Genomic DNA, 72,089 nt, shown 5'->3' on the forward strand with positions numbered 1-72,089 from the left:
TTGGAACACCCTGTAGTCTAACTACTTCTCTGAAGAAAAGATTAGCTACATGATGGGCATCCGTTGACGTACGGCAAGGAATAAAATGAGTCATTTTAGAAAATCTGTCTACTATCACATAAACAGCATCATGTCCTCGCCTTGTACTTGGTAAGCCAAGTACAAAATCCATTGATAGGTCTTCCGAAGGTGCACTTGGAACGGGTAATGGCATATAGAGTCCGGTGTTTTGAACCTAACCTTTGTATGTTTGGAAAATGCGACACCTTTGCACAAATTTGCCAGAATCTCTCTTAAGTTGTGGCCAATAGTAGCATGCTTCCAAATTAGCAATAGTTTTATCATGCCCAACATGGCCACTAAGATTACATGAATGCATCTCTCGAATCAACTTTTATCATAGAGAACCTATGGGAATACATAAGTGGTTTCCATTAAAGAGATATCCATCTTGTAGCATAAAATTCTCTTCTAATGGTAAACCTTTCATTTGTTTTACCAAGATTCGCCCGAAGTATTCATCATCTCCATATAGTTCTTTTATTTGGTCTATTCCTGGTAACTAAGCTTAAAAAGAAACCATGAGATTCGTAAATCGTCTTAAAGAATCTACCACTTGATTAGTTACTCCGGACTTGTGGACAATAAGATAATTGAATCTCTCTAGGTATGCTTTCCATCTTGCTAATATGTGATCCATATGCTTTTGACTTCTAAAATGTTTTAAGGATTGATAATCAGTGTAGACAATGAATTCTTTAGGCATTAAATACACCTCCCATGTCTTCAATGCTCTATAAATAGAATAAAGCTCTTGCTAGTAAGTACTTCACTTTTGTCTTACTTCCCTTAGCTTCTCACTGAAGAAAGTAACAGTTTTTATTTCTTGTGATAAAACAGCCCCAATGCTAACTTGTAATGCCCCGAGAGTACACCCTGGGCATTATACGGTGCTTACAGTTGAAGGACCACAAGCTAACCCATAAACTGGTACCTTTAGTGAGCACTGGATAACATGATCATAAATATGGAAGAATACTGACATGCCATAAGGTTTTATTAACTAAATTCAACACTGTATCATAAATCTGAGAATAACAACTAGCTGAATGTGATAAAGTACTGATAAACTGAATGACTAACTGACATGTCCGAAAGCCTCTAAACTTGACTGAATATGAGTTAATAGAATAGGCCCCAACTAACTCCAACTAACTACTAAACTGAGATATGAAATAAAGTAAGTCTGTCCTTGAAGTATGAGGACTCACCACTGCTACTGCTGAGGATATGATAAGTCTAATCATGAGCCGAGAACTGAGCGTCAGCACCTATGATTTAATACATCATAGCACAAAAGAAAGGTATGCGATCACTACTTTGAATGTACTAGTATGCTAAATGAGGTAGGCTGATATGCATGGTTTCATGAACAGGATAATAATTAAATAGAGATACATGTAAATATAGAGTACTGAATAGAGAACATAAAATCTGTAGATACTGAAATATGTGAAAATCTGTAGACACTGAGGATGCATGACCAAGCATATAACATAGATCGAGTAAAATCTATAAACTGAAATACTAAAATAATTGATATCTATATGCTTTGGTCAAACAACACTAAGACTGAATAACTGAACTAGGACTGTTACTGAGACTGTATCTGAGGCTGTAGGAGGTGTCATCTAACCGACATACCCTAATTTGAGCTAATCGGGGTCCAACCTATAACCCCAGTTGGAATGGTGTTAATACCATACCACAGGTACTAACGCTAGCTGTGTGGATTCACTAAACTGATATATTGTCCAAAGGACTAAGGGTGTCAAGCCTGAACTAACGGGCGACCCCTGCGAGATAGTTAAGCCTAATCTGATGGGTGACTACTCATATCCTACGCTGGCTACCTAGTTCTGGAGTATAGGGACTGCTACTAATGACTTTGCCTATCTGACGGGGAAGCCATTATCCCTACACTCGCCCGATGCTAAATCCTACTCCCAACTGAAAGACACTAAAATACTAGACTATTTTGAGTTTAACTGACTGATATCTGACTATTTTGATAATAATCACAGTATGTTCTGAAGACTATTTTGTAATGTACTGAGACTAGACTAAATAAACAGCTATAATTTTTGAGTATTCAATATCCCCAGGACTCAAAAACAACAATGGTAAATTGACACTGAAGCTTAGGGGACAAAGCATGAAGGCCTTTATTAAATCAATCACTTTTGTAGGCATTTTATCAAACACTTGTAGTTCATGGTTTGAAACAATCATAGGAATGTTATGGAACTCATAAAAATAGCATGAATCCAACATAATACTATTAAATCATGGTGTAATTCCATAAAAATGATATTAAAACATGGAGGATTGACTAACAACAATAATTTCATTAAATCATGGTATAAAATCAATAGTACATGGAGATTCATGGGTGAAATCACAATTTAAAATCAATTAACTTAAAAAGATCACAATTTTATAATTTAACTAGGCTACTTGGACTCCATGGATGAAAGGAATCCATGGATGAACATCTAACATACCTTAACTGATAAATTTCTTGAAGTTCTTAGTGAATTCTTGAGGATTGGTATTGAATTTGAGAGTTAGGGTTCTTGTTTGGGAGAGAATCTTTTTTGATTTGGGGAAAAAGTTATTAAAATAATGAAGTAATGGGTTAATTAGGGTGAATTTTGTGTTAAAGGCTGACTGGGGTGAGGGGAAATGATGTTAATGCCCTCAGATTTAAAACTCGAAATTATTGGAAAATTCTCAATTTATGGGCTAGCATGACGCGGTGCTATCTCGTCGTGTCACTGAAGTTGGACAATTGGGGAAAAGCATGGTGGCACAAGGTGGCGTAATTGTGTTATCACCTTATTTTCAACTTGAAATCTCACCGTGACGTGGTGGCATCGCGCTGCAACACTGGAAAATGACAAATGCCAATTTGGCCTATGGCACGATGTACCAAGATTGCAGACCCTCATTGGAATTTGCCAAATGGGAAATTGGCCTGCTCCGCGATGCACTAAGGGTTAAAATGACCGTGTTTAACGAATGAAACTTAAAATTTCCATTACTTCTTACCCGGTGATCGGATTTGAGTGAATTTTATATCGTTGGAAAGCTGATTCAATTTCCTACGCAATGGAAGGCTCTTAACTAAAAAATAATGAGTGTTTCAAAAATTTTATATATGATTACTCATGTATTGGGACTTAGATTGCACTAAGGAAATACAAGGTATTACACTACTCCACTGGCATCACATTCCAACTCAAAGGTCTTGTTGAAATTTGGTAACACTAATACAGGAGCTTGTGTTAGTTTTTCCTTAATCTCCATGAAACTAGCTTTGGCTTTTTCATCCCATTTGAACTTTCCTTTCTTTAAAAATTCAGTGATTGGTGTCATGATAGTACTAAAGTTCTTCACAAATCTTCTATAGAAAGTGGCTAAACCATGGAAGCTTCTCACTTCATAGATAGTTTTTGGAGTTTACCATCCCTTTATTGCATCTATTTTAGACTCATCAACTTGAATCCCCTCACTTGAGATAATAAATCCTAAGAAAACTAGTTTTGTTTCAAGGAATACACACTACTTCAAGATAACATAGAGCTCATTCTTCTTCAATACATCTATCACCTTTTTGACATATACAAAATGTTTGTCCATATTTTTGCTATAGATCAATATGTCATCATAATAGAAAACTACAAACGGTGACAAGAATGGATGAAGAACCTGATTCATTAGGCGCATGAAAGTACTAGGAGCATTAGAAAGTCCAAATGGCATGACTAGCCATTCATACAACCCCTCTTTTATCTTGAATGCAGTCTTCCATTCATCACCGAGTCTAATTTGTATTTGGTGATATCCGCTTCTTAGATCAAGCTTCAAAAACACCTTTGCTCCACAAAGTTGGTCAAGCATGTCATCCATTCAAGGGATAGAAAATCTGTACCTTGTAGTGATTTTATTGATAGCCCTACTATCCACGCACTTCCGCTAAGATCCATCTTTCTTTGGCATGAGTAGTGTTGGTACAGTGCATGGACTTATGGTTTCTCTAACATGTCCCTTATGCAATAACTTTTCTACTTTCTCCCTTAGAATTGCATGCTCTTTTGGGCTTATCCTATAGTGTGGTAGGTTGGGAAGACTAGCACTAGAAATAAAATCTATTTAATGTTGAATATCCCTCATAGGAAGTAGATGTTGAGGCTCTCCAAGTATGCTTTGGTATTCAGATAACAGACTTTGCATCTCCACTGGAATTTCTTTTGTTGGTTGTTCATCTCCTTTGATGACTAATGCAGCACATAATTTTGATTTCTTCAAGTCTTGAGAAAATTCTTTTGGATTTTGAGTGATGGTTAACACTCTTCTCCTCTACTTCAGAGACATTATTAGTAGTCTTGTTTGGAAGTATAATGATTTTTTATTTGTTCCAAATGAAAGAATACCAATTGTCTCTTCCTTTATGTGTGGCGTTCATATCATATTTCCAGGGTCTTCCATGAAGAACATGACATGCATCTATATCAACCACATCACATAGAATATTTGATCGATAATACTTACCCAAAGAAAGTGGTAACCAACATTATTTGGTGATTTTGATCTTCACTCCTTTCTTAAGCCATCTAATAGTATATGGATTTGGGTGATCATGTGTCTCGGGATTTAAATGTTTAACCATGTTTTCAAAAACTAAATTCTTACAACTACAACTATCAATTACCAACTTGCATACCTTTCCATTCAAAGTACATTTGCTTTCGAATATCCTCTTTCGTTGTGTCTCTTCAGGTTGCATGGTTGAGCATAGAAGGCGTTTGACCACACTTACTATTTTTTATCCCTCTTCTTCACATAGTCCGGGTTCACCTTTACTTTCATAGTTGTCCACCTCTTCATCACTTTCATCACGATGAGTGGTGTTGACAAACCTCCTTTGTCCGGTGTTGACAAACTTTCTTCTTGGACAGTTGCTTGATTTTTGTCCCTCTTCACGGCACTTGTAACACTTGATCCTATTAGATGGTTGCTTATTATTATTTTTGCTAGAAGATGGTGCCTTTTCATATTTCTTTACTTAATATGGAATAAACTTCCCCTTCTCTTGGCGTGGAGAACTTTTTTATATACTTTCTGGGCGAGAATAAGACGCTGATTTATAAGACTTCTTGGTCTTTATATATCTCTCAGCTTTCAAGGTAAGAGTTTGAGCTTGGTATATTGACCAAATTTGTTGTATACCAAGACATTCTTGGATAGAATTATTGAGACCATTGATATACCTTGCGACTTATTGGTCTTCATTTTTAGAATCATTGAGACCATTGATATACCTTGTGACTTATTGGTCTTCATTTTCAGATAGATTGCACCTTACTTGTAATCTTAAGAACTCTTCTGTATAATCAGAAACAGATTTATTACCTTGAACACAGTTATGGAACTGTAGGGACAAGAGTTGTTCATAATCCGCAGGCAAAAACCTAGCCTTTAGAAGTGCTTTCATTTGTGGCCAATATCTTACATGATTTTTATCCCTCAAACAAAGCTCTTCTTGATGACAATTCCACCAAGCTCCAGTACCTCCTTTCAATTTATATGCCACCAATAGTACTCGACGTTCTGGAGGGATGTTCATAATCTCAAAGAATATCTCCACCACATAGATCCAATCAAGAAAACCTTCAACATTTACATTACCATTGAAAGTTAGGATTTCAACCTTAATCTTATACATATCTCCACCATTTGCATGACCTCTTCTTGGTTGTGCAAAGATCATGTTCCTCCACATCATCTTCTTATTCCACATATTAAGCTCGATGTTGTCTCCGGTTTCTAGCAATACCTCCTTGATTGTTTCTCACTAATACAATAAGTTCTTCAAACCTCATAGTGAGTTCTTTACAAAGAGTAGTGATTTGTTGATCCAATCTTTATTCTATGTTATTCACCCTCAATGTAAGATCCTCCATTGCTCTAATACCAAACTAATGTAGCACAATGTTTATAGGAACTCTCTAATGTGCTAAATAAAGTAACCACACAATTTGTTAAAGGAAAAACTTCAATGCATTATAAGATAACGCTTTAAAGACAATCCAAATCCACGGATTGTAAGAGCTTAATACAAAGCCCTTAAAATACAAGATCTAATCCAAGATCTTAAAAGAAAACAGAAAGTTTCATTAATAGAAGAGTTGAACTAAAAACTACATAGCTAGAGATATTTGCCTCTATTTATAGGCTTCAAAAGCCTTTGTGCAACTCATTGACAACTCATAATTGACAACTCATTTTCTTAATAGCTAAGTATTCTAGAATTATGTAAAATATAAACTTGACAACCAGTAGCAAAATTAAAATTGACTCTCTTTCTATAAGTAGCAAAATTAATTTTTGATTCATGAAGGTTCTGGACTAGTTTTAGAATTTTAATATTCCGCATCATACATTGTTTAATAATGTAGGTTTAGGTGCTCAGCTTCAAAAGCGTGAGTGATTTCGAGCATCTACACCTACATCCGGCAGTTGGTGAGTCCTCATAGTTCGAGGACCAGATTATTCAGTTGTCCAGTCTACCATAGAAGTTTAATTTTAGTATTTTTCAGCTAGTTTGAATCAGTTGGGGGTCTGTACCAGTGGCTCTCTAGTTTTTTGTAGTAGATTCTTGTCGGACTACTAAACATAACTCAGATTTTCAACATTTGTTGATTAGACTTCTAGTTGATGAGTTCTTAGATATTATGTTTAGTTAATTTCAGTATGTTTCAGACAAAATTCAACTTCCAGTATTGATTATATGCTTAAGTACCAAAAATGTGAGATTCAGACTTAGTAGAAGGCTAACAGGATTAGCTTGAGACTACTCATAGTCTCGAACACCATATGACGTCTCGGGACTCATTTTTGGGGCATTACAAACTTGGTATTAGACCCTAAGTTTTAAAGAGTCCTAGGGAGTTAGACAAGCAGCGTTACGTAGAGTATTGATCATAGGTGTGAAGTGCACCACATTTATGAGCAAGAGGCTATGGGATATTTTAGGAAAATCATCTCTTTTTTTCATGATCCATCGTGCTTACAACTATCTGTATCTACTTTTAACTCATACTTTTATGTGACATAATATACCTCCCCGCAGAGCTAATACCCAGAAAAATAATAACCATCCACCCCAGCTTGTTGTCCCTCTGAATGACAATGTCTTATGCTGAATTCCAGGTCGTCTTTCAGGCGTTGGCCCAAGCTGTGACTGCTAACGTTCAGGCCAACCATCAGGCTACAGTCCTACATTAGCAAGAGAGTGATTTAGATATAACCAAACTTCGTGACTTCATGAGGATGAATCCGTCTAAATTATTTGGGTCAAAAGTAGGTGAGGACCCACAATTATATCTCGATGAGGTGAAAAAGATCACTCAAGTTATGCATGTAACTGAAGAGGAGAGCATAGAATTGACTTCTTACATACTGAAGGATGTTGCTTATGATTGGGTGGTTATGTGGAAGAAAGGTAAAGGTGAGAATGTAGCTCTCATAAGTTGGCAGGTATTTCAGGATGCATTTCTAGATAGGTTCTTTCCGTGTGAATTGCGAGAGGCAAAGATTGAGGAGTTTATGAACCTGAGGTAGGGCTCGATGAAAATGAAAGAGTACTACCTTAAGTTCAATCTGTTGTCTAAGTATGATCCAGATTTGATATTTGATCCTAGACCTAGTATGAGTAAGTTTGTTACTGGAGTGTCTGGTTTGGTAGTAAAGAAGTGTGGGACTGCTATGCTTATTTGGGACATGGATCTTGCTATATTGATGACTCATGCTCAACAGATTGAGGCAGAAAAGTTAAAAGGGGGAGATAGAGGAAATAAGAAGGCTAGAACTGGACAGTTTGAGTACGGCCAATCAAGATTTATAGGGGAAAATTGCTCACAGTTTCAGAGTCACTCGTCCTTACCGGTGCCATCTTCAACTAGTGCTCCCACACCCAGAACCAAGAAGGAGCAATAGGATAAGACTTCTATGTCCAGGTCTTAGAATAGTGCGGGTGGATGGCCCAGTTATCCTGTATGTGCTAGATATGGTAAGAATCGTCTTGATGAGTGTTTATTAGGGAAGAAAGGTTATTTTGGATGTGGTAAGTTGGGTCATAGAATCAAAGAGTGTTTGTATGCTAAGCAAGGAAACAGGGATGCTTATTCTCAAACTCAGGCCACTAGTGCACCAGCTCTTCTAGGTCGTCCAGCCCATCCTCAGAGCGCATCATCCAGTACATGTGGCAATCAGCGCCAAAATTGGTTCTATGCTTTACCGTCCCATCAGGAGCAGGAGAGCTCCCCGGATATTGTTACTGGTATGCTTTATGTCATTTATCTTGATATTTATGTGTTGCTAGATCCTAAGCTAAATCTCTCTTATGTGACCCCGTTAGTAGCAGTGAATTTTGGAGTAGGTCCTGAATAACTCTCTAAGACCTTTTTAGTTTCTACCCTAGAGGGTGAGTCAGTTGTTATTAAACAAATCTATAAAAGGTGTCTTATCACTGTCCTTCATAAAATCATGTTAGCAGACTTAATAGAACTTAACATGGCCGACTTTAACCTTATTCTGGCATGGATTGTCTTTATTCTTATTATGCATCTATAGATTATTGCATCTAAGTGGTGAAGTTTCAGTTTCCTGATGAGCCAGTCTTTGAGTGGGAAGATAAATCAATGTCTCCCAAGAGTCATTTCATATCCTATCTTAAGGCCAGAAAGTTGATTTCAAATGGATGCATTTATCATTTAGTTTGATTCAAAGACACTAAGTCTGAGGCTCCAACAGTTCAGTTAGTCTGTGTAGTCAATGATTTTTTAAAAGTTTTTCCTAAAGATTTACCAGGGGTACCTCCTGACAGACTCAGTCCATCTCTATTTCTCCATATCATATGGTTTGATCTGAACTTAAGAAGTTAAAAGAGAAACTCAAAGATCTCTTAGACAAAGGTTTCATAAGGCCTAATGTTTCTCCATGGGGTGCTTCCGTCCTATTCATGCACAAGAAAGATGATTCTTTGTGAATGTGCATTGACTATCATCAATTGAATAAAGTCACTATTAAAAACCGATACTAGCTTCTTAGAATTGATGACTTATTTGATCAGCTCAGATGCAAGTTACTTCTCTAAGATAGACCATAAATCCGGCTATCACCAGCTTAGAGTAAGGGAATGTGATATTTCCAAGATAGCTTTCAAAACCCGTTATGGTCATTTTGAGTTCCTGGTCATGTCTTTTAGGCTAACAAATGCTCCAGCAGCCTTCATGGATTTGATTAATCAAGTGTTCAAACAGTGCCTAGATATGTTTGTCAAAGTCTTTATCGATGATATTCTTGTCTATTCCTGTAGTTAAGATGATCATGCAGACCATCTTAGAATTGTGTTACAGACTCTTAGAGATACTAGTTGTTTTCCAAATTAAGCAAGCGTGAATTTTGGATAAGGTCAGTATCTTTCCTCTGTCATATTATTTTTAATGACGACATTAGAGTTGATCCCCAAAAGACCGAAGCACTAAGAAACTGGCTTAGACCTATTTCCCCATCAGATATCAAGAGTTTCTTGGGTTTATCTAACTATTATAGATGATTCATTGAGGGGTTCTTATCCATTACTTCCCCCATGTTCAGGTTAACTTAGAAGAAAGTTAAGTTTCAGTGGTCAGATTCTTGTGAGAAGAGCTTTCGGGAGTTGAAAGCTCGACTCACTTCAGCCCCAGTCTTAGCATTACTCGATGGTACAGATGGATTTGTTGTCTATTATGATACTTCTAAAGTTTGTCTGGGTTGTGTTTTGATATGGAGAGGTAGAGTTATAGATAATGCCTCTAGACAACTTAAGCCTTACGAAAATAACTACCCTACTCATGACCTTCAATTAGCTACTGTTGTGTTTGCTTTGAAAATCTAGAGGCACTATCTTTATGGGGTGCATGTTGATGTGTTTACGAACCATAAAATTTTACAGTGTATGTTTACGTAGAGAGAGTTTAATCTCCATCAGAGAAGGTGGTTAAAACTGTTGAAAGATTACGACATTGGTGTTTTCCATCATTCGAGCAAGGCTAATATTCTGGCAGAAGCCCTTAGTAGACTATCAATGGGTAGTGTTGCTCATGTAAAGGGTGATAAGAAAGAGTTGGTTCGAGAAGTTCATCAGTTGGATAGACTAGGTGTGCGGTTAGTTGATTCAACTGAGGGAAATATTTGGGTCCATAGTAGTGCAAAATCTTCTTTAGTTTCCGAGGTAAAGGAGAAACAAGATAAGGATCCCAGCCTAGTTAAGTTGAAAGAGTCGGTCGGCGAATAAAAGATAGAGGTTTTCTCCCAAGGGGGAGATGGTATGTTGAGATACCAGAGTAGATTATGCATGTCTTACGTTGATGGTTTGAGGGAGTGGATTATGGAAGAAGCACATAGCACGTGATACTCCATTCATCCAGGCACTACTAAAATGTACCAAGATTTGTGGGAAATCTCTTGGTGGAGTGGTATGAAAAGGATATTACGGAGTTTGTGGCTAAGTATTCTGTTTGTCAACAGGTTAAGGTGAAGCACCAAAGGCCTAGTGACACCTTGCAGGAGTTTAGTATTTCCACCTAAAAGTGGGAAGAGGTGAATATGGATTGTAACAGGGTTACCCTATTCGCGTCGTCAGCATGATTCAATCTGGGTCATTGTAGACAGATTGACCAAGTCATCCCATTTCCTGCCAATTCATACATCCTACTCAGTTGAAGATTATGATAAGTTACATATTAGAGAGTTGATTAGATTGCATGGAGTTCCTTTTGCTATCATTTCAGATAGGAGTACTCAGTTTACCTCTCACTTTTGGAAAGATCTCAGTTTACCTCTTACTTTTGGAAAGACTTTTAGAAGGGTCTTGGTACTCAAGTTCATCTCAGTTCAGGCTCTCATCCTTAGACAGATGATCAGATAGAGATAACCATTCAAACCCTAGAAGATATATTGAGGGAATGTGTTCTTGACTTCAAGGGTAGTTGGGATGAGCACTTGCCGATGATTGAGTTTTCTTACAATAACAGTTACCATGCTAGCATTCAGATGGCCCTATTTGAGGCTCTTTAGGGGAGAAGATGTAGATCACCTATCGGTTGGTTAGAAGTGGATAAGGCTGCTTTGATAAGTCCAGATGTGGTGTTAGAAGCTATGGAAAAATTTCAAATGATTCAAGAAAGGTTAAAAACAGCTTAGAGTCGTCAGAAATCTTATGCAGATGTGAGAAAAAGGGATCTTGAGTTCGAAGTTGATGACTTAGTTTATTTGAAAGTTTCACCCATGAAAGGGGTGAAGAGTTTTGGCAAAAAGGGGAAGCTTAGTCCCCGATATGTTGGCCCTTACTGAATATTGTGTCGTGTTAGGAAAGTAGCTTACGAGCTTGAGTTGCTGGCAAATTTGTCATTAGTTTACCCTGTATTTCATATATCCTTGTTAAAGAAGTGTATTGGTGATCCGGCTGTTGTAGTACCCTTAGAAAACACGGATATTCATGATAGTCTCTCTTATGAAGAGATTCTAGTTGAAATTCTTGATCATCAGATTCGTAGACTAAGGAACAAAGAAGTTCCCTTGGTCAAAGTTCTTTGGAAGAATCAATCCGTTGAGGGCGCCACTTGGGAATTAGAAGTAGATATGCGAACCAAGTACCCTCATCTTAGCACAACAAATTCAGATTCAGCGTAAGGTAACAAGTTTTCTCAGACCGTCTCTTTTTCATTCTAAGTTTCATTTCTATATAGCTACTCTCTTGATAATTTTTGCAATTACAAATCCGTTTAGTCATGCTTTCAGTCGTGCATGCCAGTTTATAGTCTCAGTTCATCAGTATCCTCAGCTTAATTAGTCTCATTTAAGGACGAATGTTCCCAAGAGGGGGATATTATAATACCCCAAACATTTCTAGCTCTGTCCAGCCCTTAGTATGTATTTATAGCACTTAGAACCTGAAATAAAGCTAGGAGTTGAGAGACTTAGTCATTTTGACTCCCATTAAACTTTAAAAATTTTAAGTTAACCTTCCAGGCTCCCACATGATGATTTTTGAGTTGAATTATATTCAGAGGTATAAGTAGTATATCTCGAGTAAGTGTCGAATTTTCAGACAAGGTTTGGATCACTTTTGGAATTGCAAGGCAGGAGCTCACCGCGATTAGACCGTGTCACGGTGAGTATCACGGTGAGGAGGCTACATATCCCGATAGAGGACAATTTGGCATTTTTTAATTTCCAAAGGGTTACCGTATTGCTGTGGGTATCGCGATGACCCACTCATCGCATCACGGTGACGCCCAAATAGCCAATCGTCCATATCCAGTAGCTCACCGCGATTGCACCGTGTCGCTGTGAGGCCCAAAACAACATTTGTCATAAACCAGTGAGTCGCCGCGATTCCACCGCATCTTGGTGGGTTATCACAGTGAAGCCTTAATCGGCGTTTCAGTTACGGGATTTAAACCCCCAAGGGTATTTTTGTCTTTTACCAAGTCTCCAAATCGTGAAAACAGAAGATTAATCATATTGGTGAGCAAAATATACTCACTTTTCATTAAATCCCTCTTCAAGAAAACCCCAGAGCTTCAAATTTCAAACTTTAAGAAATCCAAATTCCATTATTTTTTTCTAAGATATTTCAAAATTCAAGGTTCCCAGTTCAAGAATTCCAAGAATCAATCTTCAAGAGCACCACTAGGGACTCAAGTCAAGTGTTTTCATCCAATTTTATCAATTTAGGTATGAGGGGTTATGAATAAGGAAAATTTTTTCACCCTTGTGCCCAAAACTTGCTTTTAACTATGTTTTTACATGAATACACATAAATTTCAAATTAGGGTTCATACCCAAATGTTGTTATTTGAAGATTATGACATAACGAGTGTTATAGATGATGAATTGCATGTCTATTTTGCATATTTATGCTTGTGAAGTGATTTTTTGTATATTAAAGGTTGAATTTCACAATTTTAACTAGAATTGTGCAAGGACTTCATGAATTTGACTATTGAGCATATTTTGTGATAATTTGATATGAATTTGAAGCATGGGTTATTAAGTGCTAGTTTAAATATTGATATTTCAATGAGATCGTGCTTTTAAGCATCCTATGATTTGTAAGCATTCAGTTTTGAACAAGAATTGATCTTTTGATCCTCAGCTAAGACATGGAATCCACACAGTTAGTTTTATTATAGTTTAAATAGATAAATGCATAACTGGTTTTCATTTTTAAACCCTTATGCTAGTTTTAAAGTGGATTTCCTACAAAATAAGCATACAGATTAAAGGGAGTAGTATTTAGCACCGAGCAAGAAGTGTGGGTTTAGCGCATCCTACTTCTACAGAACTACGAGCCAACGTAGGTACAGTTTAAAATTATTTCCATTTCTATATGGATGATAGTTACATATTGTGATCACTTAGCTCGGGTTATGCTCCTTGGCAAGAGTATGACACCTTTCCTTAACGTGAGGTTTTTCCCTTAGGGGAACTAGACGTTGGACTCCATGTCAGCTCACATGGTTTATGTCAGTTAGAAGAACCTCCCTACAGAAAAGAGTAATCATAACAGAAAAAAAAAACAGAAAAGCTTTAGAAACAAGTGTGAAAGCTCATGGTTTTATTCAGATATTGCTTTACATCAGATATTAGTCATGATACTTCAGCTTTCAATTTTCAGATATAGAAGTGAGTCATTTCCACACTTAGTTTCCATGGTTTAAAGATAGAATACAAGTACAGCTTTTAGAACTAAATGTGATGGCTCATAAGATTTATACAGTATGCTTTAGTATTCATGATTTATGATTTTCAGCTTTCAGTTATTCAAGCTAATGTGTGTCATTATACCTATCATACATTCTTTCATGGATTTTATGAATTTGAGATATTTGCTTTACTTATGCATTCACCCCCACATGCTCAGTACATTCCAGAAGCACTGACCCACATATATGTCTACAAGTTACATTGTTTAATATTGTAGGTTCAAGTGCTCAGCTTCAGCAGTGTGAGTGATTTCGAGCATCTCCATCTACATCCGACTGTTGGTGAGTCCTCATAGTTGGACCCGGTTATTCAGTTTTTCAGTCTGCCTTAGTAGTTTAATTTTAGTATTTTTCAGTCAGTTTGAGTCAGTTGGGGGTCTGTCCCAGCGGCTCTCTAGTTTTTAGTAGTAGAGGCTTATCGGACTACTAGACATAACTCAAATTTTCAACATTTGTTGATTAGACTTTCTAGTTCATGAGTTCTCAGATATTATGTTCAGCTAATTTCAGTATGTTTAAGACAGAATTCAGTTTTTAGTATTGATTATGTGCTTAAGTACCAAAAATGTGAGATTCAAACTTAGTAGAAGGCTTACAGGGTTAGCTTGAGACTACTTGTAATCTCGAGCACCGTGTAACGTCTCGCGACCTGTTTTGGGGGCGTTACACACATCATATTTCAAAGTCAATTATGCAAGTGGGTTAAGGGAACACAATTTCACAAACCAAGTTTCAAACCAAAATCATCAAATTGGGGGAATGCCTCGAACCCCATTCCAATTTCCATACTCATGCACCTAATTAGTTCAAAAATTATCAATTCAAAGCATGAATAATTCATAAAAATCATGGAAAAATAATTTAAGAGTTAACCATTCCAAAATGATAAACCCATATTAAAATCAACATAAGTAACCATGTAATACATGCTTTTATACAAAACAAGTTTAAGGAAAAGATACAGGCCTTAGACACGTAAGAATTCGAAAGTAGTTTAGAGCTTGGAACCCGGAAGATGAGTGCACAGTGAAATTCTTAAACTTTTCTTGGGTTTTGAGTTTGAGAGTGAAATAGGGGTTTTAATCTTTTAAAACTAAAGAAATTAAACTTATTTTATGCGTAAGGGTCTACATAGGTGAAAAGGCCCAAAAACCCCTTACCCCAAGTGAATAAAACAAAAACTGCACGATTTTTACACCATGGCATGGCACGCTGTGAATAAAACAAAAATTGCACGATTTTTACACCTTGGCATGGCACGCTGCTTATCGCGGAGACTATCCTCCGTGCCACGCTGCTATCACGGAGATTATCCTTCGTAACACGACGATATCGTGGAGGCACACTGCCTCTGTGCCACGCCAATATCACGGAGGGTAACCTCCATGACACGGCGAAAGCGCGGAGGCTTACTGCCTAGAAATTCCAAAATAGCCCCGAACCTCATCCGAAAATTCTGAAACTCTTTCGAGACACCCTATTATCATCCGTAATCACATTTCTAGTCAAAAACTGATGTTTCGGACTAGAAACAAGAGTAAAATGCTCGAAATTTTTGAGGATGTTGCATTTGTGAACCTTATAGGGAAAGGGAATCAATTCGTCACTGAGGATGGAAATATACTCTATGACCTAGCTTAGTAATACAAACGATATCTTTATGCACTTCACTATTAACCGACGATCATAGAAACATGGGATAATCGAGTAGGCTTAGAGTTGTTGAAAAAATGCTCAATATAGCTACAATTAACCTGCAACTAGTAACTCAGGAAAGCAAATTAAACAAATGATTGAATACCGCAACTGAATTGTCAAGACACCACAACCCTAGGTCTTTTCTCAAATTTGTATTACAACACAACCAATCTACGACTTGCTTACAATTTTTTTTTATTTACATCATACCACACAAGTCACTCTATTGTTATTGGTCACCAACTGAATAGCTCAAATAAGAATTCAAAGTGGAACTTCAATTCGTCAAATCCATGTGGGTACGATATCTGAACTTACATCCTTTATTACTTGTACGACCATGTACACTTGCGTGTGCAAAAGGACGCAACAGTTGTCAACTCCTAAATGAAGTTTGAAATAATTCAACAAAGAGTTATAGTAATCTTGGAATCTGATTTATTAAACTTGTTTACTTTTGCTGTTTTTTTCTGATGCAAAGAAGGACTACTTCAATCAACTACCAGATGAACCTTTGGCTTTCATTCTGGAACGTCTGCCAGTATATGATGCTGTTAGGATGAGCATTTTATCTAGAAGGTGGAAGGATCTCTTTGTTATGATAACGTTAAAATTCAGATGCCAAAACATATCCAAAATTGGCTCTGATCATAATCACAGTTATTGCTCTCACTATCAACACAGATTCTTGAAAGGACTAGATCATTTATTACGACTTTATTCAGGTCGTAGAGTGGCTAACATTGAGATGAACTTTTGCTATGGGAGACACTTTTCTACTGCATTTGAACAATTGATGTGTTCCATTTCAAGAGTACACATTGAAACATTATGTCTTAACTTTCATCTGCGCAGTTTTTCTGTGATGTTTGAATTTTCTTTTGAGCTTCTTGCTGAAGCATCCTCATTGAAACATTTGTTTTTGGTCAATTGCATTGTGCAACCAAGTTTCAGAGTCAACTTACTCCGGACCCTTACCTTGGAGCATGTTTACTTTAAAAGGGTACGGTTCGAGGGTATGTTATCCTCTTGTTTGAGCCTTGAGCAGTTAATACTTAAATTTTGGCTACTTCCTTCTAAGATATGTCCTGAATCGGGGGTCTATCGGAAGCAACCTCTCTACTTCATATGAGGTAGTCGTATGGACTGCGTACACTTTACCCTCTCCAGACCAGCAGACCGCACTTTGTGGGAACACAGTGGGTATGTTGTTGTTGTGTTCCTTCTAAGATATGTGTCTCTGTTACAATAACATCTCTGATCTTTTTCACTTGTACTAGAGTAGACGAAATTGATCTTCACGCTAGAAATCTTTGTACATTTGAGTGTTCCTCTTCCAGAAAAGTAAGACTTTGTTTCACTTCTGTTCCAGCGATGGAACATGTAATGATTGATCTTCGTAAATCCGAGTTAAGTTCATACATAGTTGGTGATTTTGTGAGAAATTTTAAGTTCATACATAGTTGGTGATTTTGTGAGAAATTTACCTGCTCAGGTTAAATCTTTAAGACTCAAAATTGGTCCTTCTGAGGTATGTGAAACATCTGTTTTTCAAATTTTTTCTATGTCTGAAGACGTTAATAACTTGAATTCTTTTTAGAGAAGTTACTTTCAAAGAGCGACAGCGATTTTCAGAAACCTTAAGGCAGCTGTTATTGTTTCCTTTCTCTGAATGTTTTGTACTGCTTTCCTTATAAATTGACATGTATTCTTTACTGCTGCACTTGAGCTGAGGGTCTTTTGAAAACACTCTCTACCTCCGCAGGGTAGAGGTAAGGTTGCGTTCACACTTGTGGATTACACTGAAATGTTGTTGTAGACAGTATGAATAATCGATAATGTGACTATAGAAGGATTAGTAATACATTATGTTTCAAAAAGTAATGAATGAATAGTTGTTGTAGACAGTATGAGTTAACGATAATGTGACTATAGAAGGATTAGTAATACATTATGTTTCAAAAAGTAATGAATGAATAGTAACAACAAATGGCGATGTCGATAGTTGATGTCACGAATTTTCTGGTTCACCATATTTAGATGTGGTGTGGGTCATGAGAATTATTACTTGATATCGTGTGTGTTTATCTATGATAGAGGTTTCATAGTCTCAAGTAAAACAACAATATATTCAGGTACGCGGAAGTGGAGTTGGAGAGGGTGGTGCATGTGTACTAGCCTTATTCCTACCGAGTAAAGATAGAGAGGTTGTTTCGAATAGATCCTCAGCTCAAGTAAAGCATATAACTTATCGAACTCGATCTAAAAACAACTACATCGACAAGCTATCTCTGGGAATGCAGTGGTGATTTTCCAATAAGTTCTCCACAGATACTAAATTAATTCTTTGTAGTCATCAGTGGTAGATGTTAGTAGGGTTTTTGCCTGATTTTCTTATCAAAATTAAGTTTTTTCTTTTTCTTGGAAGGAAAATAATTATTTTTATTTTTCCTAAAAGAAAAATATAATTCTTTTCCATATTTGACTAACCTTTTTCTTAGAGAAAAAAATTTTGAAATTCTATAAATAGAAACATAGAAACCCTCTCTTCTAAAAGTCTTGTTTAGGTCAATAATATTAGTTTTTTTAATATGTAGGTCAATTGGGCCAAGCCATATTCAATAATATGTTTTAGTATATTTTTATGTCATCTGAATTATCACCATGATGATTTGCAACTAATAGCTTTCGCATGACTCCCTTTCGATTTCGAACCCAATAAGTGGTATTAGAGCCTACGGTTCAAAGATCCAGTGGTTTGATAAAACGGGGTTGAAAACAAGTCTAAGACGGTTCTAATCAATTTGCAATCATTTGGATGATAATGAAGATTTTTGTCTAATTACATGTGGAGATAATTATTAATCATATTTCAATAATCATGTTGTCACATATTTGAAATAAAGCTCACTTTTAATCCTGTAAAAGGACTCCAATATTTTTAACCCGAAAAGGACCAATATATTTCAACCCAAAAGGCTCAATTTTTAAAGTATGTCAAACAACAGTGATATATGAAGAATATATGAAAAACGAAGACTATGCACAAGAAGAAGGAGGATCAAGAATATTTTACAGAATATCAAACAAAAAAGAGGAGATTTGTTAGGGTTTTTACCCTAATTTTCTTACCAAAATTAGGTTTTTACTTTTTCTTGGAAGGAAAATAATTACTTTTATTTTTTAAAAAAAGGAAAATATAATTTTTTTTTATATTTGACTAACCTCTTTCTTAGAAGAAAAGTTTTGAAACTTTATAAATAGAAACCCTCTTTTATCATACAATAATACAATAGCATCCACAATGTAATTAAAACTCTTGTTTAGGGGGAGATTTCTCTCACAATTTTCATGTTTTTCAATAATATTAATTTTTTTTAATATGTAGGCCAATTGGGCCAAACCATATTCAATAATATATTTTTAGTATATTTTTATGTCATCTAAATTATGACCATGATGGTTTGCAACTAATAGCTTCCGCATGACGCCCTCTCGATTTCGAACCCAATAGTAGATAGATTGATTTGGTTAATTGAAGAGTTTATAAAGAATTAGGATAAAAGGTTGTCAATATTGGTGTACAGACCAAATAATCAAGTCAAACCAAATCGACGAATCAAATCAAATCAAGAAAAAAATTAACTTATGATTTGATTTGGTTGGTTTGACGTTTGAAAAAAAAATACGACCATTCTTGATTTAATTTTGGTGTTAAAAAAAAAGTCAAATCAACATAATATATATATAATTTTAATTTTTTATACATAAAATATTAATTATAATCTACTTTTTAAATACTTTTTCAATTAGTTTTATTAATTTTCAATATTTAGGAAGTATATATATATATATCACTTTTTAAAATAAATAGCTCAAGTCTGAAAACTTTTTAAAAAGTGGTCAGTCGAATATACTATTTCTGTTTTATAGTTATTTCTTAATTTGGGTCATTTTGACCTACGTAGTCCATATACAGTTCATATACAATATTGATACAATCTATATACAATACTGTTACAGTATTCAACTTAGACAATTCGGCCCTTTTAAAAATATTTCAATTTTTTTCTATAAATATTTAATTGATCAAATATTCTTTTTTTTAGTTGTTTAGAAATAATAATTAAATTATATAAAAACGATATAATTGTTAAATAGAATATGTATTTATATAATATATGTATAAAATTTGTATAGTTCTATTAAAATGTATATATAAAAAATATGTAGAAAGTATATGAAAATTATATAATGGTTGTATAAAATGTATAAAAAAAATATACAGTTATTTTATAAATTGTATGTCAAAAATGTATAATTTTCGTATAAAATATTTATATGTATAAAATTTGTATAGAAACAATATAGAAGGTGTGTAGAAACGGTATAGAACAAGTAAGTAAATTGAAATGTCTAGAAAGTGAAATTTAAACTTCATGGTCATTTTCATGAAAATAGTTTAATTTGAAGTATCGTTTCTGTCCTTTCCCCGTATATATATTCAGATTTGGGTCTTTAAGTTGTAATATTGCTCATTAATTGTTAATTAAATGATCCAAAATTCAATATAAACTTAAAACTTAAACTTTTCGCTCTTCATCTTAATTTTTCATATTAGCATATGAGTGAAAATATATTTAATCTAGTCTTTAATCATAATATAATTGTAAAAGCTAAAAATTATTTAAAAAGATAAAAAAATGAAAATATCAAAAAAATTAAAAGAACCTACTAAAATCTAAATTGAAAAAACTAATTTTATGCTGATTTGATTTATAATTGTAATAAATTAAAATAATTTATTTAATTCTTTTAAAATAAAAAATTTAAACTAGTCCGACCTATGTACCTCCTAGTTACCAGATAGTCAGTGTTTTCTATTTTTTCTTGTGCCTAAGATTCATCGACTTGCTGGCCAAGTTAATTTAAATTTAAAAAAATAACAATTCTTTCGTTAAAGATTTACTATAGATTATTTTCCAGGTAGAAAAACATACTGGAAATACAATAAAAGCTTTAAAATGAAATCAGCTTTCACCTTTACTCTCTTGAATGCCCTTTTAATCATCGCCTCCGCCGCTAAAATCGGCCACGTAATCACTTTCCGATCACCGACTCTCTACCCTGAATCCTTCACTTATAATCCAAATTCCGACCACTTCATCGTCGGCGGTACACGTCACCAGAAAATCCTCTCCATCTCCGCCACCGGCGAAGCCCAAACCCTACTATCCGATTCCGATCTACCGGCAAACTCCTCCTTCCTCGGCGTCGCCGTCGATCGCCGACGCAATATCCTACTCGCTTGCATTCACAACCACCACCAATTCAACGCACTCGCCGCCTACGACCTCCAATCCGGCCGCCGGATTTTTCTCACTCCGCTTATTTTGCCAAACGGAGAAAATCAAAATCTGATCGCTCAAGTAACGGAGAAAATCAAAATCCGCCCCGCTGCTGCTAACGACGTCGCAGTTGATTACTCCGGTAATGCTTACGTAACGAACTCCGATGGTGACTTCATCTGGAAAGTTGACGTCAACGGCGACGCCTCGATTTTCTCGAAATCGGAGGTGTACAAATCTCATACGGTGGACGTTACTGTAGACTATCACAAATGTGGATTAAACGGCATCGTTTATATACCGTTAGGATATTTACTCGTTGTCCAATCAAATACAGGCAAAATGTATAAAGTCAACGTTGATAACGGAGAAACAAAGACCGTTAATTTAAACAAGGATTTAACGGCGGCTGATGGAATCGCCGTTAGAAGTGACGGTGTAGTCTTAGTAGTGAGTCAATACAAAGTTTATTATATAAAGAGCGAGAATAATTGGGAAGACGGAGTGGTGTTTGACGAAATTGCCCTTGATGTAGAAGGGTTTGCGACCGCGGTTACAATAGGGGATAAGAAGAGGGTGTATGTGTTATATGGACATATAATGGAGGGTATAATGGGAAATGCAAATAGACAAGAATTTAGTATAGTAGAAATTGAGGAAGAAGAAGATAAAGAAAGTAATGCTTGGTTGTTTGTATTAGTTGGATTTGGATTAGCTTATTTCTTGTTTTGGAGATTCCAAATGCGTAGACTTGTCCAAAATATGGACAAGAGAGTAGCTTAGGATTTGATTATTTTCTTGTTTTCTTGCTTTCTTGTTTCATGTACTACTTGTTTTGGTGATCTTTACTTTGAAATAAATTACAAGTATTTGTTTTTCTTTTGTTGGGTTAGTAGAGATCATATTTCACATGAGATGAGTTGGGACATTTCATGGAAATTTTATTTCATCGAATAAAATACCTTCTCCATGTAAGGTGAAATAAATTGACACACGATTGAGCCAGATAAATTGTTATAAAACAGTCAGCCCAATACTTCATTCAGCAACCCAAACAGTATGTAGCATTGAAAGTGTTCAAAAGAGGAATCATTTCAATCCTTTTTTCTGCATTTGGGTGTGACCTCAATCTCATCTGGTCGGAGCTAGAGCTCAATATCAGTATGTAGCATTGAAAGTGTTCAAAAGAGGAATTATTTCAATCCTTTTTTCTGCATTTGGGTGTGACCTCAATCTCATCTGGTCGGAGCTGGAGCTCAATATTTTATGTCAAACTTTCTGGTTCAGAATATTTAGATGTGTGGATCATGAGAATTATCACTTGTTACTGTTTAGGTTAATCTATTAGTTGGAGGTAGATGTTTCATAGCTTCAAGAACAACAAAATATCCCAATGTACTTCCATGAGGGGGTCTGGAGAGGGTACGTAGCCTTACCCTTACCTTGTAAAGATAGAGAGGTTGTTTCCGATAAACTATGTTCTGTCTATTTCTCCACTCCATAGTCTTTTACTCCTATTTCTCTCTTACTAGATGGATTGGTTTAACAATATCAGTCGACGTTGTATTCACTTAACAATCTGTTGATCTCATGATTCCTGTTGTGATCTCAGTTAATAAAGACTAGTCTTGTTACATCTCCTACATGTCACACTGAGCTAAAACAAGTGACTTTTGGTGGATTTCATGTAACAGATGCAGAGATTGAATTTACTTTATACTTTTTTAGAAGCGCAATGGTACTGGAGCCATTCTACTTCATATCTCGTGACTTGAGCCGGGGGTCTTTCGGAAACAGCCTTTCTACTTCATCAGAGGTAGAGGTATGAACTGCGTACATCTTACCCCCCCAGACCCCACTAAGTGGGAATACACTGGGTTTGTTGTTGTTGTAATGGTACTGGAGCCAATGCTTTTCAGCTTACACGTTAGATGTTATTCTGGTTTTGACAAATGGCAGAACATGTTTGTTTGTTTCGCTCGATGAAAGAAGACAGAACTCGATCCAACGACAACTACAAGGACAAGCTATCTCTAGGAATGCTGTGGTGATTTCCCACCAAAACCAATGTTCCAAAATGTCTTTGCAAAAATGCAGTAATTTGCAATAGAAGGGATGAATATGAAAAGGCTTAAAAAGGTCTCCAAAATTTGATCAAAGCAAGTAAACTAAACAAAATTTTTGCCTCGTAACTCTCTAGCTCAAATGCAAGCATGTATGACCCGAAGCTCTTAGTTCAATCTCTGTGCAGCTTCCTTGGCGAGGACCCTCTCTTTGGCCTTCGTTCTGGCTTGTGATTTAGCGCCCATGATACCACCTCCCCATTTCTTCCTGTTCTCCTCGTATTTATCGTTGAAGTTAGCCTAAGAAGAAACCGGATTAGATTAAAAAGAAATATGGGATACAGAAAACAGAAAGTAATCAGTGGTTAGGTTTATTTACTTTAATTGCCTCCAATACTCTGCTGAACTCCATTTTATCTTCGTTCTTCACGGTAGTCAAGCATAGAGCTGAAGCAGTTTTCTTATGGACAATCTGGACATAACGCGATATCATGAGTAGCTTATCCACGGAGAAAATAATTTTATGAAAAACAACATGATGTTGCTTACCGATCCTAAACGTGCTTTCCCTTTCACAATACAATAGGGAATCTCCATCTTTCTGCAGAGGGCAGGAAGCCAGACAACCAACTCAATTGGATCGACATCATGAGCAATCACAACTAACTGTGCTTTGTTCTGCAATGACATTAACAATATAAAGTAAATGGGAGTGAAATATACTGGAGACGGGATTAAAGGTTTTGTGCGACTAAATCAAACCTGCTCAATAAGGTAGGTAATGTGCTTAAGACCGTACTTCACAACAATAGGTTTTTTTGTCTCGGGAGTTTTTCCTTCCGCCTCAGTTTGAGCTCTTTTTACGAGACGCTCCTTCTTTGTGGCTTTGTCCTCAGGCCTGTACTTGAGCAGCATTTTGAACAGGTTTGTAGCTGCGTAGTGTTTTGTAAAGTTCAGGTTAGCCTTAATAAAATTCATGCCAAAGAAGCTGTAAAATAGAAACAGTCAAGAGTACCAAATCATGCATTTAACTTGCATAAGAGATTAATACAAAGACAAAATATATAGAAATATATTGCTTACACATGGTAACTTGCTCAGTCATTGTATTAAAGAACCAGGAACAATGGCTTGAAAGTGACTGAAATCATCTCAAGAATCCGACAGATCGATTCATCTACTCGGTTACAGAGTCCAAAAACTTTGAAAAACACCAAAAACTCACTCCAAATTACTCTCAAAAATTCAAAACCAAATCCAATTTTCAAATATCCCTTGCACTATGAAACCAAAAAACTTCTTTTCTCAAATACTCACAATTTTCATGGCCAAACACCCCACCCCTACCCCACCCTAAAGTGTTTTTGCCTCTAAAATTTGAACCTAAAACCTCGTGATTCTCGACATAATTCATCAACCACTAGGCGGCACCCAACAATGCAGCACAGTTCAAAGCAAATATGCAAAAGGAAAAGCACTATCAAATCATAAATACTGGAGTTCAAACAGCACTTCAACAAGCAGCATTTGAACAGGCCCGGTGTTTTTTCCTCCAGAATATGATCCTAAAACCTCATGACTCTCAACCAAATTCATTAACCACAAGGCAACAGCCAAAAGTCAGGCACAGTTCATACCAATTTCACAAAAGCAAAAGCATGACGAAATAAAAAATACTGTTCAATTGAGTGCATTTTACACAGCAGTTCAAACAGCATTTTCAGCAAGCAGCAAACACAAAAACAAAATGCATACCAATATTCTTATCGAGTGTCTTCGAGAACTGATTGAGAGCAGGAGGAACTTTCAATCGCTGCTTGAGTATCCTCTTCTTCCTCTGGATTTGAACACCTTGCGGCCAACGCACAAACCTTGACAGATCCTTCTTCGGCCGCAATGCGCCACCGATTCCAAACTGCTTCGAACGCTTCTCGAACAACGGATTGACCACCTTCAATTTCTCGGTCTTCTTTATAGCTACTACGCCTTTCTTTGGAGCCTACAATTACAAATAATTCTCAAAAACAAAAATCAACTATGCGAAGAAGACGATAATGTAATCATCACATACTTCTCTCCATCTCACTTTACATGGCACATTTCAAATTTCAAGAGTCGAAACAGTTTAATTTTGAGCATGAATTTGAACATAAAACTTCTCATAAAAGTATTATAAGTCACAATAATTAACAATTCAAAAGAATTTTAAAATTCTCAAAAATAAAAATCAACTACTCAAAGAGGACGAGACCGTAAACATCGCATACTTCTCTTTGTCCCAATTTACGTGGCACATTTCAAATTTCGAGACTCAAAGAGTTAATTTTGAGCATGAATTCGGACGTGAAACTAAGTCATGATTATTGACAATTCACAATTCAAGAGTTCAATTTGCTCAAAAATAAAAACCAACAACGAAACGAACACACCTCTATCCCAATTTATGTGGCACAATTACAATAGTTTAATTTTGAGCATGAATTCAAACATAAAACTTCTACGTAAAAAGTATTATAAGTCACAATAATTGACAATAGACAATTCACAATTCAAGAGTTTAATATTCACAAAAATAAAAATCAACTACTCGATGAACATGCCCTCTGTCTTAATTTATATGGCACGGTTAGAATTTCTAGAGTCAAAACAGTTTAATTTTAAGCATGAATTTGGACATAAAACTTTTACGTAAATGGTATTATAGATCACAATAATTGACAATAGACAATTACAATTCAAGAGTTCAATATTCAAAAATATAAAAATCAACTACTCGAAGAACACTCCTCTGTCTCAATTTATGTACTGTTAGAATTTCTAAAGTTTAATAGTTTAATTTTGAGCATGAAACTTTTAACATATTTACAAACTCCGTACAAAGTATTTTAAGTAATAATAATTGACAACTCACAATACATATCTAAAAACAAATTACAGTCAAAGAAAGACTTGATTGAATCTCGAAATACGAAAAAAGGAAAAATTACAATCTATAATCATCATATACTTCAGTCTGTCTCACTGTCTCACTTTATGTGGCAGAGTTCGAATTTCGAGAGTACAACAGTTTAATTTTAACGATAAATCCAGGCATAAATTTACTATAATTTTTGGAAATAATATTCACCCGTAAAAAGTATTATAAGTCATAATAATTTACGACTCAAATTACTTAAAATTACGATAAAAAAAGACTTGTTTGAATCTCGAAATGCAAAAAGTATCGAATAAATTGGAACGGAGAGAGTAGTCTTTATTACTTACCATTGTGTTGTCGGAGATGATGATCGGAGGCCGGAGCAAAATCTACAGAGGGAATAAAAATGAGGTTTAGGGTTAGGGTTTTCTATGATGTGGGAGTATAACAATTGGGCCACATGGATATACTAATGTTTGGGCCCAAATCTTTCATACTAATATTTTTCGATTTTAAATCAGTCGAGATACATAATATATTCAACAAAGATATATTTTTTTCTTGTAACAATATATAATTAGCTTTCAATACACTACTTTTCAATTTTGGATCTGGCAAAATACATTATTTTTAGCTCTATGATACATCTCAGAAAGATATATAATTGATTGAGACTTTTGTAATTACTTTGTAAGATTGGATATTTGTGTAAATATGATAAGTTGATATATATATTTTGGTTATTTTTCTCAAATTTTAAGGGGAGCGAGTAACTGATAAAGTTGTCATGTGACCTGGAGATCACGGGTTCAAGCCTTTGAAACAGCCTCTGACAGAAATGTAAGGTAAGCTTGCGTACAATACACCCTTGTGGTGGGGCCCTTCCCCGAATCTTGTGCATAGCGGGAGTTTTAGTGTGTCGGACTACCCTTATTGGCAATTTCGGTCCAAATAGATCGAATCTGAAGGAGGGACATTTTTAACTTTCATGTCTGGTAGACAGTGGCGGAGCCACATTGAATTTAGGGGGTCATCCGAACCCCCTTTGTCAGAAAATTATACTATTTTTACATGGTCAAATTTTTTTTTATGTATATATAGTAGATGTAGAACCCCGTCGACTGGTCCGTATATTTACTTCTGAACCCCCTCAATGAAAATTTTGGCTCCGCCATTACTGGTATATGCATTGTCTCAATTTAGTTTTAGATTTTCAATTTCTCCAATCACTTGGATCAAGCAAAAGCATTCGAAAAGTCATCTCCTAAATAATAATAGTTCATTGGAAAACTATGTCACATTTCCCATTTAGCCACTTGACAGTAAGCAGAGTGACATGTCTGAAATCCTTTCAACTGATATAGATGATGAAAAGCAACTCATTAGTTCCCTAATCCTCCTATATTGTCTACTTACTTTAGCTAGCCTAGCTAGCTTGAAGTTTATGGGATACACAACTATAGTTGTAGTGCCGGAATCAATTTTTTAACTATGATGATTCAAAATAAATTTTTTGCTATGATGATTAAAAATATAAAAGAGAATCTTGATCTTAGATATATAATAATTTTTTGGATGAATCCCCTTAAGCAGTTACGCGTCCCCAGCTCCTTACCACACCCTCAATTTGCAGCAAAAACATGTCGCTCAATAAGTATGCCATGCTGGATCAGAGACCTATGCCCAGTACAAAAGTTTGTCCAGATGAATCTTGGAAAAACTTTTTACCTTTTCAATGGTTCGTAAGTTTGGTCTGAAGATTCATCTGGAGACTTCGTTGTATATTGCGTGTAATGACTGAGCTAAAATTTCTATTATATAGGTGCAACACTAGAAGAGAATATAAAAAGTATCAAGTTGGTATCAATCCTTCTTTCTTTTATCAATGACAACATGGTGTACCAAGCTTATGTCATGCACAAGGTACCCAAAAAAACAAATCACAATGATCTATCGTATGCAATCTTAACATTGCATTTCTACATAAGCTATTTTCATAGTTCAAACTCACAACCTCCTAATCACATGACAAGTTTATAAGTTACACAAAGATGCCCCCTCCATTCAACCAAGTGCAACATCGTCTTTTATATCAACAGTAGGAAGTATGTACACAAATACCCTAGTTTAAATGCACCATCGACATTCACTGTAAATTCACCTATAACTCCGCCCCTGCGTGTGATTGTTCATTGCATACAGCCTCAGTCAATAACAAACAGGTTAAACAAAATTGGATGTCAGTGCCAAAAGAAAAGGGTTAATGAAACTCATAATCACATATTTGGATTAGTAAATATGTAAATCATAGAAAATTTATTCAAAATAAATATGAAGCATGAGAAAAGCTCTTAACAAGCATCCAGCAGAATTATTCACTCCAAAAACGTGCTACCAGTACTGGTCAGTAAATACAATCCATGTATAACTCAAAAGAAAGCTAAACGCAAGATCCAATTTTGGTCCAGCAGCTACAAGTTGTTCTGCAACTTAAAAGACATAATTTCTCAACCAATAAGTAACTTGTTCTCTTCCAAGAAGCTGTAGGTAGGGACCTCCAGATTATATGGTGCAGGTCCTTTGCGAATCCTACCGGAGATGTCATAGTGGGAGCCATGGCATGGGCAAAACCAACCACCAAAATCACCGGCATTTGGTAAAGGGATGCATCCTAAGTGAGTGCACACCCCGACAACCACAAGCCATTCAGGATTTTTGACCCTCTCAGCATCTTGTTGTGGGTCACGAAGGGAGGTAAGATCAACACTGTTCGCCAATTTGATGTCGTCGTCTGTGCGGCGCCTGATGAAAACGGGCTTACCACGCCACTTAACAGTAACAGTCGACCCTGGTTCAATGCTGGAAAGATCGACCTCCAGAGAAGCAAGTGCAAGGACATCTTTACTAGCAGACATGCTCAGAACAAACTTCAGAATCAGGAGGCGAAGCAATGAGGCATAGACGAACCTTCCTCCTGTCAAGACGAAGTAAGCAAAAGCACGTTTGCTTGGATCACCAGGTGGAAAACGCTCATGGTTGCTCTCGTCATATACAATTTTTGAAGTGGGATTCTTAATAGCAGCCACTGTGGCTGGAAGATCTGGGACTAATCCCATCTGATTTGCGGGAGAAACTGAATTGGATGAGAAACCTGAAACATTTGAAAATTGTTGGAAGTTTGCTAACAAATATCAAAAGAACTTTTTTATTATTTATTCTGTCCCTGAGCCGGGGGTCTATCGGAAACAGCCTCTCTACTTCGTCTGAGGTAGTGGCATGGACTGCGTACACTTAACCCCCCCCCCCCCCCCCCCCCAAAAAACCCCCCACTTTGTGAGAATACACTAGGTATGTTTTTGTTGTAGTATTAACTATCCGAAGAGTCACAACCACAATTACAGAACTTATTAATAATAAGTCTAAATAAAACAAAGAAACCAACATCACAATAAGAGTTTCCATATTTCATTGTTTGGATCAGAAAACAGCTCGGTCTTAATCTAACTTTGATTTTATTCTTTGGAAAGCAGTGTGTGTAAAGTTGTTTTAGAGGAAGTGGTTTTGTTCAGTCCTGTGTAAATATATATACTGTCTTTATAGATTTTGCGAGCTCCCTCACTTTAGCCTAGCCTTGTATCCTGATACTTTTTGGCTAGCTCCCAGACTTACTATGCTGCCTTGTAATGGAGCTAGCAGATCTACTTTCGTAACCTATGCATCTTCTCAATGCCAATCAATGAATCAACTTACTTTATGTAAGTGGTTTGTACGATTTACTTCACCTGATTAAAAATAATAAATGAACTTAAAAAAAGGCAATTGTCTAAGAGTTGGAAAAGTTATTTACAGAAACCACCCCCTTGAGTTGTTTTCCGGAAACAAACCAAATATTGTAACTGACATATAGGTTAGACAACAAAAGCTTTATACTTCTTTATCACTGAGTTAAAAACAATAGATACCTATTTCCAAGAAGTTCACCGTGATAACTACTGAAAACTTGATTTTCATGAAGCACTGCATGGACAATCTGGACGCAGATGAATCAGAGATGTTTTGGTGACAAAAAATAGCAATTACAAGTTCTGAAAAATAGGTGCATTCCCATCTGGACTCAAATGAGCTCGAGATGTTTTGGTGACAAGAAGGAGCAATTGCAAGTTCTGAAATATAGGTGTATTCATAAAAACCTCTCTGGCTTAGCTAAATTTCAATAAGTAGCTTTTAAGCACCAAGCGCAAGTACTTTTTAAATGCTGGAGCTAATTTTATGAACGGAAAAGGGCCTAAAGTTACCTATTTCAAAAAAAAAGGGCCTAAATTACCCCTCACCTATTTTTGCTTCCTGGTTAACTCCTAGACTTACAATAGGAGTTTTTGTTCTCACGAGTTAACCACTACTCTCTTATGTAACTACTCTGCATCCTCTTGATGCCTTGCGAATATAACACATCTTACTTCATCGAAAAAAAAAAAAAATTGCCCCACCTATTGAAAATGGTATAAAACTACCCTCTACCCACCTATTAGCCCCCTTATACCCCCGACTTCCATCTTTGAGCTCTATATTGCCCTTAATTTTAACGGCCCCCCAAACAAAATGTTTCATTAATGACGTGGAGCCCCCCCCCCCCCCCCCCCAAATCGGTCACCATATAATTAGTTGAATTAATTTAAAAGACCCACCAATAACTCATCCCCCAATTAAAATGGCCCAATTCCTCACGCTGAATTTCACTTCTACAGTCTCTATGCTTTCCCAAAATTCAGAATATTAACTGTGTTTATTGATGGAATAAATGGATATCCCAAGTTGTGTATTTGGATGAGTTCTTGAGAGATTACATTCTGGTATAGAACCTAAGTTATAAACTCCTTGTATACAGTGATCTCCTCTTTTTTGTAACGATGTTTTATCTAACCATGAAAAGGAAAATCTGAATGTAGTGTAATAACAACTTAGTTTTGTCTTGGCTATGAGCTGATAAGCTTCTTAAAGCATTAGAAGCAGAAGACACCAACTACTTGACAATCTCATCTCACAAAATTCTTTTATGGGTGGAACTTCTGTTTAGACTTACAAAGAGATTGTGCTTCATCTCATATGTGCAACACTAATTGACAGGTTGTGGTACTAGGCTCTGCATCAGAAAACTAATGACCACAACATCACAACAGCTTTTCGATCCCAAATTCCCTCTATTTAAGTTCTTGATATCAAACATCCTTGGGAGTGAAAAAACGAAAGTGCACTGTACTCCCTCCACCCCCACCCCCCCAAAAAAGAAAGAAAAAAAGACTAATAATCATAACATCACAGCAGTTTTCCGTTTCCCTCTACTTTAAGTCTCAATATCAAACATCCTTAGGAGTGAATATGCACTGAAACGTAGATCGACAATTTCCATCCCAATAATTCACAACCAAGCAAATACATAAACCAAAACAAAAAAAGAAGTCGAACTTTTCACAAAACGAAAAAAAAAACTAATAATCACAACATCAACAGCTTTGCGATTCCCAATCCTCTCTACGTCAGTTCTCGATATTAAACATCCTTAGAAGCTCAAATGCCTTGCAACATAGATCTACAATTTCCATCTCCCATAATTGATTACCAAAATAAATCACACTTTAAAAAAAAAAAAAAAGGGGGGGGGGGCCTCATAATCATAACATGACAACAGCTTTTTGATTCCCAATCCCAACTACTCAAGTTTCTAAATATTTAGGAATGCAAATGTATAAAGAAACTCAGATCTACAATGCCCATCTCCTAACAAATAAATACACAACAACAAAAAAAAAAAAAAAAACTAATCTTTTACAACAATAACAACATACCCCTACCTTGGAGTGGAGTCTGGAAAAAATAGATTGTACGCAGGACCTTGCCCCTACCTTGATAAGGTAAGGAGGTTGCTTCCCATAGACCCCCCCCCCCCAAAAAAAAGAAAAAAAAAAATTAATAATCACAACATCATAATAGTTTCTTGATTCCCAATCCCCTCTACTTCAGTCCTCAATATTAAACATCCTTAGGACTACAAAAGAACTGAAATTAGAGCTACAATACCAAATACATATACAAACCAAAAAAAGAAACTAACTATGACCAAAATATATATTAAAAAATTATAATCACAGCATCACAAGAGCTTTTCGACATCCAATCCCCGTTACTATATTTCTCAATATTAAACATCCTTAATAATGCAAATGCCTTCAAATTTAGATCTACAATTCCAAAGAGGGAAAAAGACTAATAACCACACCAATTTTTCTGTTCCCAGTTCCGTCTTATCGAACATCCTTAGGAGCTCAAATGCATTGAATATTAGATGTACAATTCCCATCTCCGATAATGAATGGCCAAAAAACGAACTTTTAGCAAAAAGAATAAAACTAATAATCACAACAGATTTCCGATTCCCAATCTCCTCTAATTAAGTTCTCATATTAAACATCCTTAGGAGTGCCAAATAAATTGAAACTTAGATCTACAATTCACATATCTTAACAAACAAACACACACACAAAAAAAAAAAAAAAAAACTTTAAACGAAAACATCATAATCCCACGCATGGGGTCTAGGGAGGATAAGATGTACACAGACCCTATCCCCTACCATCCGATAGAGTTTCAGTTCAAAAAGTGTAGATAATAAATCAATGATAGAAACGAAAGTAACGACAACAAAGTAGCAAGATAAACATACTTAGTAGTTTAAACTCATTGAATCTTAGATATAGAATTCCCATTTCCTAACAAATAAACACAAAAAAAAAAAACTAAACTTTAAACAACAACATTGTAATCCCACATGTAGGGTCCAGGGAGGATAAGATGTACACATACCTTACCCCTACCTTCACGGGGGTAGAGAGGTTGTTTCCAATACACCCTCGGCAAAAAAAAAAAACTTTTAACAACAAAATGAACTAATATCACAACATCATAACGGCTTTTTGATTCCCGATTCCCTCAAATTAAGTTCCCAATAACAAACGTCCTTAGGAGTGGCAAATGAATTGAAACTTACATCTACAATTCCCAATCTCCTACCAAACAAAAACAAAAAAAAAAAAAAAAAAAAAAAAGCTATCTTTTAACCAAAATATAAACTAAAATCACAAACATCCTTAGGAGCGCAAATTCATTGAAGCCTAGATCTACAATTTCCAACTCCGATAATTCATTACCAAAAAAAAACGAACTTTCAATAAAAAGAAAAAAAAAACAATAATGACAACAACTATCCGATTCCTTACTCCCTCTAATTAAGTTCTCGATAGCTGAACATTCAAATGCATTGAGAATAAGATCTACAATTCCCATCTCTGGTAATGAATTGCCAAAAAACTAACTTTTTACAAAAAGAATAAAACTAATAATCACAACAGCTTCTTTCCAACTCCTAATCCCCACTACTTAAAGTCTCAATATTAAACATCCTTAGGGTTCCAAGTCCATTCAAACTAAGATCTACAATTCCCATATCCTACCAAATAAATACACACAAAAAAAAAGACCCTCTAATTACAATAGCTTTCCGACTCCCAATCCTCTCTACTTAAGTTCTCACTATTAAACATCCTTAGGAGTCCAAATCCATCAAAAGTTAGATCTATAATTCCCATTTCCTACCAAATAAACACACAATGACACAAACAAACAGAAAAAACTAAACTTTAAAAAACAACAACAACAAATTTTACTCCCACAAATACGCAGACCTTACCCTGCCTTTGCTGGGTATATAGACTGTTTCCGACAGACCTTCCGCACAAAATAAGTCTAGTAGATAAATCAATGATAGAGAGTCAAACAACGACAACAAAATAGCAATACAAATTCTCACTACTTAAATGCTCAATGTTAAACATCCTTGGGTTTCCAAACCCATTGAAACATAGATCTACAATTTCCCATTTCCTACCAATTAAACACAAACAACAAAAAAACCTGAACTTTAAACAACAACAACAAATTTTACTCCCACGTGTGGCGGCCGGGAATGGTAAGATACACGCAGACCTTACCCTACTTTTGCACGGTATATAAACTGTTTCCGACAGACCTTCGGCTATAAATCAAAGATAGAAAGTCAAACAACGACAACAAAATAGCAATACAAATTCTCAAATTAAACATCCTTAGGGTTCCAAATCCATTGAATTTCAATAAAACAAGTTTGAGACAAGTACAATTCAGAAAGAACTTGACCAAGATGAGCTTCAGTGAATGTGAAGTTATATTTAGGTTTCGGTAATCTACAATTCCCATTTCCTACCAAATAAACACACAAACAAACAAACAAAAAACTTAACTTTAAATAACAACAACAATTTTACTCCCACATGTGGCGTCCAGGAATGGCAAGACATACGCAGACCTTACCCTACCTTTCCTGGGTATATAGACTGTTTCCGACAGACCTTCCGCTCAAAATAAGTGTAGATACTGAATCAATGATAGAAAGTCAAACAACGACAACAAAAAAGCAATATAAATTCTCCCTATTAAACATCCTTAGGGTTCCAAATCCATTGAAACTTAGATCTACAATTCCCATCCCCTACCAAATAAATACACAAACCTTAAAAAAAAAAAAAAAAACTAAACAGATAGACATTCATCTTTCCCGATAGACATTCACCTTAAAATAAGTGTAAAAATAAATCAATCATAGAAATTCAAACAACGACAACATACCAATATAAAGAACAGATCCAATCGACTAAAAATACCATCAAAAACTAAGGATCAAATTAAATAATAATTAATGAACACTGTAATATGAAGGAGCTGACCTCTGATTTGATAAAGAAAGGACGATACAAGCGAAGGAGAAGGAGATCTAGCCGCTGGCGGCGGAGGAGACGAAGAATCATCGTTAAAGGTGATAGAGGTTCTGGTTGTAAAAAAGCTAGATGAAGATCTAGCTGCCGAAGATGTAAACTTTCTACCGGCTACTCGTAGCATCTTGCTCTTCTTCCTCTTAATTCTTTTCTCTTCACCTGTGATTTAGGGTTTCCTTTTTCTCTTCTCGATGATGATGGGTGAAATGAATGAACATAAAAGAGGAATATATGACTTCTGATGATCAGATAATTAATTAACTTCTTTTTTATACTACTTAGTATTTCTTTTTTTCTAAGAGAAAAAAAAAGAGTAATTTATGAGAGGTTTGTGGTTCATTTTGATTTGAATAAATATTTTGCTTTATGAAAAAAAAAAATTTGAAGTCGGTTTTTTGTTAAATAATAATAATAATAATAATAATAATAATAATAATAATAATGCCATTTCAAAAAGTAATATATATCTTTGGACATCATGACTTAAATTGAATTGGTCATATTTCATTGTTCTAGATCCATGTATCACTATTTTGTAAATTTATAAATACAAAGATTAAGTTGTTGGAAGGGAGGATTCTTCTACCAATCAACTTTCACCAATATTTGTTAGCCCAGTGCCGGAGCAACAAAGGATTTAAAAGTGAATATACGAACTAATCGAAGGAATTAGACATCTACTATATATACATAAAAAATAATTTTAATCATATATATAATATAATTTTTCATCAAAGGAGGTTCGGATGAATTCCATATTCTAAGTGTATCTCCGCCCCTGCCTGCAACGAGATAGTTCGAATATGTAAATAGCAGATGTGCAAGTATTCTAATTAGGAAGTGTGAGAAGTTGTTAGTTGCATGCCTAAGAAATATTGATGTGGGGAGATTGGACAAAATATAGTGTAACTTCAACTTATCGAAGACAATAATTCTTTGATAGAAGGGTGCGAAGGTCAAAATTTAGTTGGAAGACAGTAGTATTTCTTTTTCATTCTCAGCATGTTAGCCTTTCTTCTTTTTCTTTTTGAGATTTAGATATCTATTACAATATGCTGCTATTATTATTTAGTCTCATTATGTTATTGTTTTTCACTAAACTCTTTTTCATCATTTGTTCAGCTAAGTGTATCAAAAACAATCTTCTACCATATTAATATAAGAACAAACATCTGCATACACTCTGCTCTCTCTCTCCTTATTTTTGCTACTTTTTGGTGATTTTTCCAATATAAGCAGGGTACTCTTAATGAAACACACTGGAAGTGAATAAAATACATCTACACTCTTGTAACTTTATTTCATAGTACATCGAGTATTGTAGGTTATAGCAGCAAATATAATTAGGGGCCTAAAATTAAAACAAGTCAAATTAGCCTTGAGCCAGAAGAAACTAATCTCAGTTAAATAGGTCCGCAAAAATAATTCCTCGAGTTTTTGATAACGATAAAAATAGTATAAATGCTATCACTTGATGATTCATGTTCTAGACCACCCGCACACCGGAAGCTTTAGTGCCCCAGACGGCCCGGCCCCTCTTTCACTCCTCTGCAGTTTCTGAAGAATGTAAAGGATACATCTTCAAAACATCTGCCCAGGTGCTCACTCCATCAGTCACTTCTCTCACGACGGATGCCACCTTCTCCACATCCACCCGGACTTGATCTTTGCTATCCCTCTCTCGTACCGTCACTGATGATGTTGAATCAACAGTGATGGCAAAAGGAACGCCAAGTTCATCTGTTCTTGCATACCTTTTCCCTATGGAAGTACCTGCAACATAAGTGAGAACAATTAGTATGGATAAAAATGCCACAATGGAATACAACCACTTCATCTCAGACGACGTGAATAGGCCCTGGGGCTAAGATCAGTCGAATTACCCTTTGAATAATACAGGGAGCATCTATGATCTAACTAATCAGTAACGATAGAGTATCAGATCATAGCAGATAAAGCTAATATGCTTCCACTCATCAGAATAATAGTGGCAGAGTAAATTGAACATATGTCTAGAGAATAGAAGAGAAAGCAAATTGTTCCAGTGGAAAGAGTTACATCAATACATATACGTAGAAACAAATTATGCACAGAACAATCTGGACAAGCTTGATCCAAAATGTTATCAAGTCAATAATGTATGGGGAAAAAATTAAGGTATGGTATCAGATTCAGAGTTTGATTACTATGTACTCAATGCAATTATAGTTCATATTTTGGTTATTCTGATTTTGGACAGTATTCATGTCTCTTACGTGGGTAAGGACAAGTACGTGAGGGCATAATGAAGGGCAGAGTATCATAGCACATAGGACAAAAACAAAAAGTAGTCTCTCTCCTCTTCTCATGAATCTGTTTTCATTATGTTCTAGACCGAAGCATAACACAAAGTAATCAATTTAAATATTCTTAGCAATGCACCTGTTATATCAATCTTATGCGAGATTCCAGCAGCAGTCAAAGACTTTGAGATTAACTTGGCAACTTCTTCATATTGTTGATTCTGAACCAGTGGAAAAACAGTGCATTTGATGGGAGCCACAAGGGGTGGGAAGCTGAAGACATTTAGCTGCTCATCCCCAGCTTTACTTGGCCTTGTGTAGAATGAATGTTCATAAAGACAGTATATTATCCGCCCAATTCCAAAAGAGGGCTCAATCACAGAAGGTGTAAACACTCTCTGGTGCTCTTTCTTTTTTTCCTTGGAAATAGAGACCATGTTTTTCTTAATAGTGACATTCTTACCGAGGGTACATACATGGAACTCTACCTCTCCCTTGGATTCCAGATCAGCCTTCATATCCATAGCTACCTTTTCTTCCATTGCCTGGTGTAAACAAAGGCAAGCAGAACCACTTAGCATTACTTTCTTTTCAAATATAGCTCTTCAAAACTGAAGGAAAAAGAGATTGATAAAGCCTGTTTTAGCCTTTCTTTATGCGTCATACATTTACCAACTAGCCTCCCTTTCAGCTTAAAGTTTCAAAAGTAATCAGCCAGAGGGCCCGTTTTCAAGATGTTCAAAAAAGAGGTAGACTGTTGGTAACTAAGAACAGTCTGGTTGAATGAGAAGCCAACGGTTAATCTTGCTTGCAATACTTCCTATAAAAGAAGACAATGTTTGACTGCTCTTCCTTCATTTCCCTAAACACTCTTTAAATGGATCATTGTGAGGGTTAGGGGGGCTATTATTAGGAGACTAGCAGAAACTATAGAATATAGTGCTGCAATCACCACCGGTTACCAGTTTTATTACAGCAAAGCAATGTATCCATGAAATTCTTCAATGAGGTAAACGTGGCAGAATTTGAATTCAATTGAATATAGGTTGAGGGAATGAATGCGCAAGTTACCTCCAAGGATTCAGTGACCTTTTTTTGGTTTCCCTTGAATGCAAGTCCAAGCTCCTTCTTGTTTGCTGTTATGACCAGTTTCTGATGTTACACAACAATTAAAATCAGATGGTCACCAAAATGCACACCGATTGTATTCATGAATGAAATAGCTAAATAAACAGCTACCTCTACTTCTCTTGGTTCTGAGAATTTCTCTTGAGCCACAAGAGCTACAGAACTTTTTTCCTGTCACCCAAAAATGTCCAACATGTTATCAGCACATGCAAGATAATATCCAGATCATCAAGGAGAAGAATATTAAGAAGTTAAAATATATGCCGACATTTAGAATTCATTTTGGTGAATGGAATTCTAATGGATTTCTGAAAAGTTCTAAGTCATCGATGTCATCACTAATGCTTTTTTTCGAAATAATAATACATATGGTACACATCAGTTTTTTCAGGAAAGGGTGATGCAAATTTAAAGAGACAATACTGAATGAAAAAGTTGGTAGATGGACATATACACAGACAAAAAAGAATAAAACATTGAGAGAGATGAGAATCTACAGAAAATGGGTTAGAAGGGCTCTAACTCCACAAGTTCTTCAAACTCGTCTACACCACCCTATCAAAGGCAAGAACTGATTTCTCAAAAGCATTTCTATGTTTAACTTATGAAGACACTCAAGTCAAGCTTTCAAGGCAACTGTTGCGTTCAAAAATGACCATTTGGGACAATGCAAAAGTATAAGTGTATAACCAATAATTCCTTGCCCGCATATCCTCAACCAAAAGCTGGATTACGTCATTATATGTTCATCTAGTTAAGTTTAAGAAGAAAAAAGTGCTGCTTTTATTTGAGGCACCTTTTTTGGAAACTCGGAAAAACTTTTCCTAGAACACTTTTTTAGAAGTTTTTCTAAAGCCCTTGCAAAATGATAATACTGAGTTTTGAAGAAGTGGTTTGAGGGTGTTTCCCAAACCAAAGATCTTCCACTCACAAAATATTCACAGATAAACCACAACTATACAATAACTTCTAAAAGTAAGATAAAACAAAGGTAAACTTTTACCGAATGGGCATGCAAATCATATGCAGATCTATCAGCAATACCAACACATTCAATCCAACCATAAGAACTCTCAATTTCAGCATCCCAACAATCTGCAGCATAGTGAGCCATCTCATTTGCAAGATGTTGGCGGAAACGCAGACGGTCTTTGTCTATTCCAAGCCGTGTTAGGAAAAGATAAACTCTCCCAATAAAATATCCAAGCGTTTCATTATTGACAGTTCCCTGGCCAAAATTGATTCAGATAATGATGTTATGGCTTGCATATACAAGGGCAAGAAAGAGGAACAAGTACAAAGACACACAACGGAAACTCACTCGAGAAACAGCTTCGCCAAGCTGTAGTCTCTTTGCAGATTGTCCAGACACTTGGTCATCTCTAGGAAACATTAGAAACTCCAATTTTGCAACATCTGTAAATTTTGGATGAGATTTGTCCTGGGGATCAACAAAATGTTCAATTTCTGCCAGAGTGAACTCACGAACTCTGAGAAGACCTTGTCGGGGAGATATCTGCAGAAACAAATTCTACAACAATTAATTACTGCTTACTTTATTTTGCAACATGATGTGCATATCTGGTGCGGAAAGAGACTTATACTTTATTTTGCAACATGATGTGCATATCTGGTGCGGAAAGAGTCTTAACTAGTTTAATTTGGTTATAAAGATTACTAACACACATAGCATAACCATATCCAGAACAATAGACGAAGTGCAGAAAGACATTGTAATTCACAATTGAAAAGAAGAGCTTATGACCTCATTTCTAAAAGCCTGACCAATTTGGGCAGCAGCAAAAGGAAGCTTATTTCCATTATAATAGTATAGATCTTTGAAATTTACAAATATGCCTTGTGCTGTTTCAGGACGCATATACCTGCAACGAAAGAAAAAGGTAGCACGTAAGTGAGACAAGCTTCAAAAGAACAATAAGCATATAATAACCAGCATATGGAGTTCACAGAGACCTCTGGCAGTATGACAGACTCGAACTTTGTTAAGTAGGAAAAGAAAATAGGGGAAGTTTAATCAGGCGAAAAAGGAGACCTAGTATGAAAAATACTGAATCATGAACTCCGTTGTACCAGAAATTCCGTTAAACCAATAGATTTTTTTCTAATAAGTTCATTAAACTAATAGATTCAGAAACATGATTCTTACCCTGGGCTCACGCCAGATGGACCAATGGATGTCTGAAACATCAGGTTGAATGGATAAGGATCAGAAAGTGGATTCTTTGTATCTGGTGCAGTTATACCATATTCCTTTATCTTGGCACCAAGCTGCTCAGCAGAGAGATCATCTAAGACTGCAAGAATGTGCTTCAATTCTGCAGCCTTTTCTGCAGACAGGCTGAAGTCCTTCTCAAGTTTTTCTTTACAATAATCCTTGAGCAGATGATCAGCACGATAACATGTTCCTGTCTTCTCGTCCTTAACCATAAGATCAGTGAACTTATCAACATGACCTGATGCTTTTAGGACAACCTCAGGGGTCACGCAGGGACAGTCAACTTCCAACATGTTCTCCTCCAAAACAAAATGCTGGAATATGACAGGAAAACCAGTCAAAAAATCATGAGAAGGTGAATACAAAGCTTAACAGCTCCAAAACTTGAGTTTCTAGTCTTTTAACCAGTTTAAGGTAGATGCAATTGCTTACTGTCTTTTGGCCATGAATGCCTTTCTAACCTCTTTCGAGTTGTTTTTTTAAATTTCCCAAAAACATTTCTTCCTTTTATAGGGTGCTATATCACCTGATCCGATTATTAAAGTTCTATAAAACGAACCCCATTGAATATATTTGACTCAACTAGCCTTGAACCTAGTGATTATATGCTATTTTATTAGGACTCTTCAAAAATGTCAACGGGTGCGTGTTGGACTTTAAAAGTAGTTCATTTTTGAAGGATCCAACACAATGCAGCATCATTTTTGGAGAGTCCGAGCAATATAGATTCTAAGGAAGGATATTTGCTTAGTGAGAAAGTGCTGGGCACCCCTAAAACCCTTACTGAACTATTGTTACCTATCTTCTTTAGGTTAATTTTTAAATATTAGCTAAGGCATATTCAAGAAATATCAACCAAGGTTGTGGCTTAGTGGTCAATAACTAGGTTGAATCAAAGTTTCAGGTTCAAACACTAGGTGAGTTTTTCCCATTTGTGCTAATAGACAGAGTTAAGTGGCACCTATTGCTGGTTGCTGGTGGGAGGTGGCAAGTATCGCGTGGAATTAGTCGAGTTGCGTGATATTGGCCGCAACACAACGTTTAGCGAATATATAAGGAAATAGCTATACAAATTGTTTGCCACAACCAAAATGCAAATCCTCCGGTTCTTACTGTGTTGACTATAAGCATTCTGATTGGAGGTCAATGAATTGAAACTTGTAAGAACATTTTCAAAAATTTAAATAGAAATTCTAAATGCCCTTCATCTTCCAATTTAATCCTGCATAGAGCAGAAGGGATACATAGCATTCACGAGACAAAAAACATTAGGTAATTTCTTCCCATATGTTATAGTCTTGGTGGACACAGTCACCTAGTACCTAATGTGAGTGGGAGGTAGCAAGTATCTCGCGGAATTAGGAATTAGCCGAGGTGTATGCAAGCTAGCCCAGAAACCACAATTATTAAAAAAAAAAAACTAAGTGATTTTTTCCCATATGTCCTAACCTTGGTGGACAGAGTCACAGAGTCACCTGGTAGCTAATGCGGGTGGGGTGTACGCAAGCTAGACCAGAAACCACAATTATTAAAGAAAAAACTAGGTGATTTTTCCCATATGTCCTAACTAACCTTGATGGAAAGAGTCACAGAGTCACCTAGTACCTAATACAGGTGGTAGGTAGCAGGTACCTCGCGGAATTAGGAATTAGCTGAGATCAAGCTGGTCCGGACACCACAATTATTAAAACACAAAAACACTAAATTATTTCTTCCAATATGTCCTAGCCTAAGTAGATAGTGTCATCAGGTACATTGTGGGTGGGAGATGACAGGTATCTCGTGGGATTAGTCGTGGTGCATGCAACTTGTCCCAGACACCAGGATTATCAAAAATTAATAGGTGATTTCTTGCCGTCTGTTATAGCCCTAGTGGACAGTGTCATCGGGTACCTATTGTGGGTGAAAGTTGGCATGTATCTCATGGAGTTAATCAAGGTGCACGCAAGCTGATCCGGCCACCACAATTATTAAAAAACAAAAACACTAAATGATTTTTTCCCATATGTCCTAGCCTAAGTAGATAATGTCATCGGGTACATGTTGTGGGTGGGAGATGGCAGGTATCTCATGGGATTAGTCGTGGTGCATGCAACCTGGCCCAAACACCATGATTATCAAAAATTAATAGGTGATTTCTACCCATCTGTCATAGCCTTGGTGGACAGTGTCACCTGGATATAGCCTTGGTGAACAGTATAACCTGGTACCTATTGCGGGTAGCAGGTTGCATGTATCTCATGGAATTTAATTAAGGTGCACACAATCTAACACGAACACCAGAACTATTGCAGGTCATAGGTGGCAGGTATCTCGTGGAATTGGTCGAGTTGCGCTACAGATAATTCACTAACATGCCAAAACTAATTGATTCACTAAAATACTGAAACACTAATAGTATGCTCATGAAAAAATGGAAACTAACCTGGCGCCAGAAAGCGAGTACATTCGACTTAACAGAACAACCAGGAGGACCATAATCATAAAGACCAGCAACACCTCTATATATCTTAAACGACGGAATATAAAACAACCGTCGTTCAAGTGTATTCACAACATTCTGTCTAAACGCATCTCTACTCGCAGCCGAAATACCACCAGCACCACCACCAATAGCAGCTTGTAACTTACTCTCAATATCCGCTTTCTCGAGTTTCAACGCATTCAATGCTTGTACAGCAGCATCGATTTCCGACTTCGATGCACCTGATGACTTTAATTGACGAACGGCGCCGCCTTGGATTTCGATGGTTGATTGTTTTTGTGCGAGTGTTCGGCGAAGTGAGTTTTCGTCGGCGTAGGCGGTGGACATTGAGCCGGAAGAATGAGGAGCTCCGATGTAGGGTTTAAGGGAGAAATGCGTGGGGTTTACGCGGCGGCGGCGGAGGGAAAATGCGTAAATAGTCAGAGTATGAAGGATACGCATGCAGCACTAAAGCGTTAGTCCACTAGGTTTTTCTAGGTGGGGGTAACACAACATTAAATTAGTTGGAAAAAAAATACAACATTAAATTAGTTGGAAAAAAAATACAACATTAAATTAAATTAAAACATAAGTTACAAACATTAAAAAATGACAAAATAAGTAAATAGATTTCTGAATTTTTTGACTTTTCTCGTATTGATGTCTCAACTAAGTCATGTACCTATTAAACTCTGAAATTCTTCATAAAATGTGTCAATTGACCACATTTCTCCCAAAATATTCTTATTTCCTCAAAAATGTGAGAAACCGTAATTTATTCTTATTTATGTTCTTTTTTAAAAAAAAATTCTTCTTATCAGTTGAAGGTAAAATTCCTCCAAAATATTATAATCTGAGTTCTTGTGCAAAAATTATTTAATGGGATGTGTGAAAATAGAGAAAACTAATCGTTTTTTAATAAAGTGAATGATGGTTCGAAGTTGGTCAATGGATGCATTAGATGGGTTTCACCGACGATTAGACAGAAAATGAGGTGAAGGTCGTTGCGAGTGTTTTGGTGGTGGTTTAGTGGTGTTGGGAGGGTGGCTGGTTATGTTGGAATGGCGTTTTCCAGCGAAGATTTCACCAAAAAAAAATTTGAATCGTGTGGGTCTCTTCTTTGTTATTGTTGCTTGTTGTTGTATATAAGTATGTTTTGTATTTTTACTCTTTTTCTTCCTCTTATGACTGTTGGATGTTGTTTTGGTAGAAAATGGAGGAGTGAAGATGAACTTTTAATGGTGGAAAGGGATGAAAGACTAGAGGAAGAAGGCGGCAAAAAAATAAAATTATTTTTTTTAACAAAAAATTAACTTTTTTTCTTGGATGACATGTAATTTTATCGTTGGTTATAATTTTCATGTCATGGCAATTGACTTTCACGCGTCAAACCTAATATGAAATTATGCAATTTGTGCTTAATTGACACATTTGTGAATAAATAAAGGGTTCAATAAGTACATGACTTAATTAAAGTGTCAATACGAAAAGTCAAAAAATTCATGAGTCTATCTATATATTTTGCCTTTAAAAAAAAGTAATTAGGAGTAATGTTTTTAAATATAATTTAAGTTTTCTACACTATTCTGTAAAAAATATTTTACACCATCAGTTAAACTTAATTTTCTGTTACAATTACCCAGGCAGGTCAAGTGTGCAAAAAAAAATGCTTTTAAGTTTTTTTTTTAATCTCACATTAGCACCAGAGGTGATACTAATTCACTCAAAAGTTGTTTAGGGGATAAATAATTGCCCGTAAAATTAAGGCTAAAGTAAATTTGACGGACAAATTTAGAGGTGCTTTGATATTTTTTTCTCTATTAAAAATAACAACAACAATGTGTTGTATAACCATGCAAAGTGAATTTTAAGAAGAGTAGAATATACACAGACTTTATGCTTACCTTAAAGATAGAGAGTGTTTTCGATAGACATTTGGCTTAAGAAAAAAAAAAGTTCAGAGAAAGTTCAAAACAAAAAAAACAAAGAGCCGAAGTAAAAATTAACAGATAGTACAAGACAATAACAACAATAAATAATACGACAGTCAAAGTTCAACAAATTAACAATAAGTAATTATATAAGTCAAGGATCAAAAACTACATGAGCAATACGAAAACTACTAGTATGGATCATAAATAATTAGACAACACACTATTACATGTTAACTTTCTACTATAGTCATTATCCTCTATAACCTCTTATCTTAGATTATGTCCTTGATAAGTTGAAACTTTGTCATGTCATGTAATGTCTAATCACCTCTTTCGATAATTCTTCGGTCTACCTCTCTCTCCTCAAATTATTCATAGCCATTTTTCACACCTCTGCTCTGAGGCATCTGTACGTCTCATCTTCAGGTCATCTTGATCTCACTTTTTGCATCTTGTCTTCCATCAAATTGCCTACCTTGTCCTTTATATCCTAATTTCTAATCATAACTCTTACTATTTCCACACATCCATTGTAATATTCTCATTTCGATAGCTTTCAACTTTTAAACACGAGAGTCCTTGACTAGCATCAACACTCCATCCCATACAACATAATAGTCTAGCTACTACTATCAGAACTAGTATTTAAGTTTTATTGGCATTTTCTTGTTACATAATATTTCGGACGCGAACTTTCATTTCATCCATCCTATACCGTATTGGTGAGTGACATCCTCATCAATTTCTCAATTCCTTGGATTATGAATGCAAGATACTTAAAACTTTCTCTCTTTTGAATGATTTGTAGATTTTACACTGACCTCACGCATTACATCACTAAACTTATACTTTAGATATTCGATCTTGGTCCTGCACTCCTGTTCAACCTAAACTCTATAGATTCTGTGGTCTATTTTCATTCCTCCAGTTTAGCGTTAACCTTGTAGCAAGTTCTTCGTGTTTCTCTGTAACACCCCGTATTTTCAAACTAGAAATCGGACCGTCGTTCCTATGTGTGAAAGCTCTAATTTCATGGTTTATATTTAAATTCATGTGTCATGATCTTTCTCCTAGTATATGAAGTGATTATGAGGTGAAAATGTTCATAGAAATCGCTTAAAGCAAAGTTAAGCTAAGAATCCTTCATTCGTCCAAAGTTTGATATTCGATTCTACAAAGGTCCACTTTGAACGTGTGTAACTTTTGATACACATAAAATTCTCCAGCTCAAGACCTACCAAATTGTATATAATTTAATTAGCTTTCCAACGATAACAATTTTGCCTAAATCCGTTAACCGAGCGAAAAGTTATGGCATTTTTCGTATGAGGCAGTAAACCGACGTGATCTTGACGCGTTGCGTCGACTGCGCTCCGATACAAAACCTGACGCGAATCTAAACTATTTTTTTGCGTTATTTCAATTCTTAAAGGATTTAGGGGCACTTTAGTCATATTTCCTCACCCAAATTCGATCCTTAATCATCCTTAAACAAAATTAAGCTTTTTAGTAATGTTTTAACTCTCTCAAGATCCCTAATTCATCTTTCAAGAACACAAGAGGAGAAAACAACTAGGGTTTGGGCAATCAAGCTTAAAGGTCCAATCTTTTCAAAATTTCTTCGTGATTCTTTGCAATTAAGGTACGTGGGGCTATCCTAAATCTCATGGGCATGGTTTTATGATTTTACAAGCTTTGAAGATATTTATGTATGTATATGAAAAAGGGTTTTGGTTAATTGTTTTAAGAGCATGCATTGTGGAATCAATTTGATGGAATTATGAAATTGTCATGGGATTTTCTATAATTTTGATTTATAAATCTTGTGCTTATGTGATTTGAATCCGAAAGATGATTTACGAATGTAATTTGTGAAATTTCACTCCCCATGATGAAATTTACAAACCTTGCATGATAAAATTTGTGAATTGTTTTTGAGAGCATGAATTAAGAGCCCCTCTTTTTATCATGAAATTTGTGTATAACTAACGTCGGGGGCTGATTTGTGAATGATGGGAAACTCTTGAGTTTTAAATGTCTCTTTAATCATTATGCATGAGTAGAATAAATGGAATGGCTACTATGTTTTCAAGATTTGTAAAGAGTGTATTTGAATGAGTTTAATGTGATTTTGATGATAAGAACCCTCATGTGACTTGATAAATCTTTGATGGTCATAAATATATTTTTTTGAATAAGAAGGGGTGTGGAATGATGTGATGTAAATGACTTGCAAGTCGGGGTATAACGATACTCCTTTATGAATTGCCCTTAAAAGAACAAGAAAAGAATGTTATGAGTGAGATGCATGTATTTCTATAATAGATTTTGAAATTGGGTTAATGCGAGTTAGGTGGTTATCCGAAGAAAGCACGAGTCAGAAGACTCTATGCTAGAAGTTGTTGTTTACCGACACGGGACCTTGGCACCCTGCTATGTGATCTTGTGTGCCTAATATTATGTCATTCAAATTTGGGACTATGGTTTAGAGCCCTGCTTTGTGATCTTGAACCCAACCACGACATGTTATTTTGATTTGGGGCTTTGACACCCTGCTTTGTAATCTTGCGTGCCCTCCCCTCACTAGTACTCCAATATTGGCGGCAATTGAGATCTGGTAATCGGTGAAAACTGTGAAATTGTAGGGTTTACCACCTAGCTCAACCATGTTGGGAGAAATTGAACCACATAGGGTAAAAATATTGTTGAAACTCAAATACATTGCCCATGTATTTTCGAATGATTTCTGTGATACTATGTTTTACAAAGGTTCTCACCTATGTTGTATAAAAGTATATTTTATTTTTGGATTATTCTGCGTACCAGTACATCTGTATTGACCCCTATATTTCAGAATTCTGAGACACAATCCTGGGGTCCCGTTAAGCAGTAGATTGACTTGTCAGAAGTTTGCAGCTGGTGAGCCTCCCTTACTTCGGAAGGCCTGGATTAGAACTTGTTATTGTTATTTTATTTTGATTCACGGTTCGACTGGGGGCCTTGTCCCAGTTTTAGACAAGATGTTGGTTTTGATGTAGATTTCGCAGACTAATGTTAGACGTTGTTAGAGGTTTATGGGTTCCATTCCCGATTGTCCAATTGAATTGTGATATTGACCATGATTCCATATTGTTTTATATTTTTGCATTTTCATATTTTTGCATTTTCCTTCATATTATATGAAAGTGTGTATGATTGCCAGATAGAGAAGGGCGCTTGGACCTTCATGGTTCGGGATGCCCGTCACGGCTAGGGCCTCGGCTCGGGTCGTGACATTCTCTTTATGTCTTTTTAGTTGGTTTCATACAACACTAAAGCATAATGTTTTATAAAAGGAATAATATACTTTATATATTTTAAAATAATTTAAATTATACTTTCTATATTTCAATTTGTTTTTTGTTTTGATATTGCACGAATTTAAGAAAGGAAAAAAAACTTTCAAATCATGTGTTTCGAAGTAAAGATATATAGAATATATAAAAATATCATTTAATCTTGTGTACTTAAACACGTCATATTGAAATTAAAGAGTTACCAACAAAGAAAAAGAGATATTTTTTTTTGCAAATTAAAAGTGGAAGGTGTATCTGAATCCATTGGCTTGATCTTTAGAGTTTATAGAGAAATATTTGATTGTTTAATTTGAATGTCTGTAACTTGTATAAAAATGACGTAATAAATAAATATGTCCTTTAATTTGACAAGATATCATATTTGTGACCTCCAACTTTGGGTGTGCACAAGTAGACACTTAAACTTTATAAAGTTGAATAAGTAGACACACACGTTCTATGTAACATAATACACGTAGGACACTATGTAGGACAAGAATTGGTCACGTAGGATACCACATAGGACATATATGTCTATTTATTTAACTTTATACAAGTTTAAGTGTCTACTTATACACACCTAAAATTGAAGGTCATAAATGTGATCTAAGGCCTTAAAGGATATATTTATGTATTGTGCCTATAAAAATCTTTAAGTTGATCCACATATCTTCTTTGCTTCGTATCAAAATTTTTGATTTATTTTCTAAATTATGAGTACTTGTATTTTCTTATTCTATTACTAATATATACAAGTGGCGTAAAGCAGGCAGGAGGCAGTTGTCCAGCCAGCTTAGCCGAAGGATAATTTTCTTATTCTATTACTAATATATACAAGTGGCGTAAAGCAGGCAGGAGGCAGTTGTCCAGCCAGCTTAGCCGAAGGATAATTTTGTCATTTCACATATCCCTCTAAGGGCATTTGTCCTTGCACAACAATCTCTAAGGATATTTTCGTCCTTCCACATCTATCTCAACCACCGCAAAAAACTCTTTTCTTTAGAAATTCAACACCGGCAAAAGTAACCTTAGATGAAAAAATTAAAGAAAAACAAGCACCCAATAATCAAGATTGAACAAAAACAGTCATCAAAATAGTGCTACAAACAAAATTCAAGCAAAATATAAAAGAAACCCCAAATGGGCAATGCTACAAACAAAATCTATATATATAATAAAACAAAGAAGTTAGCCTAAAATTATGCCAAGTAGCATATTGAGAACTAGTCACTTGGTATTTTGGCAATAAAAATCTATTTTGTTGGCAACAAAATTTATTTTACTGACGAATTATTTGTTTTATATATAGATTTTTAAATTTTTATATCTATTTTCATATCTATATATATAATAAAGCAAAGAAGTTAGCCTAAAATTATGCCAAGTGGCATATTGAGAACTAGCCACTTGGTATTTTGGGAACAAAAATCTATTTTGTTGGTAACAAAATTTATTTTACTGATTAATTATTTCTTTTATATATAGATTTTAAAATTTTCATATCTATGTTCATATTGTGGTAAAAAATATTGAAGAAACACTATTATTTATTTCTATTCTATTATTTCATATTTTCATATTGTGATAAAAAATAATTAGAATTGACTCCTATGAATGAACACTATTATAATTATTTATATATTTCAACTCTATATATATAATAAAGCAAAATGTTTGATGAATACTTTTGTTTATTTTTATTCTGTTATTTCATATCATGATAAAAAATAATTAGAATTGACTCCTATTAATGAATACTTTTGTTTATTTTTATTCTATCATTTCATATTGTTATAATAAACAATTAGAATTGACTCCTATTAATGAACACTATAAAAATATGAAATAATAGAATAAAAATAATATATTTCGCATTGTGGTAAAAAATAATTAAGTTTGACTTCTATTTAATTAGTATATAGATTATTTCAGAGATAAGTAAGACTTTAACATATTCGACATAAAAATTTCGTCAATTACTCCTATTTCCACTATCATTAGGAGTAATTCCACAATTTGTATTCTAAATATATATTTCAATCAAGCTATAGGAGTAATTCCACAATATGTATTCCAATTTCGAAATATATATTCCAATCAATCAAGTGATTTAAGAAGATCATCTGTCAATTACTCCTAATTCCACTATCATTAGAAGTAATTCCACAATTTATATTCCGAATATATATTCCAATCAAGCTATAGAAGTAATTCCACAATCTGTATTCCAATTTCCAAATATACATTCCAATCAAGCGATACTCCTAATTTCACAATTTGTATTCAAATTTTCAAATATACATTCCAATCAATCAAGTGATTGACGAAGATCATACAAATGGTAGATGAATATGGTAAGTGAATTGTAGATTTCCTCACTTCCATGGATGAAAAGTAGATGGCTATGGTAACTGAATCGTATATATATTAAATCAAACTTTTACACTACCAATCATTACCAAATATGGCTATGGTAAGTGCTACTAAATTGTAATACAACTAATCATGAGGCAATAATTTTATATGGAAAAGTAATATATTCTGATCATAGTTGATTCTAACTAATTTTACTTGTAAAAATTACTATATAATAGGATGATTCCTACGTAATATGAACATTGAAGCTACAGAAAAGAAACACTTAACTCATTCGCTTCATTAATATTATGGCTGCTAAGATTGACTTAATCAAAGAGGTTTCAGGGACAAAAATGCAGTGGTGTCTAAAAGTGCGAGTCGTGCGATTGTGGGTTATTCCTGATCGTGAAAAGGAAGCCAATCCACAATCGACGGAGATGGTGCTGCAGGATGTAAAAGTATTGATATATCAATTTTTAAAATTAGTTGTACATGTATATATTGACGTTTTTCAATTATGGATATAATATAGGTGTTGACTTTTTGTATAGGGAGATCGTATCCATGCAACTATTGGGAGATAAGTTATGCGTTTGTTCAAGGGAAAAATAACTGAGCTAGGGCTATATATAATGAAAAACTTTGTGGTTGGTCCAAATACTTTCAAGTTTAAGACCACTAAGCACGTGATGAGGTTAATGTTCACAAATAGAACAATGGTTGAAGAAATAAATGATCTACTTTTTGGTATAAATATCTTCAATATACGACTTTATAAGCATTTGATTGACCAAGTGAATGTTGACGAGAATGGATTATTTGGTAATTATCATTACAGATTTATATTGTAATATACATCATTATTTTCATTAATTTTTTCCAATAACCAACTTATTATTATTTTTGGATCTATATTAGATGTCGTTGGTGAGATTGTTGGCCATGGGGAAATCCAATCGCACAAACAAAATGATAAGATCAGTGTCTTTATGAATGTCGAGCTACAAGACCACGAGTAATCTCATGTTTTATGGATAGAATTACTAATTCCTATAGAAATTACATTTTTTCCTTTGTTATGATGATGTATACTTTCACGTAGGTTGAAAAACATTGAGGCTACTTTTTGGGGTGATTTTGTTGAACAAATCACTCCATATTTGGATGGATCCAACGCCGCTCCAGTCGTAGTTGTTATGCAGTTCATTCGAGCACATAAATTCCAAGGTACGAGGTGTCTTGTGTATAGTTAACCAAGTACTTATATATTTAACAACCTATGTATGCTTAACTTTGTTTATGTTTGTGGATATAGATAAGTACTCTATTCGTAATACTTGGCATGCTTCAAAGATGTGGGTTAATCCCGATCTTCCTCAAGTTGTTGATTTTAAGACCAAGTTTTCTATCGATCTATATTATATTATATTTTTTTGGAATTTCAATTTCACAACTACAACTATAGCAAATTAATAAATAAATAAAGTTTGATCAGTGTACGTGGAGATAACACTTTGAGATTTAGCTAAATTTCAACTCAACGCTTTTATTTTGTTTCGGATGAGCTAATGTCTGGAGATATGGAGGGTAAAACTATTGTGCAATTAGTTGAGTGTCTTTATGTGAGTATAATTTGACATGCATTTGGAATTAACAAATAGGCAATTGATCTAGAAAATTAATTCTTAATGAAATCTTCTTTTTTATATGTGATAGGAGGGGAACTCTTGGATATATGCAACCATTGTTCATATAGAAAAGGAAAATGGTTGGTCATATATGGGTTGCAAAAGATGACCTAAAAAAGTTGCAAAAATTGAAAATAAGTTTCATTACAAGAAATGTGATCGCCTGGATCATTCTGCTGCTCGTAGGTTTGAGCCCAATTGTGAATATTTTAAATGAGATTTTGAAATGTGATTCAAAATTTATATTGTAAACTTTTATTCGAGATATAAACTCCAAGTGAGAGTAATGGCCATTACTGGTTTTATTTCTTTGTTGCTTTGGGATCGCGAAGTAACAAAGCTCATAGGGAAGTCTGCTACTCAATTGAAAGGGCAGGTAGACGAGGTATGTTAACGATGTGTTTCATATAGAATTTGTTTTAGACTTTTCTAAAGGCATAGTTTGTTTTTATCTATATTTTTTGGAAAGAACCATTTTACTACATAAATTACTATGTATTTTGGCTAACAGACTAGTGATTCCGATGATGATGGTGCTTATCCAGTGGAGCTCGATACTATTCTTGATAAAAATGCCCTGTTTAAGGTGGCCGTCCAGAGCCATAATGTAGAACAACATGTTGAGATTTATACCATTCTGAAGATTTGTGATGATGAGGAACTTACCAAGCAGTTTCGACATTCTTCCAGTGATGACGATTTTCCAGTATGTTTTTGTTTATACATAACTCAAATCACACTAGTTTATAATGTTCACAACTATATATCAATACCTTAAAGGTTTGTTACCAATTGTTAATATAATAATTTCATATTCACAGGATCCAGATTTCAACTGTAAAAAGGTTACTGCTGAAACTCATGAAATCACAGTGATTTCAATGTTGCCTTTTCTGTTATTCTATATATAAACACAATAATTATCATTAGAGTTGTTTATTGACGATAATTTTGAAATTAAAGTTGCCCTTACATTGTAGGATTCTAATCCTGATAATGACTTGAATACTCCAACAAACACTCCAGCCAAGAGAAGTTTATTGGAGATTGAATCGCTTGGCATAGAAGTTGAAGATGACCCCAATGCACAACTCTCAAGCACTAAGCTTAACAAAGTGGTTAAGAAGGAGAAACTTGCATGAGTTAGAGCATCCAACAAGCTTGAAGACGATAATTAGAGAAATGATTGTTTTTATGTTTTTTTAGGGAATTAGTTTTGTTGCGAACAATATGTTTTTGTTGAGACCTATTTAATTTTATTCCAAGGATTAATTAATATAGACTAGATTTGTTGTTTTATTTCTTGGAAACGTAATAATCCACTTTTGTTATGGACGTGATGTTCCAGTTTATAAAGAGCTTTATTAATTCTATTACTTGAGTATTTGAACCTATAGCTGCTCTTTTGTTATTCAATTTATTAGATTACTTTAGTCATTTTATGCATAAAGCAGTTACTCTATCATCTGTATTTTGTATGACCTTTAGAATATAAGACTATTTTGAGATATTGGAAAAATATGTTGGTTTTCTTGGCATCACACGTAAGGCTTTTAGATTCTAATGCTTTTTTGATTACCACCTGAGAGGATACAAGTGTGGAACCTTTTGGAATTTTTATCTACCTATATATTATGTCCATTAGAATTTGTTAAGGCTTACTAGATAATAAGGATGTTGCTTTCGCGTTGTATGTATTATTCTATTAGTGGCTAGATGTGGAAGCTTTCTATCATGTTTGAAAAGTTCATCTTATTCTGTTTAAATTCTTGAGTGAGTATGTTGAATAATACCGTCACATTTGCATAACTCTTTGTATAAATTGACTATTACATCTTAGAGTTGTCTCCCATTTTGGCCTTTCCTTCAAAAGAACTTCAGTGAAACTGTGCATAAAATTTCTGGGTTGCATGTTTTTGATTGTAGGAGGAGGCATCATCTATCAAGAGTGCAAGCCACTCATGGTATAATACAATGATCTCAGATTTCGACTATGCAGAGTTCGACAACTTATCAAAGTGGCTTGGAGTTTCTCAGTAAAGGAACTTCTATTTATGAGAATCATGTTGGAGAGTATTTTGTTTAGTCTGTTCTTTTGTTCTACTTTTGTGGTCCAAGACATGAAAGATATTGAGTGGGAGGAACACTACGAGAACCTTGCCTGGCTTTCCTCTGCTAACATTTTGAGTTTTTCTTTTAGCTGGAGTATTACTTTACTTGGTATGGAATCAAGGATTTTTATTGAGTAGTTTCTTTTTTATGGTTTCTAATATTGCATGTGTGATTTATATTTCTCTGCTGTAGATACATATAATAACTGTTTGACCATAAAAAAATATAGCTTATATTTCTTGTACTAGATAGGTACATGATTAATTTTGTTTATGGGGTGGTTTCCATCAGTATTGATGAGTTTTTGTTGCTTCAATAGTTCAAGGTTGTGTCGAACTAATTGAATGATCTGATAGTTTTGAGCCTTTTATTATAATCCTATTTTCTTGTCATGGCTACATAAAGGCATTTTGGAAACATTCTCTTTACCTTTAAGGTAGTGATACTTTTTTGTTTTCACTCTATGCCTTTGATTATTTGATATTGTTGTTTTTGTACCCACAAAGGCATGAAACAAGCTCTCTACCCTGAGATCGGGGTAAGGTTTGTGTACACACTACAACCTATCCACTTTGTGGGTTATATTGGATATGTTCTTTTTACCAACATAGGTATATCAAACTTCTTTTTGAATTAGGAATTAGTATGGGTGTGGTTGTGGGTTTTTTTGGCCAAATGAAAGTTATATCCTAAACATAGCATCACTAAAGAATTTGCTTTCTGGTTTTGGAATCTAAACTCTTAAGTTTCTTTTGCAGTAGTTGTGTTTATCAAAGTATGAAACTGTTGATATGATATAGTAAGGGATCCCCTCACTGAGCTTCAGGCGTTACTAGCTTTACTTTACAAACATTGTGAGTAGTTGAAAAACCTGATGCGAGTAGTTCAACTTGGAGTGCTTGCAGATGTCCCAAGTAGCATTTGAGGAACTTAGAGTTGTCCACCGAAAGCAGGACCAAATGTATTCTTATTAAACTGAATCATGAAGCCATCAAGAGGAACCTGTGAATTATTCTCAAACATCATGCTGTGAATACCTGTCTGTCTCTCCACATATGTTGGGCACTGATTTATAAACCTTGCCCACTAGAGGCTGGCAATACGATGGGTAAAGGAGGGCCGATAGGGGTTGCAGGCTGATCAGCTAACAAAATAGCACCATTGCTTCTATCTATGCCAAGGTTAAGTAAAAAAAACGTAGGAGCTGTAGGTGCAGCTGGTTGTCTTGCTGCAGGATGCTGAGCATTAGTTGGACTAGCTGGCGGTGACGCACCACTTTCTGCTACAGGAGGAGGAGAATTATAATAACCCTATTCTCCTACATCGGCATGCTCTTCATCCTCAGTTTTTTGAGTGGTCTTCACACAAGTGATAAATGCTTCTGGAGGCTTATGATAGATAGAGAATAAAATGGTAATATTGGAAAGAAGTTCATCAAGAAGAGTAGGATCACATTGGTTTGAATCATCACTAATCACGAGCTTTTCAGCTAGCACAACATCTTTAGCTGCCTCAGGATCAGTTGAGAGAAGACGCCAATAATCTCAGAGTTCGACTATGCAGAGTTCGACTTCTCAAAGTGGCTCGGAGTTTCTCAGTAAAGGGACTTCTATTTATGAGAATCATGTTGGAGAGTATTTTGTTTACTTTTTGTTTAGTCTATTCTTTTGTTCTACTTTGGTGGTCCAAGACATGAAAGATATTAAGCGGGAGGAAAACTATGGGCTTCTTGCCTGATTTTCTGTAACACCCCGATTCGTTGAACCGGAATGCTACACGGTGCTCATGACCCCAAGGGACCAAAAGCTAACCCATGACTGATATCTATACCTATATACTACAAATCATGATATAATAATGTAGAATACATAGAACTGTAAGGCCATAAGGTTTAACTGAATACAATCATGTGGGTGAAAATACCCAAAACAACTCAATCTGAATGTAAATCTGAACATGAATCTGATAGCCTCTAAACTATCTGAATAAGGAGTTGAAGGAACATGTCTCCAACTAACTTCGTAAAACTAAACTGAAGAAATAAATAAATGAATCAAATCATAGTGTCCTCGAATCAATGAGGACTCACTGTGTCTCTGCGACTAGAATGCTACCGCTACTGCTGGGCTGGAGCTCATGTCTCGGAACCTATGGTGTAATGTGAAAAGAAAGAACCATAGCGCAAATGCGTCAGTACAACTGGAGTACTGAGTATACGAGGAAGGTAAGCTAAACATAAAGGGTTTCATGCATGAACAACATTGACTGACCAATATGAACGTGGGAGTGCAAACACACATATATAGAAACTGGGACCATAAATACGTGATAGCATGACCTGTAAGATAATACATGGTTTACTGATAACTTTCATGATTGATACTGAAACTGATAACATGGACGACTGTATCTGACAGTCCTGTATATACTGAAATCTGAAGAACGCCCTGAGTTCTTTTACTGAGACTGATACTGAAACTGTGAGAAGTAGTGTTTAACCAACATACCCCATGTATGACGTTATGGATAAGCTGGGGTCCAATCTCTGCCCCAACTGGAGAGGTGTCAATACCGTGCCACGGGTAAGGACAGCCTATGAGTGACCCTTATTTGGCGGGTACTCAATGAGAACGGTGGGAACCCTAAACTAACAGGTTAAGCCACCTCATCAATCCTAATCTGATAGGTAAAGATGTCTCAACCTACGCTGGCTACGTAGTTCTGGAACACAAGAATGACTACTAAGAATCACACCCTGAACTGGCAGGTGAGTTCCCATCCTTGGGTTCACTTGGTGCTAACCTCTACTCCCATCTGGAGGGACTGGACATGAATAACTGACTGTGCATGACTTAATCTTACTGAATTCCGTTGATTGGCGGAATGTTACTGATATCTGACAACTGACTAAGATCATGAGGTTTTCCTGAGTCACATGACTAACTGAAGTCTATGGAATCATAGCTTGAATTCGGATATCGTGAAACATGACATGGATCTAGGCACACAGCTATAGTTTTCGGGTACAAGTACCCCCAGGACTCGATGGAAGAAAACTGACACACATGACTGACTTGATCATAAGAGTAGAGTCCATAGTTTATAATATCATAAGTAGGGATCTCATACTAAGCATGGTTATCAACAATGTATTGCATGAAAAGGATTTCATATAACATGGAAGTACTTGCACAATCTTAACATCATGTTCATTGCATAATCATATTGGCAACACATACCAATAGCATGGAAGTTCATGTGGATTGCATGGTTATCATACATCTTGTTCATAAGTAGGATTTGAAAGTAAACATAGCATAATCTCATAAGAATAGTTCATGAGTATTCCAACAATATTTACAAGGCACATTATCAACATAGAAGTCATTGGAACGTAAGGGCATATCATGAATCCTTCACTTAGTCACAATTTAGCCATATTGTATGATTTTTAGTTTCTTAGGCATTTTATCAAACACCTTACATGAACATCTTAAGCATAGGTAAAATCATCAAATTATACATCATGAACAACCAAATCTACATGTTTCGAACTCATATGATATTATGAATTCATAAAAACATATAAAGATTCCATCTTGGGAATCACCCAATATCAACAACATGATCATCAACACCCAACAATATAGAAATCATACTTTATAATGAAAAAGATGGTTTTTGAGCTTTATGGATGAAAGGGATCCATAAATCAACTCGCGCATACCTTAGAAGGAAGATTCTTGATGATTGATGGAGGAATTTCCTTAAAATTGGATCTTCAAGCTTAGTTACGCAATCCTAGTTGTTTTTATCTTTTAGTGCTCTTGGATGATGAGCTTTGAGATGATAATAGGGTTGTAATATAATTAGAAGCCATATATTTTGTGGGGTTAAGTTTAGGGACGTGTAAGGAGTATTAAAAGAATTAATTACCCTTAAAATAACTCAAAACGGAGTGTTTTTGGCATCTGGAACTGACTTAGGCGGCGCCCAAGTGATCGCCTATGCTTGGGTTGGGCGGCGCCTAACCAATCCCTAAGCTTACTGTCTCTCACGAAAATGGGCATAACTTTTCGCTCGGGTATTGGATTAAGGCAAAATTGGTATCGTTGGAAAGATAATTCGATTCTATACAATTTTGTGGGTCTAAATCAGACAAAATACCACATTAACATCAAGTTACACTCGTTCAAAGATGACCCTTACAAAATCAAACACTACAACTTGATGGATTCTAAAACTCTTAGCTTGTATTACCTTAAGTGACTCATATGAACTTGCTTAATGCATCATAAGCTATACTATTACTATGCTATTCATTGTAAGTCATGTACTCAAGTATGGATCATAGGATAGGAGATTTCATACGTAGGAATACTTATTCACTTCCTAGCATAGAAACATGCGTGGTATTGCATTTCCCCTGTTGACGTTTTGAGTTTTCCTTTTAGTTGGAGTATTACTTTACGTGGTATGGAATCAAGGATTTTTATTTAGTATTTTATTTTTTATGGTTTCTAATATTGCATGTGTGATTTATATGTGTGATTTATATTTCTCTGCTGCAGATACATATAATAACTGTTTGGCCATAAAAAAATATAGCTTAAATTTCTTGTACTGGATAGGTACATGATTAATTGTTGTTTATGGGGTGGTTTTCATTAGTATTGATGAGTTTTTATTGCTTCAATAGTTCAAGGTTGTGTCGAATTAATTGAATGATCTGATAGGTGTAAGCCTTTGATTATAATCTGATATTGTTGTCATGGCTACATAAAGGCATTTTGGAAACAAGGCATTTTGGAAACATTCTCTTTACCTATGAGGTAGTGATACTTTTTTGTTTTCACTCTATGCCTTTGATTATTTGATATTGTTGTTTTTGTACCCACAAAGGTATGAAACAAGCTCTCTATCCTGAGATCGGGTTAAGATTTGTAACACTACGACCCATCCACTTTGTGGGTTACATTGGATGTGTTCTTTTTACCAACATAGGCATATCAAACTTCTTTTCGAATTAGGAATTGGTATGGGTGTGGTTGTGGGTTTTTTTTGGCCAAATGAAAGTTATATCCTAAACATAGCATCACTAAAGAGTTTGCTTTCTGGTTTGGAATCTAAAGTCTGTGCATTCATTCAGAGCACTTAGAAACTTTAAAAGTGTATGGCTGGTGATCTCAAATATTGGTCTGCTACTGGTTTCTTGGATTTCTACAAGAACAGCAACAACATTTGTAGCAACCATAGGATTATTGTTAGATATTAAGTCCTTGAGAGCATCCAGAAAATCCCTATCTTCCACAAGCTCGACATTTATGTCATAGAGCTTAGCAACACAGATAGCTACTGTCTTACAAACATAAGGATCATCATCTGAAAAAAAATGTCTATATTACTCAAAGTAGTTAGCCCATGGATATGCATCTGTATAAGTCTAACTTCTCATTTTCTCATAGTTTATTCTGGAAAGGACACTAACAATAAATGGAAAAAATTGAACTGTGTTTCTTGAAATCGTTAAACTTAAAATTTAAATTTACAATACCAAGAGTCCAATATATTTACTGTTGTAGGGTTTCAGATTGTGACATATTAAATACATATATACCTTTTAGACAACTTGGCAAATAAATATTCATGGTTTGAAAAGAATATTGGAATGAGTTCCGGAGTAACACTAATCTTGGTTAAATAAGCCTACCGAACTATCAATATATCAAACAAATACAAAAATAGGCAAACAACACAAATTTCAATAGTTTAAAGCTTAATAACAGAAAATTTCATCATTTTATATAATTATTAAAAATCTCAAATTTACGTTTGTTGAGATACATAATTAGCCTGCGATATATCTAAACGAAAATAGATTTTTTCTTGTAAGGATATATAATTAGATCTCAATATTTTTTTTTATTTTGGCTCTGTCAAGATACATAATTAACTTTTGATACATCCAATGAAGATATATAATTAGTTGACATATAAGGATGAGAACTTGTGTAAATATGATAAATTAGGGTGTATGTTTATGTTATATTATTAATAGCAAGAACAAAAAATAATAAGACCACAATTATAATATTACTTTTATAATAATAATAAATAAAGTTAAAACCCAAAAAATATCCCATATTATGATATAGGAACATTCAGGCATTCCACCAAATTGTCCTTATATCACAAAAGAAGCGTAAGAGCCGCTTTCTCTTTCTCTCTCTCGCACTCTTTACCTTTCTCTATCCCGGCCTATATCTATCATCAAATAGACTACCACAAGGTTCCAGGCTCATATGAAATCCAGCTTCAGTAGTGCATAAAGATGGAAAATCAGGGCAAGAAATTTTCGAGAGTAAGCAGAGTATGCGTGCGGAGACAGAAACGGGCTAAATATTCTTCGAGAAGCAATAGCATAAACTTTGAACACCAAACTACATTTTTGATGTGTTTTTCTTATTATTTTTATTACTAGGTAGATGCATCTCTATGTACCACTAAGCAATTATCTATATGCCAAAATTCTCCATTTTATGTAGCTGAACGTATCAATTTAAAAATTCCCAAATTATTGAGATAGCATTTTATTTTAAAGAAAATTTAAGTTTTATCGAAGGTTGTGTTGTGACTTAATTATAGTGCAATTTTGTTTTGGATATAATAATTTCACTTTGCGTGATATAACTTATGGTTAGTTCCAAACATTAATCTTTTCTCCTATGGTTTTGAATATATAGCTTACATTAACAGATTTTTGATTGTGAGTTGTTTCCCCTATCTGTAACTTATTTTGTTTGCAACAATATTTATTATACAGAGAATGTTGAACCAGTGAATGTCAGAGGGAGTAGAACCGGACAAGTGGAAAATAATTTTACTTTGCATGTATAATGAATGGCCAATTCTAAACAGGTAATCTTTTTCAATATAGCTCTGAATATAGAACTTATGTTTAAAGATTTTCATTCGTGAACAGTACAATCATCGAGAGGCAAGGAGAATTGTCCTCTGAGTGTTGCTGTTAATGAAATGAGAAAACAAAAGAATGTGATGAGCTTAAATATATCAACTGACACATCTGTATGCCGAGGAACATTCCAAAATATTTCATATTCAACAGAATTAGAAAGGAATAAAATATATGAAATTTCTGATAACTCATAAACCATAAAAACAACAACACATGTTTTACATATTATTTTAATTTATTATGATGAGAGAAAATCTAAATTGGTTATGAAGTTGCTGTCTTTCCACCTTGTGACTATCTGTAACTTATTTTATTTGCAACGATATTTATTATATAGATAATGTTGTGTAACGGATAGGCTTCTTAGATAGATTAGATTCCTATTAGATCTAAACCATGTAAAGATTGTGTACGTAGTGATGTATTAGGAGACTAATTCTCCTCAATCTTTGACGCTTAGTTCCTATAGGATTCTACATGTTTGGTCATTGTATATATTGATGGTTGATGTACGTATGTTAATAGTGAATGAAGAGCTCTTTCATGGTATCTGAGCCTTTTGTGGTTTAACAACCATTTTTCCTTTCCATTTAAAAGAAACAAAAAACAACTTTGAGAAATCGAAACTAAATGGGAGATAAACCTGAGAGCTCTTCTGCCTTGGCAACTTCAGTTGTTTCAACAAATTCCATGGGAAATTATTATCCTATGCCTAATCTTGCTCACCAGTTGCTTGTGAAACTCACATTAACAATTTTTTGCTTTGGAAGACACAATTTCTTCCGATGATCTACGGTTGTGGTCTTAGCCATTATATTGATGGTACTGAACCTGTACCACCATACATTTTGGATGGTGATGCAACAAATCCTGTATATCAAGTTTAGGTTCGTTAAGATCAACTCGTGTTTAGTTGGATAGTAGGTTCAATTTCAGAAACTATTCTCCCTCAATTGGTCAGAGCAGAATCGTGCTGCTTGGAATAAACTTGTGGCAGCCTATGCTACTGGTTCCAAACCATTGATTTGAGAACTTAAGGCGCAATTACACAACTTGTGTAGTGATAATGCTACTATTGAAAGTTATGTCCAAGGGGGAAAGGCGATTATTGATAAGTTGGCTACCTTGAAGTACCCAATTACTGACGATGACTTGGTGGAGTTTGTTCTTACCGGATTAGGCCCTGCCTATCGCCCCTTTACAGGGTCGCTTGAATCACGTCTTGGGGACGTCACTTTTGATGCACTTTATGGTATGTTATTGAATGAAGAAAGACAATTAAAACATGAGGACGCTACTATTGTTATTTCCCCAACAGCACAGTACACACAAAGTTCAATCTCTACACCTCGTGGGCGCGGTAAAGGGCGTACTAATCGAGGTCACGGATGCTCTGCTGGCCAGGGAAATTTTCAGCAACCTCAGAGTCGTAATTATGCCACCACGAATCATTCTGGGACTCTACCACCTTCCATTGATTTCTCTGTAATTGTCTGTCATAATTGTGAAGAAAAAGGTCACATTGCACGTGTTTGTCCATCACCTAGGACTACGAATGGAAATCGGGTATCTGGATGCCCCTTTTCAAATCTAGCAAGTACGACTTCCCAATCAATATCGCATTGGTTGATGGATAGTGGCACCACGCATCATCTAGCATCTGATCTTAACAACCTTGCAATTCACTCGGAATATCATGGTCCTGAAGAAGTTACCCTAGGTAATGGCTCTAAATTTCCCATCTCACATATTGGTAAAGGATTTCTCTCTATTTTCAATAAGTCGTATGCCCTTGATAATATTCTTCATGTTCCCACTGCTACCTAAAATTTATTATCTATCAGTTTTTTTACTAATTCTAACCAAGTCTCAATTGAATTATTTTCCTAACTACTTTTTGATTAAGGACTTGGCAACGAAGGAAGTTCTTCACAAAGGCCTGAATGATGGATGTTTATATTCCCTTCCAGTAATGAAGTCAGTTTCTTCACCAGCTTTATATGCCGCTTTACTTGGTGTTTGGCATGCGTGTTTGGCTCACGCGTCCTATCCTACAGTTCGTCGGACTTTTCCGTCTAGTAATTTTATTTCTTCTAGTTGTGGTTCTTCTAGTTTGTGTCCAACAGTGATAAATTATTTTACCTGGTGTATGTCGATGACCTTCTTATTTTGGGATCTAGTTCGTCTCTTATTAGTTCTCTTATTACTCGCTTAAAGTCATAATTCTTAGCGAAAGACCTTGGTCGCCTCTCTTGTTTTTTGGGGATTGATGCATTATGGACTTCTATAGGTTTGCATATACCGGAACATTGATATGCTACTGATTTGTTGCGGAAGGCACAAATGGATGGTTGTAATCATATTTCTACACCTGCAGCATCTTCCTCTAAACTTTCAAGTTTTGAAGGATCTCCATTCCATGATGAAACTTTGTATCGTAGCACTGTAGGAGCCTTTCAATATTTATCCTTCAATCATCCAGAAAAAGAATTTACGATGAATAAGGTATCCCAATTTATGCATAGTCCGAGAGAGTCCCATTAGGTTGTTGTAAAATGCATTTTGCGATATATACAGTCCACTTTCTCCCATGGTATGTTTTTTGCGCACCAAAATACCAAATTTCTACATGGTTATAGTGATGTGAACTGGGGTGGTTCAATGGATGATCGTAAGTTGACTACTGGTTTTCCAATCTTTCTTGGTTCTCATTTAATATCTTGGGCTTCCAAAAAGCAGCGAGCCATTGCACGTTCTAGTAGTACTGAGGCAAAGTATCGTGCACTTGCCACTGCTGCATTGGAGCAAACTTGGTTGGAATTCTTACTTTGTGAGATTGGGTGTTGTAATGCCCCGAAATATGATCTCGAGACATCACACAGTGCTCAAGTCTATGAGTAGCCTTAAGCGAACCCTATCTTCCTGCTACGAAGTCTGAATCTCACAATAATGGAAATATAGATGTATAATCTTGCAAAATGCATAAATCTGACTGAAATATCTTAGAATAATGTCTAAAACATCAATACTGAATAATCTGAATCAAAACTAGCAGTCTGACAAGCCAGTACTACTAATAACTAGAGAGTCACTGGGACAAACTCCTAGCTAACTCGAACTATCTAAGAAGAATACTAAATCATATAAACTGATAAGATGTAAAATCTGAATGAATAAGCCCCGAACTATAAGGACTCACCAACTGTTGGATGTAGATGGAGATACTCGAATTACTCACACTGCTAATACTGAGCACCTGAACTTACATTATAGACAATGCAACACATAGACGTATATATGGATCAGTACTTTGATGATGTACTAAGTATATGGGGTGAAATGCATAAGTAATACATCATATAATCATTATAATTTGTAAAACAATACATGCTAAATGTAAATGGCTCACATAAGCTGGAATATCTGAAATCATGAATAGTAAAACATACTTTGTAAATTTAGTGAGCCATGACATTTAGTTCTAAAAGCTGTACTAGTACTCTGTCTTTAAATCATATTGTCTAAGTCTTGAAAGGACTCATTTCTAAGTCTAAAATCTGAAATCTGAAATCTGTAACTCTTATTTTTCTGTAAAACATAATCTGAATAAAATTGTGAGCCTTCACACTTAGTGGTTCTTAAAACTTTTCTATTAATCTTTTAATTTAACTATCAGGGAGGTTCTTCTAACCGACATAAACCATGTGGGCTAACATGGAGTCCAACATCTCATTCCCCTAAGGGAAAAACCTTATGATGGGGAGAGGTGTCATACTCTTGCCAAGGAGTATAACCTGAGCTAAGTGATCACATCTGAAATTGTCACCCATATTAGAATATGAATAATCTGATAATCTTCAACTACATTGGCTACGTAGTTCTGTGGAAGATAGGGCACGCTAATCCCACACTTCCCGCTCGATGCTAAATACTACTCCCTTTAAATCTACGCTCATTCTATTGGAAATCCACTTTAAAAACTAGCATAAGGGTTATATAAAACCAGTTATGCATTTATCTAATTCAATCCGTAAGCAAAGCTAACCTAATTTATGAAATTTGTAATAAATCTGTAAAGTGGATTCCACAGCTAAATTGAGGATCAGAAGATCAAAGTTTTACTATAATTCTGTAAATAATCTGATAATAGGATGATTAAAGCATCATTTTTCTTGAAATAATAATATTCAATCTTGGGGTAGTAACCCATGCATTACTCTCATGTCAAAACATCATAATAATCATGCTTGATAATGAAAACAATGACAATTCATCTCAAAATCTAGAAACTTTTGAAATAGGCATGAATATATGAAAATAGACATGCAGTTCAACTTCATAAACACTTGAAAACTCAAAATCTTTCAAATAGCAATATTGGGTATGAACCCTAGGTTAAAACTCATGTATAAACATTCAAAATCATATGAATTTGTAATTAAAACTTGGTTTTTGGAACAAGGATGAAAGAAGATCCTTGTTCATAAACCCCACATACCTTGGTAGATGATTGAATGAAGAAACTTGATTTATTGATTCCTAATTGAGTTCTTGAAGATGAGTTCTTGATTATCTTGTCTTGGGAATCCTTAATTTAGAGCTTTCTTGGAGAAGCTATGGAGGATTTTGATTTCTTGGAGAAGAAGCTTTGAACTCTAAGGTTTTTGTTTGAGAGAAAATTGATGAATAATGAGCATAATAGGCTTAGAATAGGTTTAATCTCATGTTTTGGACGGATTGGGGGCTTGGGAATTGACTAAAATACTCCCTTTAAACTTCTAAACGGAACTGGAAAAGGGAATAAAAATTCTGATTTAATAGGCCACCACGATGCGCCACTATCTCGGTGGCTCACTGGATAAGGGACAATTGGGAACTGGAAACTCAAAGCGACGTGCCACCGTCGTGGTCCCCTATAGGCTATAGAACTACCATTTTGGCCATCAGCGCGATGCATCACTATCGCGTTGGACTACTGGAAATTGACAAATGGGATTTTGGACCTCTCGCAACGCGCCAATATCGTGGAGGTCCACTGGAAAATGAAAATTATGAATTTTGCCTTCACTGCGATGTGGTGGTTGCCCAGTTGGCACACTGCTTACTAAAAATGTCCTAACTTCTTCACCGAGTGTCAAATTTGGGAAAATTTGGTATCGATGGTAAGCTTATTCGATTTCTTACAATAGAAGGTCTAAATATGGAAAATTTCACATGCAATTAAAGGTATTAATCTTTAAAGAAAATCCTTGACATTTTAGTGACGAATTTAAGCAAGAAAAATTTAGAGTATTACAATATCTCCCCCTTGGGAATATTCGTCCACGAAGTTGGCTAATTAAGATGAGAATACTGAGGAATTTGAGGTTATAATCTATCATGCAAAGCTGAGATAAACTGTATGACTGAATCTCACATTTAATGAGCTACTGAACTGATCTATGAGTGCATTAGTTTACATAAAAATGACTATCTAACTTAATCTAAGACTGGGAAAGAACTAAATGAAGGAAAACTATTACCTTTGGCTGAATCTGAGTTCGTGAAGAAGAGATGAGGATACTTTGTACGCATGTCTACTTCTGCTTCCCAAGTAGCACCCTCAACGGACTAATTTCGCCACAAAACTTTGACCAAGGGAACTTCTTTGTTCCTTAATCTATGGATCTGATGATCAAGAATCTCTACTGCAACTTCTTCGTATGAAAGACTATTCTGAATATCTGTACTTTCTAGAGGAACTATAACGGCTAAATTATCCATGCACTTCTTAAACAAGGTCACATAGAATACTGGATAAGCTGAGGATAAATCTGCGGGTAGCTTAAGCTTATATGCCACCTTCCCCACACGACTCACAATTCAAAAGGGTCCCATATACCGGGGACTGAGCTTCTCTTTTTTGCCAAATCTCTTCACCCCCTTCATGGGTGAAACTTTCAAATACACAAGATCATCAACCTTAAACTCAAGGTCTCTTTTTCTTATGTCCGCATAAGATTTTTGATGACTCTGGGCTGCTTTCAATCTCTCTCGAATCAATTGAACTTTCTCCATGGCCTCAAACACCATGTCTGTCTCAATCGAAGTGACTTCACCTACTTCGAACCAACCAACTGGCGATCTACATCTTCGCTCAGAAATAGCCTCAAACGGAGCAATCTGAATACTAGCATGATAACTGTTATTATAAGCGAACTCAATCAACGACAAATGCTCATCCCAACTTTCTTTGAAATCAAGAACACATGCTCTCAACATATCCTCTAAAGTCTAAATGGTCCTCTCTGCCTGACCATCTGTTTGTGGATGAAAAGCTTAACTAAAATGAACTTGGGCACCAAGACCCTTCTGAAAGGCTCTCCAAAACTGAGAGGCAGACTGAGTACCTCTATCCGTGATGATGGACAAAGGAACTCCATGCAAACTAACTAACTCTCAGATGTATAGCTTAGCATAATCGTCAGCCATGTAAGATGTGTTAACTAGAAAGAAATATGCTAACTTAGTCAATCTGTCTACAATAACCTAAATCGAATCATGCTGACGATGTGAATGGGGTAAACCAGTCACAAAATCCATATTCACCTCTTCCTACTTCCAAGTGGGGATACCAAACTCTTACAACATACCACCAGGTCTTTGGTACTCCACCTTAACTTGTTGACAGGTTGCACATTTGGCTACAAACTTTGCTATATCTCTATTCATACTACTCCACCAATAGATTTCCCGTAAGTCGCGGTACATGTTGGTAGTTCCTGGATGGATAGAATAATGTGTACCATGCGTTTCCGCCATAATCCACTACCTCAAATCATCAACGCATGGCACACACAATATACTTTGGTATCTCAACACGCCATCTCCCCCTTGGGAGAAAACCTCTATCTTTTGGTCTTTAATTAACTCCTTCAGTTTGACCAAACTCGAATCCTTATCTTGCTTCTCTTTCACTTCCGAAACTAGATAAGATTCGGATCTACTCTGAATCCAAACATTTACTTCAGCTGAATCAACCAATCTCACTCCCAATCTAGCTAACCGATGAACTTTTTTAACTAACTCTCTTTTATCATTTTCCATATGAGCAACACTACCATAGACAATCCACTAATGGCATCTTCCACTAAATTAGCCTTGCCTAAATGATACAACACACTCATGTCATAATCCTTTAACAACTCTAACTATCTCCTTTGACGAAGATTCAACTCTATCTGAGTAAACACATACTTTAAGCTTTTGTGATCTATGAACACATCAACATACACCCCATACAAGTAATGTCTCCAGATTTTTAAAGCAAACACAACAGCAGCTAATTCAAGATCATGGGTTGGGTAATTCTTTTCATAAGGCTTAAACTATCTAGGGGCATAGGCTATGACCTTACCGCTCTACATCAACACATAACCCAAAACAACTCTATAGGCATCACAATAAACAACAAAACCATCTGTACCATCAGGTAATGCTAAGACTGGGGTTGAAGTGAGTCGAGTCTTCAACTCCTGAAAACTCTTCTCACAGGAATCTGACCACTAAAACTTAATTTTATTTTGGGTCAATCTAGATATAGGAGACGTAATAGACGAGAAATCCTTAACAAAATGTCTGTAATAACCAGCTAGACCCAAGAAACTCCTAATGTCTGATGGAGAGATAGGTCTAGGCTAATTTCTTACGGCTTCTGTCTTTTGGGGATCAACTCTAATACCCTCACTGGAAACAATATGACCAAGAAAAGATACTGATCTTAGCCAAAATTCACACTTGCTAAATTTGACAAACAACTGGTGGTCTCTAAGAGTCTGTAACACAATTCTAAGATGGTTTGCATGATCATCCTCACTACAAGAGCAGACAAGAATATTATCGATAAACACTTTGACAAATATTTCCAAATACTGTTTGAACACTCTGTTCATCAAGTCCATGAAGGTTTCTGGGGCATTTATTAGCCCGAAGGACATGACTAGAAACTCAAAATGACCATAACGGGTTCTGAAAGCTATCTTTGGAATATCACATTCCCTTACTCTAAGCTGATGATAGCCGGATCTAAGGTCTATCTTTGAGAAATAACTTGCACCTTAGAGTTAGTCAAATAAGTCATCAATTTTAGGAAGAGGATATTTGTTTTTGCCTATAACTTTATTCAGGTGATGATAGTCAATGCACATCCGTAAAGAACCATCTTTCTTTTGCACGAATAGGACAGCGCCCCATGGAGAAACACTAGGCCTTATAAAACATTTGTCTAAAAGATCTTTGAGTTGCTCTTTTTAACTCTTTAAGATCGACGGGATCCATACAATATGGAGGTATAGAAATAGGCTGAGTATCTGGAAGAAGGTCAATCCTAAATTTTATTTCCCTATTGGGAGGTACCCGTGGCAAATCTTCAAGAAAAACATCAGAAAACTCATTAGCTATACTGACTGACTGAACTGTTGGAGTCTCAGACTTAGTGTCTTTAAGTCGAACTAGATGATAGATACATCCTTTAGAGATCAACTTTCTGGCTTTAAGATAGGATATAAAATAACTCTTGAGAGATACTGAATTACCTTTCCACTCAAAGACTGGCTCATCTGTGAACTTGAACTTCACCACTCGGGTGAGACAATCTATGGATGCATAACAAGAATAGAGCCAATCCATACCAAGAATAAGATCAAAGTTAACCATATCTAACTCTATTAAGTCTTCTAACATGATTTTATGTAAGACAGTGATAGGACACTTTCTATAGATCTATTTGGCAACAAATGACTTACCCACTATGGTAGAAACCAAGAAAGGGTCAGGGATCTTTTCAGAACTTATTATAAAATTTACTGCAACTAATGGGGTCACATAAGAGAAACTCAAACCAGGTCCTAATAACACATAAAAACCAAGATGAAAGACACGAAGCATACCAGTATGCTTGAGTCTGAGGACGACTATCTCTATTTCCCTGCTTGGCATGCCGACAATCTCTAATCTTATGACCCAACTTTCCACAACCATAACAACCTTTCTGTCTAGCTAAACACTCATGAGGATAACTTTTACCACACCTAGCACATGGAGGATAACTGGGATTACCACTCACACTATTCTGGGATCTGGAAATAAAAGACTTACCCTACTGCTTTTACCTACCTCTGGAAGTGGGAGCACTAGTTGCAGATAGTGCTGGTATAGATTAACAATTTTGAAACTGCGAACAATTCCCCCCTTGAGACCTAATCTGGCCATACTCAAATTGCTTTATTCTAGTCTTTTTATTTTTTTTCTCTCTTCCTTTCAACTTCTCTGCTTCAATCTGCTGAGCATGAATTATCAATCTAGCAAGATCCATGTCTCCAATAAGCATAGCAGTCCTACACTCTTTGACTACCAAACCAGATACTCAAGTAACAAACTTACTCATACTTAGGATCAGCCATGTATTAGGGGCATACTTAGACAACTAGTTGAACTTAAGGCAGTAATCTTTCACTATCATTGATCCCTACCTCAGGTTCACAAACTCCTCGATCTTAGCTTTCTTTATCTCATATGGGAAGAACCTATCTAGAAAAGCATCCTAAAATACCTGCCAACTCAGAGGAGCAGTTTTCTCATCTCTACTATTCTTCCACATCACTACCTAATCATACGCTACATCCTTTAATCATTAGGATGCTAACTCTACATTCTCCTCCTCAAAAGCATGCATAATCTGGGTGATCTTCTTCACCTCATCTGAATAAAGTTATGGGTCCTCACCTGCTTTCGACCAAAGAACTATGGCGGATTCATTCTCATGAAATCTTTGATTCTAGCTGCTGTTAAATCCCCATTTTGTTAGAGTAGGGCTGCAGCCTAATGGTTGCCCTGAACATTAGCAGTCACAGCTTGGGCCCGTAGCCTCTTGCTCATAAATGTGGTGTTCTTCACACCCATGATTCAGACTCTACTTAACGCGGCTTCTCTAACTCCCTAGGACTCTTATAAACCTTAGGCTCTTATACCAAGTTTATAACGCCCCAAAATCTAATCCTGAGATGTCACACAATGCTCAAGACTATGAGTAGCCTTAAGCTGTGCCTGTCTACCTGCTACAAAGTCTAAATCTCATAATAATGGAAAAAGAGATGTATAATCTTGCTAAATACAGAAATCTAACTGAAATATCTGACAATAATGTCTAAAACATCAATACTAAATAATCTGAATCAAAACAAGTAGTTTGATAAGCCTCTACTACTAATAACTAGAGAGTCACTAGGACAAACTCCCAGCTAACTCAAACTGTCTAAGAAGAATGCTAAATCATATAAATTGATAAGCTGCAAAATTTGAATGAAAAAGTCCCCGAACTATGAGGACTCACCAACTGTCAGATGTAGATAAAGATATTCAAACTACTCACGTTGCTGACACTGAGCACCTGAACTTATATTATGAGACAATGCAGCACATAAACGTATGTGTGGATCAGTACTTCAATGATGTATTGAGTATATGGGGGTAAAATGTATAAGTAAAACATCATCTCATTATCATAATTTGTAAAACAATGTATGCTAAATATGAATGACTCACATAATCTGGAATATCTGAAATCATGAATAGCAAATCATACTTTGTAATTCAAGTGAGCTATGACATTTAGTTCTAAAAGTTGTACTAGTACTCTGTCTTTAAATCATGCTGTCTAAGTCTAGAAGGGACTCACTTCTAAGTCTGAAGTCTTAAAGCTAAAATCTGTAACTCTTATCTTTCTGTAAAGCATAATCTGAATAAAATTGTGAGCCTTTACGCTTAGTGGTTCTT

At 35.5% G+C, this 72,089-nt stretch overlaps 4 protein-coding genes across 4 annotated transcripts; 1 reads left to right on the forward strand and 3 right to left on the reverse strand.

The window, feature by feature from the left end:
* The first annotated feature begins 20,426 nt into the window (after nt 1–20,426).
* Nucleotides 20,427–21,802, forward strand: LOC107870345. The gene has a single exon (XM_016716838.2). The coding sequence runs from the start codon at nt 20,600–20,602 to the stop codon at nt 21,704–21,706; it is 1,107 nt and encodes a 368-aa protein (XP_016572324.1). The 5' UTR covers nt 20,427–20,599; the 3' UTR covers nt 21,707–21,802.
* Nucleotides 21,803–22,955: 1,153 nt separating this feature from the next.
* LOC107870344 (60S ribosomal protein L7a-1) lies at nt 22,956–26,404 on the reverse strand. Its single transcript, XM_016716837.2, has 6 exons — nt 26,251–26,404; nt 24,742–24,985; nt 23,749–23,918; nt 23,536–23,664; nt 23,366–23,458; nt 22,956–23,286 (listed from the first exon to the last, which is right to left on the reverse strand). Exons 1-6 carry the CDS (start codon nt 26,251–26,253, stop codon nt 23,155–23,157), a joined length of 771 nt encoding a protein of 256 aa, XP_016572323.1. The 5' UTR covers nt 26,254–26,404; the 3' UTR covers nt 22,956–23,154.
* A 1,796-nt stretch (nt 26,405–28,200) lies between these two features.
* LOC107870343 (cytochrome b-c1 complex subunit Rieske, mitochondrial) lies at nt 28,201–35,310 on the reverse strand. Its single transcript, XM_016716836.2, has 2 exons — nt 34,717–35,310; nt 28,201–29,054 (listed from the first exon to the last, which is right to left on the reverse strand). The coding sequence occupies exons 1-2, from the start codon at nt 34,886–34,888 to the stop codon at nt 28,411–28,413; spliced, it is 816 nt and encodes a 271-aa protein (XP_016572322.1). The 5' UTR covers nt 34,889–35,310; the 3' UTR covers nt 28,201–28,410.
* Nucleotides 35,311–36,030: 720 nt separating this feature from the next.
* LOC107870342 (glycine--tRNA ligase, mitochondrial 1) lies at nt 36,031–43,414 on the reverse strand. Its single transcript, XM_016716835.2, has 9 exons — nt 42,836–43,414; nt 40,342–40,724; nt 39,940–40,057; nt 39,496–39,690; nt 39,178–39,402; nt 38,286–38,345; nt 38,118–38,198; nt 37,186–37,591; nt 36,031–36,537 (listed from the first exon to the last, which is right to left on the reverse strand). Exons 1-9 carry the CDS (start codon nt 43,334–43,336, stop codon nt 36,305–36,307), a joined length of 2,202 nt encoding a protein of 733 aa, XP_016572321.1. The 5' UTR covers nt 43,337–43,414; the 3' UTR covers nt 36,031–36,304.
* Nucleotides 43,415–72,089: the final 28,675 nt, after the last annotated feature.

This window comes from Capsicum annuum, chromosome 5 (genome assembly GCF_002878395.1).
Source record: "Capsicum annuum cultivar UCD-10X-F1 chromosome 5, UCD10Xv1.1, whole genome shotgun sequence".
Lineage (NCBI taxonomy): Eukaryota > Viridiplantae > Streptophyta > Magnoliopsida > Solanales > Solanaceae > Capsicum > Capsicum annuum.

Bases quoted from the DNA above. Each gene is read 5' to 3' on its own strand.
- LOC107870345 (XM_016716838.2), top strand. From the start codon at position 20,600: ATGAAATCAGCTTTCACCTTTACTCTCTTGAATGCCCTTTTAATCATC.
- LOC107870344 (XM_016716837.2), bottom strand. The intron at 23,665-23,748 runs GTTTGATTTAGT...ATGTCATTGCAG, and splicing joins TTACCTACCTTATTGAGCAG to AACAAAGCACAGTTAGTTGT. The intron at 23,287-23,365 runs GTAAATAAACCT...GTTTCTTCTTAG, and splicing joins GAGTATTGGAGGCAATTAAA to GCTAACTTCAACGATAAATA.
- LOC107870343 (XM_016716836.2), bottom strand. From the start codon at position 34,888: ATGCTACGAGTAGCCGGTAGAAAGTTTACATCTTCGGCAGCTAGATCT. The intron at 29,055-34,716 runs GTCAGCTCCTTC...CAAATGTTTCAG, and splicing joins CTTTCTTTATCAAATCAGAG to GTTTCTCATCCAATTCAGTT.
- LOC107870342 (XM_016716835.2), bottom strand. From the start codon at position 43,336: ATGCGTATCCTTCATACTCTGACTATTTACGCATTTTCCCTCCGCCGC. The intron at 40,058-40,341 runs GTAAGAATCATG...CTTTCGTTGCAG, and splicing joins CCATCTGGCGTGAGCCCAGG to GTATATGCGTCCTGAAACAG. The intron at 39,691-39,939 runs GTCATAAGCTCT...TTGTTTCTGCAG, and splicing joins GTCAGGCTTTTAGAAATGAG to ATATCTCCCCGACAAGGTCT.